The following is a 72,089-nucleotide window of genomic DNA, read 5'->3' on the forward strand; positions in this document are numbered from 1 at the left end:
AATTTATTTACATCTTCATGTTGGCAGCTGCACAAACTCTTATGAAATAGGACAATCACACCTTAGGGAACAGTAATTATAGGCAAAGGTATAAATAGTATAAAGAAGGGCACGCATTTGGCACTTAAGTCGAAGAGAATAGAAACTATTCTGGCAAATCTTCAAAAACATAGCCTCTCGCTCATTATGAGGGCAAGAACTAATTAAACCTAACTTGTCAGAATCGGCTGCATGAATAAATTCTAGTCAATTCTGGCACAGTCATGCTCCAAACCCACGAAGAGCAAAGTTGTTTTAGTGATGTCATAATTTGGACTTTCAGAGTATGATATCACTTTTGACAGAATTAATGCAGAATTAATACCATATGTATAAGCATTAATAGGTATTGAATTGAACACCCAGTGATAAGTCTGTCGGTTTCCAAAGTAACAGTCTATTTTTTTCTTTCATAGTGCTTACATTAGCATAGTATCAGAAAGCAAATTTAAAATACATTTCAACACTTTTATAAGAAAGTATTTAAGTTTTATATTTTTGCCTCTATTTCAAAAACTGTTTGCATAAGAAAAGCAATTAAACCTCAGTGCCACTTTTTTAATAGTGACAAAATCGGTGTTGTAAGAGAAGAACTTTAAGGCAATTGTAAACTTAAAATAAATTGTCACCATTTGATAGCTGGAAGGAGAATTCCTCTGAGGTTCAGTTGCTCCATTTATAAATCATTTGGTCTTTTTATACAACAAATCTGAAGTTAAAATCTTGTTGCACTTAGCAGCTTGTTAGTTCCTAGTTACTGTCAGTGTCCAGGTGTTACTCTTTCCCCAATGCGTTGGATGACTCCCACCTCCTTCCTTTCCCAGCCTTGATATATTAAATTCTTTCACCCTTATCCATGATGGGTCTTAGGGTCTTCCTCTTCAATTTTCCTTCAGATATATTTTCCTCAGGTATATTTTGAAGATTTATGTCTGAAACACAGAGATTCCACCTTTGTCTTCGTATGCAAGTGTAAGTTAAAGAGCTACTGAACAGAGATTGAGTAAAAATATGGAAAAGTTCGCTGATGGTGCTAAAATTAGGAAGTAAAAATGAAAGTTGACCTTAGGGTGAGAGAAGTTCTCTTGATACTGAGTACCATGTTAATAAAGTCAGAAAGGAAATTTAATGTTGATAAATGTGAAGAGTTGCATGTGAGGAAACAGCCTCCATTCTACATTAATAGAGGAGGGATTTGAACCAAATGTTGAAAAGGGGAAAAAGACTTTGGAGCTATATGGAGTATGAAAATGGGGTCAGCTCCCTATTCAGTAGTAATAGGAAAAGTAAATAAAATATTAGCAATTAGTAAGAGAAAAAGAAGCAAAGAGGAATTCTTATACCCATTTGCAGCCCTGCTCTCACCTTCTTAAGGGTAATATAGAAGAAAAGCTAAAATAGTGGGAATGGCAACAATCATGAGGAAAAATAAGGAAAATAATAATAATAACAAGATCTCATTTCCTTCTCCACTGTCTTGCTGATGATTAAAAAGTAAACTGAAGTAAAGACTATTTTCAGTTTTCATTGATGCATCTCTAAAATTTGTTTGACTCCTCTCCAAGTTCCATAGTTTTAAACAAAGAACAAGTAACGATCTCAAAAGCAAACCATCATTCATTGTATTTGCACCTGCCTTGGATTCCACCCTTTTGCTTTCATACTACCCCTGTGGGTTCCTGATAAATTCATAATGCAATCCAGGCTACCTTTTCATCATATATGCACAAAAACACAGATCCACATGGGAGGTTTCACAGAATGCATTAAGTATGCAGAATTCCTTTATTGATCAAGTAAGAAAAGCAAACTATCATTTACTAGGAAATCAGAGTATCAAAGGGAGAAGGAAGAAGATTTAATTATACAGTAGCTGAACATTTGTTGAATCTAGTGGAAGGATTTTGCTTCAGTTGAATTGTAAGTATTTTAGATGTCGTAATATACAAGGAAAACAGACAAGAACAGTGAAGAGCAAGCATGGTTTTTCTATTCCAGCAACAAGCAAATGTGTGGTTTCTGCAGTCCATCAGACACATTCATTCTAAAGAATTTAATTTGAACTATTTTTAAACTACAGTCTGGATCTCCTGTCTTAATTTGTATACTTTAATATTGACTGTTAATCACAAAACCACTAACACCTTCAACTTCTAGTGATATAGATAAGTTTGATTAAGTATATACTGCTCAGAGTGATTTTCTTAGTCATTGTATAGGATTTCTTTCAAGCATAAACATCAGTATGTAACATGACTGCATTTTTCAATTTCTAGGTCCCTCACTATGAAGGTTTCCACACTAAAATTTCCAGAAGTCTCTTGTTTTCTTCTCCTGGGAATAATCCTTAGATGGGGAGGCTGTTGTAAAGGCTGTTTTACATTTTGCTATTAAGCCAGCAAAGTCTGGACATGTTTTGCCTTGGGGAAAGGAACAGGATGGTCAGAGTGAAATGTGAAAACAGTGCAAGTATCAGTATCTGTGGGTGAAACATGGCCTCAGTGAAGAAAAAATTCTGTGCACTTTATTAGGTTAAGAATTTCCCCTGTTACCAAGAATAGAGAAAAAATAAGGTCTTGAGGTAGCCAGGCCAGTGCAGTATGTTTCACAGATTAAGAGCAAGGTCTTTCAATGGCTCAGTTTCTGTGTTCATCAGCTACTAATGTGTCTGTGAGGGAGAAGGGACCTAATTCTTTTTTTGGAGACACAGCCCTACTGGATAGCAATGTAATGAATGTAACTGTATATTTCCCCACAGGGCTGGTAACTGAAAGACAGTTCAGTCTGGGATTTTTAAACATGATATTCAAATATGACTTTCATATTATATTTGGTATGTCTTCTCATTTGTGGCTATGAAGTCCAGACTCATTTTCCACTTGGGCTTTACTTAACAAACTCTTCTTGTGTGTTTCTTACTCTGTTTTTAGATTGTTGGAACTAATTCTTCCCTGAATTTCCACTAATGTCAACCTGTCAAAAAGGCATTGTTAGACATGAGGGACCTGGTTTAAATTTCTCGATTTAAATACAGCTGTTTTAATTTGTATTGAACATTACAATAGTTAAGCACTCCCCCCCAGTCTGCAGACACACACACACACACACTCCTACTCATATTAAACTACTGAGTTTGGTGTTTAAATAAGAGATTGTATACTTTCATGTCAAACTCATATTTGAAAATTGGAATCTTTCAGACGGCCATATACAAACCAAGGAGGTGACTGTGACCATGGGTTGGGACCACTATGGTCCCAACGAAGTCACCTGAAAATTTGCCATGAGAATGATCAGTAGTATTAGACCCGCAGTAAGGAAGGTGAGATCAATGTGAATGTATAATATTGTTAATTATCAGTGCTACAGCAACATAAGCAACAGGTAATCCAAGTTTTCACTTTCCCAGGGAAATAAAATATTTTTCCTGGCCTCACATGATTTTCTTACACACTTTTTACAATGTTTCATGTATTTTAGGAGATTTTTGTAAGAGGTCTGTCTTTTTTATGATTCTTTTGAAGTGTTTTGTTTAAAATGTGTACTCTTAATGGTTTTAATATGCCTAGAGAATCTGAAAGGCACCAGCAGGGAAAAAAGTCTAAACAGATAAATAAAGAATACAAATACATAGAGTACATGGTTTTCCTCAATGTCAATCCATCTGTGTTAATAATGTAGCTTTGAAGAGACCATATAATTTTCTTCTGACTTTTAGAAGAGAGATGCCCAAACTTTGCTTGGTTGAGAATCATACTTCAAATGAGTAAATTAGTATTTTGGCTAATAAATATGAGATGCATTTTATTTAAATTTAGATTACCAGTTTAGATCTATTTAGGATTTCTAGACCTTTTGATACACAACAGCTCCTTATAAGTGTTCTGAGAATTCTGTTGGATATTTCCATCTTTAAGAGGAAAACAATTCCATGGTTGAAAAACAATTTTAAGTACAACATAGGAGCATAGACCTACATAGCAAAATAATAGCACTGACATCAAGCATGTAGTTCCCTATATACTCGGCAAGCATAGAAATCCCACTCCTGAATTGGTTCTGTTTCTTTTCTTCATGGGTTGTATTTTTTTTTATTATTATTTTTTATGCTGCTTTCAAATGCTGTTGCTGACTCTTGATTATTCGACTTTTAGTTTTCTTTAAGTGTTGTGTCACTCCAGCTGTCTTCTGCAAGATCAGATGTACTTTGAAAAGTACATTCTCCACTTGTTAGAGATGCCCATAGCATTTGTAGCTTCAGAGTGTTCTCATACTCATCTCAGAATGATGACAGAGTTTGAACCTGTATGAGCTATTTTGACTCGCTATTTTGTTTAGCTACACAGGCTAAAAGCAGCCCTTCCACTCTTAAAATATATCAAAGCACTGCACAATGATTTCACTTCTTTACTATCAAAGTCTATCTTTTGTGTTTGGTTATTAATACAAATTCTTCATCTTCTTTACTCCTGACTCAACGGTTTTAAAAGTTTTTTTTTTAAGTTTTAAAAAAACTTAAAAAAAATAAAAATCTTCGCAATGCAGTTTTGGAGAGGCTGAATTAAGCACATCATTAGAACCAGAAAGGTCACTATGTCACAGAAGTATTTCTTACTCTACATTACATCACTGCTTACAGAGTCACAGCCTCCTGTTTAGGTGCCTTTTAATGACGGAGGAAAACAATTCCTTCACAAACAAACAAAAACGGCGTGCTAACAGCTGAAGTCACAGCTCAGTTTGCCTCTCGGCCAGGATACACATTCCATCTGGAGCTCTATCAAGACAGTGCAGGGAGGTCTGGCAGCTGAATAATGAACTCTAAGTAAATAGGTCCTTAAAACACATTGTTTCTGTGTTACTCTATTTCTACAATATTTCAGATTGATTATGAGTTTGCAGCCTGAATTCTCATCTTTATAAGGATGTTACCTTGGCTTGGAGAACTCTTTAAGTAAAAAAACGTACTAGAATTAATCTCTCCTAACTTTCAATAGCAGATATGCCCATCAAGCCATCAAGGGCACCCCATCGTTCTTTTGTGAGGACTTCTTGGTCACGTACAATAATGCATATGTTATCACATATTTACATGCATGCTTTCTTTAAGATGAGAAAACCTATACCAAAGAAGCACTAACCAGAGTAAATCCTCAGAAATAAAATATTTGAAAGTTTGTAGATTACTAGCGTCATTCATTTTCATATAGAGAAACCCATACAAGTGGTCCGTTAACAAATATTTTTTTAATTCTTATATGTATTCTGAACTGAATTGGAAATATTACACAGTTCTAAAACTCATTGGCACTTCTGAGTAAATCCATCAGATTTCTAGAACTTCTGCTATTATTACTATACACATGTATGAAAGAAAACATTTTTAACACCTATTCAGTGTGCTCATTATACTGTAGCTCATATTTTCACACACACACTTAAAGAATTTTTTCTCCTAGTCTTGTTTTGAGAAAGCACTCTGTAGTCTGCAGCATGCTGTAAATATCATCTGGAATTTTTCAGAGCTCATGGCAGACAAATGTGATCATTACTTTTTGTAATTACGGGCAGAATTGTGCTTATCCACCTTTTGTTCCACCTGAATAAACATTTTAAGAGACAGGATAGATTCCTTACCTCCTAGTTTGAATAACTGGTGGTGTTCAGTCTCTGAATTCCTGGACCAGATCTTCCCTTTCGCTTCCTAATTAGCAGTCTCTCTGACCCATTTGGGACGGCCTTGGGATAGGCAGAGATCTGCCCTGTACAGTTATTATTGCAGGATAATTTGCATTAGAAGCTACTCTGCATTTGAGGATCATCATGACACTATTTTAGTACCTTGGTTCTGCCATGAAGGTTTTGTGACCAGCGGCTGCCGTAATTCATAGAGTCATGGAATCATAGAATGGTTTGGTTTGGAAGGGACCTTAAAAATCATCTAATTCCAACCCTGCCATGGGCAGGGATTCCTTCCACTAGACCAGGGTGGTCAAAACTCCATTCAACTTGGCCTTGAACACTTCCAGGGATGGGGAATTCACAACTTCTCTGGGCAGCCTGTTCCACTGCCTCACCACCCTCATTGTGGAAAATTTCTTCTTTATGTCTAACCTAAAGCTACCCTTTGTTAGTTTAAAACCATTACTCCTTGTCCTATTACTCCCCAGCTTTCCTGTAGGCCCCCTTTATGTACTGGAAGGATGCTATAAGGTCTCCTCAGAGCCTTCTCTTCTCCAGGCTGAAAAACCCCAACTCCCTCAGCCTGTCTTCATAGGAGAGGTGCTCCAGCCCTCTGATCATCTTTGTGGCCCTCATCTGGACTTGCTCTAACGTGTACATGTCTTTCTTGTGCTGGGAGCTCCAGAGCTCCAGAGCTGAACAGAGTACTCCAGATAGGGTCTCACAAGAGCAGAGTAGAGAGGGAGAATCACCTCCTTTGACCTGCTGGCCATGCTGCTTTTGATGCAGCACAGGAAATGGATGGCTTTCTGGACCACAAGTGCACATTGCTGGCTCATGTTGAGCTTTTCATCCACCAGTACACCCAAGTCCTTCTGCTCAGGGCTGCTTTCTATCTACTCATCACCCTGCATGTATTCATGTTTGGGTCTGCCCTGATCCAAGTGCAGGACCTTGCACCTGGCCTTGCTGCACCTCTTGAGGTTCTCACAGGCCTACTTCTTGAGCCTGTCGAGGTTTCTCTGGATAGCATCCCTTCCCTCCAGCATGTCAAGCACACTGCTCAGGTTAGTGTCATGTGCAAGCTTGCTGAAGGTGCACTCAGTCCTACTGCCCATGCCACCGACAAAGATGTTATATAGTACTGATCCAAATAGACACCCCTGCAGAACATCACCAGTCTCCACTTGGACATCGAGCCACTCACCACAACTCTTTGAGTGTGACCATTCAGCCAATTCCTTATCCACTGGGCAGTCCATCCTTCAAATCCACACCTCTCCAATTTGGACACAAGGATGTCATACCAGACAGTATCAAATGCTTTGCATAGTTTTATTCAGAAAGAGGCATGCACCATGCTCTAATGAGTAGTAAAGACACACCAGAAATTAATGTGCTCCCTGTTGTCTGCCAGGAGTCAGTATTTTGGCAATGGGGTACTTCTCTAGCTTGTGCTGGACAGGTGCTCTGTAGTCTCCCACTGCAGTCTGAGATGCTTTTTGATTCCAAAATCATTCTTAGACTTTTGTCTCAGTCTTCCACCTAACCTACAGCAAACTTGTTTCTTCCCAAAAAACACTCATTGTCTCTGGGTGTGATTGTTTCTTCTCTCAGATGATAAATACAAGACAGACAAATGACAAAAAGTAGCTTTTAGCTTTTATTGTCCACATTAAGTTAATCACCAGGACTCTTCCATTTATTTTTGTGTCATTTTAATCAAGTTGCACTTCTCTAGATATGCATAATTTGAACAAGTCTGTGCTCTCTCTTTCTCTTTCTGGATAAGTCCTTCAATATAAAGTTACAATACTCTATCTGCACATGATGTGTGCAGACAGCCATCATCCTGGACTAAATCCTAGATGGATATAAATTCTACAAGGTTTTCAAAGTCCTCAAGTATGCATCAAACATGCAATATTTATGACTAGAGGTATGGATTATTTTTTTTTCCACACACTGCTTGTAATTTTTTCCTCATGTTATCTCTTCTCCGGTGAGCCCTTTCCTCTCTCATTGTATTTATCTCTTTCTTCACCAGTGTTCTTTTGGAGGAAAATATGAGTCTGGATTTTATTTCCACCTAAATCCTTGAAATGTGGAATTCTTTACTTCAGGGGTTTAAACTAGACCCTCAAGGCTACCTTGGCAAACTTCTGCGGTTTTAGAGGATAGAATTTTCTGTTTTGTTTAAGAATGTATCACAAGCAATGGCTCTTTAGAACTTTAAGTATGCAGTAAAAAAAAAATAGAGATGACTAATAGCTATTTAGCAAGTAATGATGGCTTAGCAATATTTACCACTCTGATTTAGCCTCTCTGGCTCCATTACTTAGGATATTTTCCTGAATTAAATTTGCCTCAGTTCTATAGCCAGCAGCTGTCCACAGGAGAAGAAAAAAAAAAAAAAAAAAAAAGGAAAAAAAAAGAAAAAAAAGTTCTGAATCCTCCAGAAATAATGATTTCATATTCCTAATACGTTCCTCTAACTGCACAATCAAAACGGTCTCTTGTGCCCTCTAGCATGTGGTATGTCATAATAAAAAATTTTATGTCAAACAGCTAGAGAAATAAAGACAGAATAAATTAAAACTTATAGTTTAGTGGCTTTTCATGATTCTTCACTTCTGAATATGCAATGGTTGATCAATAGAAGGGAATGTAGTTCCTTCATCTGTGGAGTCTTGTTCTGGAGCTAAGCTGATAATCACATTATGCCGTCTTTAATGAGGATGTTCATACAAATTCTGGGTCTGTTCCCCATTCCCACTCCCACCCCCAAACAGACTGTGTTTTTTTTCTATTCATGTCCAAGTGCCACAAGATTTTGTTTCTAAACATTTAGGTAGTATTAGCTCATCTTGAGACCAGCTGTTCTAAAGCATTTAAAGAAATACAAGGACATGTATACTTAATATTTTTCATCTCTAAAAAAAATGTTGCTCTAATATATTTATCTTGAAATTGCCAGACAACCCTCTTTCTGGTAACATCAGTGGAGTTGTATATTGGTTTGTAATACACCTTTTCACAACAGAAACAACATTATTAGGATGTTTTAACACATTTATTGGTATACACCACTTATATTTTTCTTTGTGGGCAAAAAGAAATATTTCTCTCTACTATTTTAACTGACGTCAAAATGTTAAAATTCTGCCAGTGCTGCTTATTGCTTCTGAATCATTAATTTATTTATTAAAGTAGTTGGTTTTATTTAATAGAAGTTTCTTAAGATACAAATGTAAATTTTAAATAGAATATAAACAAATAAATGAATAAGCATGTCCCAACTTCTAAAGATCAAGTGATTTTTTTCTAAAACTCTCATCAATGTTATGTGTGAGAAAGGATTATACTGGCTACACATCAATGATTCTGAACTGTAGGAGTTTAAAAAAAATGTCAGAACTACATTTCAATTATACAGGAATTAGTTCTTTAATTCTCTTACATTCTCTTGAACCACTACTATTTGAAGCTACTAATTTAGTAAACTGCTAAAATGCACTGCAGGCTATTAAAAAGTCAATATCATTCAAAAAGTGACAGAATTGATTGCTTCCAAAACATGACACATTATGAATCCTGTGCATTCTGACTTGCAAATCATGCAAGAAAATATACTCAGGACAAAACACATACCTTCTGGAGTAAATGCATATGTTGGGTTAGAGATTTAAGAATAGATTAAATATATATATATATATAGAAAGAAATCTGAAATATTCAGACTTGAGACTTCAATAAAAAGAAGTCATCTTTGGACAACTTTGGAAACTTTGGGTCATGCTCCACTTAAGAAATCCTCTAACAATTTGAATAGGTGAAAGCTACATAAGCCATTTAATGTTTTCAAAATGTGATTAGAAATGGTCATTTAAAAGTTTAATGGTTTAAAGATCTATTTATATTTTGTACAGCACAAAATCTTAAAATTCAGAAACTGTTTCCCTAGTTCACTGAAATATGATTATGGTATATGATTATGGTTTTGACAGTCTTCTGAGATTTTAGTTTGCAGAATAATCAATAGGACATGCTTTTTTTTTTTTTTTTTTTTCCCCCAGGTACATAAAGTACTTGGCAATAAAAAGTCCCAAGGAAAAGTAATTTAAAGTGGTTTGCACAAAGCTGTAACCAGTTATTCTCCTTGAATCAGGTGCTTAGTTTATAACAGTTTAGAAGAAATCAAAAGTTCAAAGTTATAGTTGTTAAACATTTTAGACCCTTTTACCAGAAGTACCCCACTAAACAGAGGGTGATGTTTAGCATGACTATGTAACTTTGATTTTTGTTTAAACTCATAAAACATGAATTTCCTGATTTTGCTAGTCCCACTGTACCCAATAATATGGAAAATGTTTCTCTCCCCAAATGTTAGGTAGTTTTCTCTTGTATAAAAATATGTTCTAACTCTCATGAGCATAGTAAGTTCAGCTGTAAAACCTTATAAATTTACATTTTTTTGCAGCAAAAATAACTAACTTTTTCTAGTAAAGTATTGCTTTAAATGTGTGAACTGCTTTGTTTACTGAAGTAAGAAAAAATCCTATTCTTATAGGCAGTTTTGGAAATATATAAAGGGAAGAAAAAGCAATGGAGAAAATAATTATAAACACTTCACAAACTTGATAGTTTTTTTTTTTTTTTTTTTTTTTTTTTTTACCTCAATTGTGTGTATACTGGTGGAACTTCTATTCCTGTGAATGGTAACAAAAGGCAGATATGTAGGTAGAGAGCTATTTCTTTGATTCTAAAACAAAATGTACGTTAGAACAACACATGCAATATATTGCACTTTTTGCATAGAAGTGTGAGCATGTTTAAGTTGTAGGAGATTTATCAAATGCAGAGCATGGGAACTTTGATATTGAAACAGCTCAGTGGCCCACATGGTCTTATTTCTGATAGTGTTCAGCTGCTGGGGAGAAGGTTGTAACAGACGGACATAAAAACTGTTCTGTTTATTCTTAACCCAGGCACATAGTGGTTGACTTCTGCTTTACAATGAGAAAATTGATATTATACAGATGGAATATGTGTTCTATAAAGAAAATTTCCACTTCTATAATACGTATATGTATATGCATTTACTGAAAATATCTATTAAACCATTTTTTCAGTTTGGAATTTTAAAATTTTATCATGAAAAATAGAAAACTGGAACGAAGAAGGCACTTTATTATTTTTTTTTTTCCGTAAGAAATTGCTCAGCAAGTTTCAGTGGATATTTGTTCTTGCTTCCAATTGAACACTGTAATTCAATATTTTTATTATTCATCTATTTTTAATGTTGGAAAGTCAACGTCTACAGTGATATTTTCTGGCAATCAAATTATACAACTCTGAATTTCTTGAAAAAGATTTTCCTTTATCTGTGTGTTTTGTTCTATTTTCTTCAAGTGCTTCTCTTCGTTTAAGCTGGAGAAAAGGATGAACAGCATTTGCCCATACAATTTCTGTGCCCCATTCAGTGTTCTGTTTTGTTATTTATTTTCTCTCATGACATGGAAGTGTTCCTGAGCCTTGAGATTTTCTTTTTTCCTAGTTTGGAAACTTCCTTGAATCTCACAGTGTATTTACAGCCAACACTCTAGAGGACTGTTCCTGGACTCAGACCATGCCTGACTTTTCTAATGACAGACTTGTTTGTTTAAGATGTACACAAGTTGTGGCTGTCATTGAAGATAAGGAAAGCTGATGGACCAATGTAGAAAACATGGGAGATGATGGAAAGTAATATCCATCCTTTAGTACAGATGAGATAAATATGTTTATGAAAAGAACAATGATGGAGCAAAGAGATGTGCATACACATTTAATAGTTGCATGCACAGTATTATTGCCTGACTACACTGCATACAACTCACTCACAAAGGAAATCAGTAAAAGGAATAGCTCATCCCTCCATACCAAATCCCCATTTCAGGTCTCTGCAGTTCTTTTGGTTTAACAGCCTTTCCTGAGACGGAACCTCAAAAACAGCTGCTCTCTGCAGAGATACTCACACAGATATGAGCTAAACTTCTTTTTTTTTTTTAAAGAAAATTCATGCTATTGTATATTTTTTAGCATGAAGTAGGAATACTGTGTTAAAATGAAAAGAATTAAAAACAATTTCTGAATGACTTTTCCTGTTCTTAGCCAACTCTAAGTAAACAGTGTAGAGATGGGAGGAATGAAGGCTATCTTTGTGCCACGTATTCCATTTACTAAGAGGCAAGAGAGCCATTCACAAGTTCCATTATGTGCTCATAAATCCTAGCAGAGTTCCTTATGTTTGTTTTAATAAGCAAATTTCACTGTCTACTGATAAATTGAACAAACACAACTTGATCACAGCTCTTAGGCCTGATAGGAAAAGGAAATGTGCATCCTACAGATCCTAACAAAGTCAGCCTTTTAAACTGAGATGAGAAAACAACTGCTTAAGGTTTATTCCAGCAGTGTGAAATCATTCCACAGATGATTTGTACCTTGCCATGTCTCCCAACCAAACTACAAAGCTGATTAGTTAAATAACAAGCCTAGTAGCTTTCTTTCTAGGGCTCTTTCACAGGTAAAACTTTTTGCATAATGGTCCCCTTAAAAAAAATATTTTGGTATAACTAATCCTTTTAAAATTACACTCAACAACTCAGAACCACTACATAGAGATTCCAGCTGCAACCAGTGCTTTTGAAATCCTATGCCACAGTTTGTTTTTTAAGACAACATGTAGCTGCTAACAGATATAATAAATGAATATATTAAGCAGTAACCCACACACAGAATTAATTCAAATATGAAGTATCTTACAAGAAATACTCTTGAGTTCCCTCTTTAGCCCATTGTTTAGTTAAATTGTTCTATAAGAATGGTGGTTCAGTGTTACTCTAAATTATTCCATTGACACCACTGAATTTGTATTATGGCCAAGATTTCAAAAAACTTGTCAAATTAAAATGTCCAAGTCCTTATTTCTGTGTTTAAATGAAAGCCCCAAGTTTAGCTACTACCTGACAGTCAAAAAAATAGATCTTGTTGCAGCTGGAAGTTTCTAGCACCTCGTGCCCACCTCACCCCTCTCTTTGGCCTGGTACAGATGGTCTGTGTGGCCATTCTGACTAGGTTGTTGGCTTGGGGTCCGTACAAACAGCTATGTTGTCTCAAATTATGCAGCAGATGAAAATGCAGCATAAGGGCTTGTTCAAATTGGTATTACCCCAGAAAAACACATTTCTGAAACCATAGCCATAGAGGACATGTTTATGTCAGCAGGGTGTTTTGAGAAAAGGTGAGAATAACCTCTTAGAGAAGCCTAAAAAGTTTGCCATTTCACCTCTGGGCAGAAAGAACTGGAATTCCACTTTATTTGTTGATGAAACAAGGAGACCAATGGGCCTTGTCCCACTGCCCCAGAGAGGGATTGGGTCAGGACCGGCTCCTCCTGGCTGGAGGTCACAGCTGGCCCCACAGCCAAGCCACATGAGCAGGAGATGTGCTTGGGGCCCTGACAGTCTGCTTCAGAAACTAAGCTGGGAGTGTAGGCAAAACTTTGTGCTCATTCAACCAAGGCAGAATTTTTTAACGTTCTGTGTACTCAAAATTTTAAAGCAGTATTTGGTTTGGGGCTTATCCCAAGTGAATGTTGCTGCTTGCACTTCCCCTCACCCTGCCAGCCATTTTCCTGGTTGACTACAAAGCTGACAAACCAACAAAAGACCACAGGCATTTGCATGATGCTAAATGATATTTTGGGGAATTCAAGCCCATTTATGAATTGCCACAATTTGAATTTTAGCTTTTTCATGATTTGAGAATAAGAAATGGTTAGCCATTGCTCTTTCAATTCATTGTGCTAATTCTTTGGTCTGCCTGTGCCTGCCAGCACAACGGTACTACAGAAAAATAGATCCTTGGAAACAGCCACTGCCTTCCAAGTTTTTCTCATTAAGAAGCATCTGCTTTTGTTGGGAGGGGATAAAAATGATCAAAGAAGCAGATATCCTTTTAGAGCTACTGAAGATGAATGTATACCAGTTTACTGTTAAATATCATAAACATGCAATGAATAAGAAGGCTGTTACAACTAAAATCATATCATGCTTTTATTATTAAATGTCTTTCTGTTGAGAAAAAAAATTCCCTTTTGGGATAGCAGCATTTCTCCTACGGAAAACAACACAACTAATTTCTTCTGTACTTTTGAAATCCAGCTTGGGAAAATAACTTGGATAGATTAATCAGAAAAAAAAAAAAAAAAGGAATGGTGTGGCCAAGTCCAAGAAAATTAATTTCAATGTTTAATTATTCAGATTGTTGTTAACATTAGAATCATAGAATCATAGAAAAGGTTGGAAAAGACCTCCAAGTTCGTTTGGTCCAACAGTCCCTCTACCCACTAAACCATGTCCCTAAGTACCACTTCCAACATTTTCTTAAACACCCTCAGGGACGGTGACTCCATCACCTCCCCGGGAAATCCATTCCAATGCCTAACCACTCTTTCTGAGAAGAAACGTCTCCGAATTTCCAACCTGAAGATCCCCTGGCGCTGTATTATTTTATACTAATACCTAGGAATGATGGGTCAGCACCACTCTACTTAGACATGAGAGAATCCATTAACCACTGTACAGTCTGTTAAAGTTTTCCTAGAGGAAAGACAAGATAGAGACTGGCAGAAGAAGGAAGGTGTACAAAGAAATACTGAGACTATAACGGTTAGCATCACAACAGTTTCAATGCATGAAAGTCAAATCATACCTTGAAGCATCATAATAAAAGAGATTGAAAGCATACTGCAAGAGTCATATTTATATTTATGGAAAACTCTTTCAAAAGCATGGTATACCATAGAAAAGAGTGTAAAACTATTTTAGGAAAATTAAACAAATAGGTATCTATGAAAATTCATATAGGGGAGTCTATGAATGTCTTTGAAAGTGAAGATATATATTTTGTTTGATACAGTAGTAAACAAGGATTCATTAGAGGAATCCTTGTTTACAAGCATACAGAATTGAATGGAAAGCACTAGTCAAAGCACAGGAAAAAGACTGTTTAACTTCCGTATTGGTATATTTATTGCTTAAATTACAGTGGAGCTTAAGAGATCTAGTGATATTCTTGTGATGTACAAGCCCCAAATAAGCATGTCATTCAAAAATATTCAAAACTATTCTTTTACCTCTTTTTCTATGTAGCATAATTTTGTATGCCTTTGGGTCAGATTGCACAACATTTTGGCATTAATTTTGCTTGAAATGAGTATAATATATATAAGAAGAATCTTGATAATTTGAAACCTGTGTGTGTGTGTGTGTGTGTGCGTGTGAAAGCTCTCTCATTCAGTAGTGCTTTGAGACCTGAACTGAAATATTTTAACTTTGACACCACCACATTTGGTTTTTCCCACTCTGGAGGATATGTTTTTAGACATTCTCCATTTCATAAATATTAATGCTCCTTGTTTGAACACCATTTGCCTATTCTGCCACAAACTAGGTTAAAAAAAAAAATCATATACTCTGCATAAATGTGAAATCCTGAACTGTCCAGGAAGAAGCTCTACCTCCCAAGTTATCTCTGGGTATCATGCCACATTTTAAGTTCCAAGAGCCTGAACCAAAGTTAATATCTGTAAATATTAGCTTTTTTTATATATTATATTTTTTCAGATGAAAAATCCAACCTGATAATCTAGGATCCAACTGGATTGGGATCAGTGTTAAATGAAACCACGCATTATGTAGGAATTCTGTGTGAAAAAAATCTGTCTGAGTATAGCTCGTGGATATATGCACAAAGCTCGATTCATCTAGAGAGGACTTTATTCTTATCATCCATCAGCCAAAATGAAGTTCTCACTATAACTCCACTGTAGATTGTATTTAATATAAACTTCCTGAGTTGAATACCATTATTTCTAAAATAACTTGAAAAAGCATTTACATATTTCCTAGAATGTCACTTTGGGATATTGGTCAGACTTTTAACCAGTATAAACTTGACAATTATTTGTGTTCAAAATATGTACATATTTTGACTATCCTAAAGCTTTTCAGGTTTGGTAGAAAAAAATGAATTTTTGAAAATAGTTCATCTTGCAGTATAATACTGTAAACAAAATAATTCTCTGAAAAGCACCATTAACTATCAGGTCTGTTTACAAAATCTGTGTTGTTTGCTAATGTATCTATACAACATCCAAAACCACATTACTAAATCCAAATGTTCTGCTCCAAATTACTGCTTTTATGGGTCTTAATATACTTGATTATAGAAAAAATAGAAATATTACTCTTCCGTGACAAGTATTTGGTTAGAGTTTCAGAACAAATTTTCAACGTGCTTGGTGATAACAGAGATTGAGACCAGGTTTTCTAGCAGTCTGGATCATGTAGAAACACATCTCGGGAGTAATTTTCTGCCTATTTACAGAGCTGAGGGTCACAAATTCTATCATAAGATGTCAGTGACCTGGAAAGAAAGCTTTCTTGAAATTGAAGATATATCTTAGAGTGTGATAAATTAACTACTTGAACAGTTTTATATGACATATATAATAGCAATGTTACTCTAACAGCTGAAAGTGGAGCAGATCATTAAAGTTAGCTCCTTTATGGTTCTGTAATTGCAAATCAGAATCAGATGTTTATTCTGGAATCTGGAAACCTGGGTAGGTGTTGCTAAGCTGTCTGGATATCAGATCTCAGCTCACTCTGATAAAAGGGCTGCACAAGGCATACTGAAAGAAACTTCACTGTTTGCCACTGGCCTTTGCATAGACTCAGTAAAATGCATACAATAGCAGAACATTAAGCCCAATTTTAATAACTCTGTGGTGATAGAAATCTGCCAGAAGAGTCCTTTCTACAATGCTGGTTGAACTGATGGTGAAGTGAATCAGTAATTTAGAGTATGGTCTCTAAGGAAGATGAGTGAAGCGGTGATTTCAGTGTGGGGCTGGATATCAGCAAAGCCTCAATCTTCCTTAAAAATGTCCATCACTCCAGAAAAGAATGTCTGATTTAAAGATACTTTTCTTTATCAATGTATTTTTTTTCCTATTTACTGTACTGTGGCATAATTATATATGCCTAAAACTCTATTGATATGGAATGAAAATGTATTTCTGCTCTTCAGTAATTTCTTTGCCACTGAAGTCAGTTTTTCTCTGTTCTCTTCCCTCCACAATGCAGTCCTTAAAAAGTAGAACTGCTCTATTACAGAAAAATGAGCAGAATCCATCTTTATACTCGCTCTATCTGAATTGGGTCCTGTACAAACTTTTAGAGGATCAAATATGAGCCATGCTACATGGACTTTATTATTCCTCTCTAAATAGTTGCACTGAATTAAGGAGCTAGCCACATCAGAGCTGCTAGGTAAGGGTCCAGGTTTCCCAAATGTTATGAATGAAATTCTCCAGCCTACTTATGGGGCTTTCCTTACAGGTCTATGATAGCAACATTAAAATATCGAGACTAAAAATATATCAATAATTCCAGTATATAGTATTTACTACACCAACATCATTCAGCTGTACATGCAGAAAAAATTTTACAATGTTAAGACAAGATGAAGCAATGTCCATATAAATACTACCTGATCCATCAAAGAGAAAATATGAAAACTGATTAGTTAAGCATCAACCTACACTCCAATGAAAATACAGAATTAAGCCCACCAGAGTTATTTAAACATTTTCTATGAATACAAGGCATTGCACATAATTTCCTCTATTAAAGTCTATCCACAACACAGTGCAATATGACACACTTGGAACCTTTATGCACCTGGAAAAGAACATGTATTACATGCAGTCATTAGGAAAATGTTTGCTTCTTAGGAAGGAAACTTTGTTTACAAATATTGCACTTTTTGAATTTGTGATTTTTCCATAGGTTTCTATGTAATTAACAAAAACAAACAATGAAAATATGACTGGGGCCACAGTAAACACAACTTAGATGCTTCAGTGTTGGTAGATTTAGTAGTCTTGAAATAAATAAGTGGAATACTGGAAGAATGTCAGAGCTATTTGGCTCTATGGTTCTGATTATGTTTCATTTCCTTAATTTGTATGCTAAAATTTTTGCATCATGTTAAGCATTTAGGATTGTTTATATAGATATCTTTCGTAAAACTTGCTGTTTTAGGCTTCACTCTTGAATGAAGTTTAGCTCTTTCTCACAGGTTGGTACTTAAGTAAACACTGATCATTTAAGAACAGTAGTACCTGCAGTAAATGGGATTCTGCATACTTGAAGGTCACCGTGGGTGTTTTGTGTGGTTTGCCTTGCCAGAAAAAGTGCTTAGCATTTTGGAGGACTTCCTCTATCTGTGAAGGTACTACAGGTAAAATGCATTGTCAGGTACTGTGCGAAAAAAGTTTTGACTCAACATGAAAAATAACAAGGAAAGAAGAGCCAGTAGTTATACAGAGCCCACAGCCTCCTATTTTCTCTTGCCTGCTCCAAGCTTTGAAATAAATCCAACTTAGATATTTCCTTGACTGTTGCACAGTCGGCAGTCCTGGCTGGGATGTCTCTATGGACTGGATTCCTGCAAGACCCGTAGGCCAAGCAAACCTTGAAATCCTTCTTTCTTGTATGGTTCCTGCACAAGTTTAAGCAATTTTGTAGTTATCCTTTGCCCTCTTCCTGCTGAGTCAATCCTCAACTAGCAATGGGGGCTCTTACAGTCTTTTCATGTCACTGTGATTCCTCTACAGGGCCTTAAAAAGGCTAAATAAGAATTGTGTTCATAACAGCAGACTGAATGCCTCACAGAAATGTTCTTTTACCATTTTCCAGGCTGGATTCTTACTGATTAGTATTAGCATACTCGCTAATGATTGTTACTTCCTAACATTTTTTACACAAATTTTATATCTATATATGCATATCATACTAAGTTTCAGTTGAAATCTTTGTTTTAATATATTTTTATTTGGAAAAGTTTGTTTCATTTTTAATTTAATGTCAACCTCTGTGTGGTTGTGTGTGCATATGTGTGCATTAATAGACTTTTTGAATATATTTTTCTCATTAATTCATCAGAAATACTAGACAGATGTCTGGCTGCATGCCATTCACTTCTCATAACATGACCACTCCTTTGGATGGCAATTATAGTGTGCAGATGCCCAGTTATGGAAAACACTATTTTCCACATCAGCGGAATTTTCTTTTTGTTTGTTTGTTTGTTTTTAGTTTTTTTTTTTTTTTTTAATGTAGAAATCTATACAAACCTCTTTTAAATTAAAACACAGATAGTGATGCATCCTGATACTTCCAGCATATCTTGTTCATCATTAATTTATTGGTACAGATTAATACTGAATCTGGCAAAATGCTTTATTGATATATGATGAAACAGAAATCTGCACCTGTAGAGCTTGTGGTTTGTAACACTGCATGAGCAAAAAGGGAATGAAGAAGCAAAAGGACCTGTTGCTGTTGGTCACAACACTCTATGTTACAGATATTAGATTTATCTCTTGAAAACTGTGGAAATGCTGTCATCTATTTTCATGGATACATGGATATCATAAAGCAGTAGAAATCTGGACTCATTTTTACATTAAATATACCAGACTGTATTGCCAGTTTTGGAGAAGAAAAGGGTTCTTCTTGAGTTTGCTTATGTAAATAAACCCACTCAGTGACTGTAACTGTTTTATGATATCAGATTTATTTCCATGAAACATGAGGTATTCATATTTTACATTAGAAATCTGAGGAATTTTTTTGACCAATGCAGTTAGGAGGGGTACTTTGTAAAACTAGACATGTTTGGATGACTACAAAATAATTTAAATGCTATTTAGTTAAGTCAAATAGATGAATTTCTCAACCATGCGGACTTCCGTGATCTTTAAAATTCACCTTTTGCTAGCCTATGGACATGCTCAAAGACAACTAAGGAGCTGCAAAGTTTAATTTTGCTGACTTTCAGCTAATTCTAGAAAGACTAAATCAAGGTTTCTATATATTTATTTTTAATGATTATTTATTATTTTTCCCCAGCACAGTCAGTTTTGACTTCAACTACAGGCTAAAAGTTCAAATACTAATATTTAGAAAATCGAAGGCAAAGTTTTTATACTTCATTTGATGTAATAGCAATATTATCTCAGGAGCACTTCTAGAAGCATAGAATGGTTGATATTTCTCTCCCATTTTTCACTTATACTTTAAACTGCATGGACATGGGGAGCAAATTAGGTAAACTGAAATTCTTTTGATTTGAAAAAATGAAACTGGAAACAAGGTCTTCAGACTGACCATAAGGAATATAAGATGTTCTTGGCCCTCACTGGTAATGGGCGTGCATACAGCAGGTGCACTGATGTCTGTTGCTCCTGGATACAGAAACAAAAAATAAAACAAGAAAGCCCAGAGCCAGTATAATCTCACTCATTCCAGAACAGATAAAACTTTGTTTTCCCATAAAGCAAATTAGGTATTGTAGGCTTCAAAGTGCCAAATTCTGTAGCCAAGGAAAGCAGAGATTTATCCTTTATTATTGGGGCCACCTACTTGGTTCCTCCTCCAAAAAAAAAAAAAAAAAAGAATAAGAAAAAGAAAGCGCAGCCTGACTGTGATAATTCATGGATGTCTAAATTTTATTCTGCTTTCAGGGTCTTCATGATGCAACAAAACTGCAATCAGGCAAGCTGGCCTAGATTCGCCCATGCATTATCTGTAAGTATCATTTGATACAGAGATGATTTGCTGTGAGGAAAGGTGGATAACATTAGCTAATGTTAATGTTTTGTTGTGATTTGCTATGTTTTTGCTTACATTTTCTATGGAAATGCAGCCTTAAGGCAACTGCCTTTGAAAGAACCTTCCAAAGTGTTGGAGGGAGGTCTTCACACTGGTGGAGCTAGCAGAGCTTTCATTTATAAGTAATCCAATTACAACCTGTGTAGAGTGGTTAAATTCTATTGAGTCAGATGTTCACAGGAGAAAAGGATGTGCATTCAGCACCAGGAGGTACCTGAAATACAGTTGCGATCTATTGAAATACATCCTGGTTGTTAATTTTCCAGGTGTCAGGAGGTATTGGATCTTTCACATTCACCTGATATTGGTGCTGAATCAAAAAGAGTCGTTGTTACAAAAATAAATTATCATCACAGGTTCTCTCTCATTTGGATTTCTTTCCATTAAAACATTATTTTTTCTCTACCATATTAAACCATTAGACCACATTAAAAAATGCCTACAAAAAAGTATTATTCTAGGTTTCTTTTCTTTGCATGCCTGTTAAATCAGACTGATATCATTCTGTGATCTGTAGTGATATGGGGTGGTGATCTAGAGTAGTTTAAAAATTCTACTACATTATTTCTGTTTTTTTTTTTTTACATGTTCTTCTCATGGTATAGTGCTGCTGGTGTACTTGGAGTTTACTTCATAATCTTATTTATATTTTTGAATTTTTTGCAAAAGGCTTGACATGGCTAGTTGGAGGACTCATTATAAAACAAAACCATTTACTGAACTGGCAGAACATTTCAGAATTTCCTTTTATTAGTTTTTTTTTTTTTTGGTTTCTTTTACCTTTAGTTTCTGTTTTGTTTAATTGCTTGGTTTGCTTTTGTTTTTGGTGTGGGACAGACTAAATTGCACCCACAGTTGAGAATAATTTTCCTGTTTAAATGTAATGTTTTCATTTTTCCTTTTAAAATTGTAGCATTTCAAAACTTCCTCAACTGTTTAAAAGTTTCAGAAGAGTGCAATTGAAGGTAGAAGGTAAAAAAGGCACGTCAGACTCTGTAGAGAAAGTATTAGATAAAATTAAATGAAAGAGTAAAAAATAGAAATGACAAAATAGCAACAAGAACTTGGAAGTGTTTTATTTTACAAAAACATTCAACCAAAACTCCTATGGCAACAAAATATTGTAAAAAAAAAAAAATTGTATTTGAGGAAATTTCCATTGCAAATGAAAGTTAACATAATTAACAATTGATTTTAATTAGACTTAAATCAAAATGTAAGCCCTAAGTTTTCAATTTTTCCACTACGGAAGGAAAATTTCTTCTTTTTCAGTAGGTGACCAGTGTGGCTTGTTTAAAGCCTGCTCCTGTCCCTGGAGTTGTGGACACATGTTTGAAGTGTGATGCTCCACTGCTGTAGTGTACAGCTGATCTCTGAACTGATGTTACAGACAGTGGAAGGGGAAAAGTAACAACTATCACACCACCTACAGAAATATGAACAGAAGTGTTTTTGCCAATTACAATACATATGGTTTCTTGCATATCTTACAACTTGCTTAATTCAACAATTGACAGGATCTGGGTATACTGCATACATACATTATTGATTGTTGGAAATCTGATTGTTAGAATTACAGTCTTAGCATTGTCTGGCTGTGGGAATACTACAGATTTTACCAGAGTACAGAGAGCATGCTGGTATGTTGTGTGTGGCCCAGGAGCAAGGAGCTAATTGCTAAGTAAGCATCACAGACAATTTAAGAATGAATGCAATTTGCCAAGCTTTTTTTTTTTTTTCAAAACCTTAGAGAATAGAAAAAGCTAGAGTTTTATTTTGTCTTAAGGTTCCATTCTTCTTTCTTTACCAAAAATTATTTATTCCCTCTGAACTTTGTCTATTTTGCTTCTTTTTTCTATGTTATTCTTTCCATTTATCCTTTGTAGAAGAGTTTTTTTCCTCTCTTAATGGGATAGTTTTATATTTTGCATCCAGAATACAAACTCATTAAACAGTTAAAGACTACTGCTCCTTGGAAAGACAATAACTTTTAAATTACTCTTTATTTGAATTTATTTTGATTATTTTTCTTTCTTTTAATTAACCATCAATGCATCCCTTTAATTTAAATTTTATGTCTTCATTATAATCAGCACCTTGTTATTCTTATCTTTTTAATTCATATCTTTCACCCTCCTTACTCTCTGGTGGTGTTAGCTCAGATTTAAACGAATCGCCTTTATTTCCCTATCAGTGCTGGCTGCAGTTTCTTTTCCTGTTGGTAGGAATGAAGCAGTAGGTGCAAGCTGCAGAGCCACTGTCAGTTGTTTATTCTAGGGCCAGGGCTATCTCACAGGGCAGCTTCCCAAAGGAGCCCTGCTTACAGTAGCGAGGAAAGCCAGGGCTGGCTCATGCCCTGCTTATCAGAGCTGCCGAAGGCTGAACTGTCCCATCCCCACAGCTGTCGGCGGATGAAGCTGCCCCTTCGCCTTGTGGAGATTTTGTCTGGAACCAGCACCTCCTGCTAGTGCTGTGAAATAGCTGACTGTCCAGGCTGGCTGCTGCTTTCAGAGATTGTGGGCTGGCAGAGGTCCACTGTAATCACATTTTTATTTAATCATTTTATCAAGCCCAAGGGCTGCAGGCGGCAGTTACAGGTAGGGCAGGAAGTTTTGGCAGTAATGTTGCCAACTCCCTTGTGCGAGTGTGGTGGGGCTCTTCCCAATTTACCACTACTACCCAGGGCCTCAGATGGAAGAAGGAGACATCTGAAGGGAGGATGTGCAGATGAGGATCCAGACTTTCCAGTGCAGGTCTGACTGGAGTGAGCTGGAGTTTTAAAATGAAGCCACACAGAGGCTGGAGTTTTCCGTGAATCCAGCTTTGGGCTTGGTTTAAAATCTGAGGAAATGAATTGTGTATCAATTCCCTGGAGAGGGCCTTGAGCCACCCCACTCACAGGGGTGCAGGCAGCGTGGCCAAAACCCAAACCCCAGCTTGCTCAGTCCCAGCAGCCCTATCACATCTGGCCTGGCATGGACACTCCTGCCACTGTGGTGCTGGGGTGCCCAAATGGGTCAAGCATCAACGAGCATGGTGTGGTTCAATTTTTGGAAAAAAAGGAGAGGGGAAGGGGAAGCTCAGCCCTAGATGGGACTGGGAGCTCCACAGACTGGAGGCATGGGGAGAGAGAAGAAGCTGGGAAGGATCAACAGGTGAGAATCTGTGGATGTGAAAAATAAGAGGCAAATAGGGTCAAGGTCTACTGAGGAATAAGGAGGAAAAATAAGATGTGTGCCAGGGAAAGGCAAATGCAAAGGAGACAAAGACCAGGTACACCCTGGTCACTACAGGTACACCAGTACACGAGGTACTACATGGGTAGACATAGGCTCACTGCAAGATGGGGTGGATAGTGGGAGGGAAGGGATGGGAGCCCCTTCCTATTTAGAACATTTAATTCCTGCTCTCTAAACCCCATAGCTTACCTGTGACTGCTCTACATTATCAAAGAAAATCTGACCCCAAATGTACTTTGTCCAGCAATTCTTTTGGAATTACAGTTTTGGCACAGAAGTGCTGGAGATAAGTAACAAAGCAATATGTGAAGGCAGCAGCTATGACTTTTGGATACTGTTACAAGGTATTTATGTAGTAAACAAGGAAAGACAACACAATTTCACTTATAAAAATAAAGCAGTTTTGAAAGAGAAATTAATCCTCAGGCTTCTAGGTATAATTTGACTTCTTAATGACAGAAATTAGGAAAAAAGTGTGGTGTTTAAGTTATTTCACAACTACCTTTGTGTTCTGTCTGGTTCCTCCAACATAGTAACAAGATGCATCACAATAGGTCTTAAAATTCTGCCTTTTTCTTGTCCCATTTTCTATAGTTTTATAGTTTTTTATTCAGGGCACTCTTTTGCCCTGAATGTAAATCATGTGCATTTGTTTTCTTTAATGTAGAGCATAGTTTGCCTCTTTGGGAATCTTGATGCTAACAGGAGGAATTTTAACATGATAGAATGTTTTTAATATTGTATGAAATTAGGGAGCAACACAGGCAGCATTATCATTCATAGCTTTATTTGAGTCTGCAATTTTTCCTGTATGGTTTCATGCATATAAATGGAATAGCCAGGGTCTGGCCATCTGTTAACATCTCACATTTCCTTTCCTGCCACAAATGCTGCTTATTATAATAGTATGAACTGAAATATGTATTTTTATTGCTGCTCCAAATGAATAAGAAAGTAAAAACACACAAATATGGATTTTTTTTTAATATTACCTATATCTGTTTTATAGTTTGATAAAAGCTTCAGTTGATACAACACTGAATAAATATAGCCCTGTGCAGTATGTTTATTCAAATATTTAACTTGTGACATTTAATAAAATAACAATTTAAACAGGTAAGGATTAGTCAAATACAAAAACTATTAGAAACATTCACATAATTCAAAATAAAATTCTCAACCATTATCAGATGTAGGAAAACCACATAAGAATCCATAAAAAAATTTTCAAGCTCCAATAAGTTAGATATAATAGGGCTTTTTTTGTCAAATACAAAAATAAATATTATTGATTTTATGAATAAATACATTTTCCTAAATGATTTAGAAAGCTCTGTTTATTCATATACAGACAGTGTTTAGAATATGTAGTAGCCAGTATGTCTGCAGATATATTTATGTTGGACTGTTTAGATTGGCTTCACCTCTGTAATAATTTATAACAGTTTCAATGTAAACCTGCCATTGAGCGGGTCATAAAGGTCCTGCATTTTAACCATCATAATTTCAGATAAACCCACAAAACTATTTCTTGCAGGAAAGCTCTAGTTAGTCCTTGAATATCTTTGGGATGGAATTTGTTTTTTTATTTAGGCAAATTTAGAGAGCAATAAAGGCTGCATTTTAACCATGTTTGATATTCCAGAACTGGTGATAATTTAAAGTATATATTTTTTGTTTTGTTTTACAGCAGTAACTCTTCATTGACACTTATTAATACAAAAATTTTGCCCTTCAATTGATTTCAAGTCTTGCTCAAAAGAGAAAGCTACTGTTCATTTAAAAATGTTTCATTGTACCCAAAAATTTAAACATAAATACATTAGTGTTTTTCCACATGAAATGAAGGTAGATCAATGCCATTTGTTTTTCACTTGGTAGAAGTTTCCTGATTCAAGGCATGGATTTTGGAAGTGTGAGAATTATTTATATAATTTCTAAATTTAAAAACTGTTTTAACAAAATGATCATTTTCTACCAAAATTCATCTATTATACAAATGCTTAATTAAATGTTCTTAACTACTATAAGGTGGGCATTTTGAAAAATGTCATTTGAACTATTATTTAATACAAAAAAGTGAAAAAGCAAAAAAGGTAAATATATATATATATATTTAAGTATATATATGTATAAGGAAGCTTCTGTCTTCTTTTGTCCATCTTCCTTTGCCATTCTAACAACACCTACAGTAATACAGGTGCTTCTGCTCTTTTAAACTTCAGATGTTACCCACAAAGTCCTGTGGTTCCATACTGATGACTGGTGCAGCATGGGACCTACAGGAGAGCTGTCACTCTATGCTACCTACAATAAATTCAGTGAATCTTGAACTTTTTCTCAGAAAATACAGAGAGATCCTGTTGACTTTTTCTTTTCATGTAGTTTTTTCATGTTGTTCATCATGTCTGCTCCCCGCTCCTCTCGATGAAGGCAGCTCAGAGTTTATGGTGGGAAGTACAGAGGATGCCTGCAGGATGGCTACAAGAAATTACATAGAGATTTTCCATTAAAAGGAAGACGATAAAAGCCTGTAGCATGTCTCCTAATAAAATATTACATAGAGCTCTGTCCAGGCAACGTGACTATAAATTCTTTGCCAGTTTTCAATGCTACGTGAACAATATCCTACCAATACTTGTCTGACATTATCCCTCTAGTTTGTGACATCCATACTACCAAAATAGCAGTAAAATCGATTGTTGATTGCCTATAATAGGGAATACAGGGGATTATGTATCTAGGACAAGATGTAATCTGATTTCTCCAGGTTGAGCTAATTTTTATATGTACGCCATCAATATTTAAGGTCACAATGAGTGTTATTTAGATAGGTTGCTGCTTGAATTCTAAAAAGTTCTGAGACAAAACTCTGAACACTAGCTTCAGCACTGTAACTACTTTTAAATATATTTTGCTAGATTGAAAAAAATAAATGGGACTGTCATACCAAAAAAATTAGATAGACTGTGCAGTACTGGTCACAGTGCTTCACCTATTACCACAGGGGTGATCTCTTGGATTTTTCAATGTGATTACAAAATTCCAAAGCATTTATAGCATTGATTTTCAAATTAAATTTAGTAAATTTTCAAATGTCACGTGCTAGTACAAATGCCCCAATGATGAAATGTAACAGAAATTTAATTTCACTTTTTATTATTTATCACTTATAATACAGCCCTGGTAATCCTATCTATGGCGTAGAAGTCCCTTTGATATGAAGTAGTGTACAAGAATGGAAGGGAGACCTGGTGATATAAATCAGCATTGTGTATGGTTTTGTATAGTTGAAAAATGAGGAACATTAGTCCTTCTCTTCGGTGGAGAAGTTGAGGAAGTACTTCTGTGATCTTTGGTAGGGAATGTTTGTTTTGTAAATAGCTCAGCCATCATAGACATCAAATGCATTATTATAGAAAGCATACCTTCTTCAAAAGGGGGAAAATGGAAACTCCATTCAGATGTATGTATTTCTTCATACATGCATTAATATATATAAGATATAATATTATGAATAATATATATAATATTAATATAAATGGACCTAGTACAAATAATGTAGATGAAATTTCCTCTAAGAATGCTATGGTTTATCCATATCTGAAGGATTATTTTGCATTTGTTCTTAAAAGTATATAACTGTGTTAAGCACAGCTTTCTGCCTCTACTTTTATCTAATTAATTTATTTATCCTGCACTGCATTTCTAGGTAGTCATGAATGTGAGACCAGTGTGCCAAATAAATGCAGCTTTCTTTTTGTGATGCAGATGATATCAGGCAGAAAAAAAGATGGGGATGACCAGTGTGATTTTAGCTTTACACAGTATGGTGAATAGCATTACTTTGTAGCTTTTCTTCAGGTAATAGTTACTGGAAATTTCCCAGATGGAAATTTCATACTTCTGGCCAGGGCAGAACACGGGCAAGGGGGTGGTCCATTCCTATCTGCCCCCGTATGCATAACTGTATCTCCAGTGGTTACTGGCTGACCAGATGCTCTTTGTCTGGCAAATCCAGGCAAAAAGTGAAGATATGAATGCTGCTTTGTGGTGAAGCATATAAGAAGTTGTGTTGTAAAAATACCTTGAATAGTACATCTTCTTTCCCACTGACCCTGACTTATTCTGCAAGTCAGCAAGAGCAGGAGTTGTTTAATTATTGCTGGGTACTCGGATTCTCCTGAATGGCATATTCTTCTCTTTGCTTCTGGCTTAGCTTCTGGACTTGCAAGCTTTCCAGGTGCGCAAAATAACTGCTATTCCTCTTCCATGCTCTCCACCTCCCATTGCTGCAGACTGCCAGAATTTGTGCTTATAATTTGGCTGGCCTGACAGCTTCCAAATAAGAGCTGTTAGAATGAGACAGCAGTGTTTCGGACTGGAATTTGATGGTGAAGATGGAGATGCACAGGTCGTTAATGAGGATTTTCCTCTATTCACAAATATTTGGGTGATCTTGACCAGCTACCATAGCAGGGGAGTTTCCTATTTTTTTTCCCCCTGGTGCCACATTTTTATTAGCTTTAGTTATAGAAATATAGCAAAACAGAAAAGGTCACACTGGCTTTGCTCTGTAAATATTTAAGTATAGACTGTATGAACACATGGCAGGTATAAACCAGACTCAAGAAAACTCCAGGTTGGTGATGGTCTGTCTAATCTAATCTAAGTATTATTACACGTGGAACATGGTGCCTCTGAATTTATGTGTAGTCACAGCGTGATGGGCCTTTCATTACACTATTTTCCTAGTAATAGTGTAAAACAAATTCACACGGCATAACAGAAATGTTTGGCAGGAATGCTGCTGTATTCCTGGTACGTGAGACAATGACTGATACGTTGTTTAGTCGTCTCACAGCATTGGCAATGAAGCTGAATCGCATGCAGTCTCTGCACTCACATGCACACAGAGGAAAGACAGACCAGCTCAGCCTGCTATGCTTCAGTGTCTCTTTCCCACTACCTGGCCCCTTACAGAGCTATTAAAGCAGATTTTCTGATATGTTTTTTCTCTCACTCTCTTGAGCTTTTAGCCAGTCTGCCTCTCTCTGACTGTTGAAGTTCTTTTGCATGTAGCATTATGCTCCCTGCACTGAGATCGTATCACGTTCTCCCCTGTGTAAATTGGCATGGCTGCACTGCACTCAGAGGCTCTTTGCCAGTTTACACTAAGAGTCTATCCCCAAACAATTATAGTCAGCAGTACCAAAAAAACACTTAAATCAACAGAAAATGTAGGAGAAATTTTGGGCCCAAATCCCACTGTCTTCAGTTTCTTAAGTTGGAGAAGCTACCAGGAAACAAGGACATGGAATGGAGCTGGGGCAGAGCGCAAGGCACAGTCAGTCTCTTCTCTCAGCAATCAGCAGCAGAAATAATAATACAAATCTGCTGTTGTCAGTTCCATCAGCAATAAATAACCAAGAATGAGCAAACCAGTTAGTACTTAAAATAGAAAGGAAAGTTTTCCTTCTATTTTTTTTTTTCGTATTCTCACATTAGTTTTGAATCATATAATCCTGCAGATGCTGTGTTTGACTTCAACAGAAAGGCAAATGTAGACATGGCTATTTTATCATAATTCCATAAAAATCATTAAAAATAAAAGGTCAGAAACTACATTCAAATGCAGCTGGCACAGTATTCTTGAAGATGAAGAATCAAAAAAATTATGAAACGGGTATGTGAGCAAATCCATTAAATAGAGGGTGTGAGATCTGTGTTCTGGGGCCACTCACTGCAAGAAGGACATCAAGTTCCTGGAGTGTGTCCAGAGAAGGGCTACGAAGCTGGTGAAGGGCCTAGAACACAAGTCCTGTGAGGAGAGGCTGAGGGAACTGGGGTTGTTTAGTCTGGAGAAGAAGGAGGCTCAGGGGAGGCCTTATTGCTCTCTACAACTACCTGAAAGGAAGGTATGGGGAGCTGGGGGTCGGCCTCTTCTCGCAGGTAACTAGTGATAGGACTAGAGGGAATGGCAACAAGTTGCACCAGGGGAGGTTCAGGTTGGAAATGAGGAGACATTTCTTCTCAGAAAGAACTGTCAGGCATTGGAATGGGTTGCCCAGGGAGGTGGTGGAGTCACTGTCCCTGGGGGTGTTTAAAGAAAGGTTGGACGTGGTGCTTAGGGACATGGTTTATTGGGTGATATTGGTGGTAGGGGGTTGGTTGGACCAGATGATCTTGGAGGTCTTTTCCAACCTTTATAATGTTATAATTCTATGATCTGACCTGACCTTTTCTCTGAATGTCTTGGGTTTACTGGGTTGTAAAGTCAAAGCACAGTACATTGAGAACATACTGCATGACAGCTTTGTTTTTCTGCCCACCGGTCAAGTTCTGCTCATCTCATTCATGCAAATTGGCCCATTAACTTCAGCATCTATGTTAGCATGATTATTGTGAGCAAGCCTTAGCAATACTAGACTTTTGTAGTCATGGAACAGGAAATGGTTCTGTGCAAATATTTACCAATGCTAGAAACTGTGATTTTCACATTTACAATTAGACTGATGTCTTCCTAGGGTAGAATGAATCACGTCTTTTCCTAACAGAATGATTTAATTTATAAATATTTGTTGTAAAAGCAGGACACACTATGTAAGGCAGCAAGGAAATAATTTCATCTCCTCAATTAGAAGAAGTACTCTAATTGACTTTTGACCTTGATAGTTCTATAAGGACTAACAGAAATTCCCTTACCCACTTTAAACTATGTCTGCTGTGTAATGTTTAAATGAAGCTGTAATTCAGAGAAATGCTTCCCCTTGTTAAAGTGTCAATAAAGTTCTTATTGTTTAAAGAAACTCTTGGTAGAATGTCTTGTGTTTCAGCTGTGAATATTTCTTCTTTTCTTTGATGTTCTGTGCAAATCTAAGTTTTACCTGACTATCTGTTTTGTGTGCATGTGTAACCATGCAGTGGAGACCAAATCATTGTACCATGGGCAGGTTCTCCTGAGGGATGTGACCTTGAGCTTGTCCTATCACTACCGTCTGCTGTTGCTGATATATTTTTCTTTAACAGCTCCTGGTTATTCCTTGTGAGTGTTGTGATTATCTTAGGGTAAAGTATAAAACCCCTCAGAATATGTACTGTCATTCTGATTTCATGTTTATTCATCATTTATGTTCTCTGGAGAAAACAAACAAACAAACAAACCAAACCAAAACAAAAAAAACCACACCATCAAGGCAAAGATAGGAGTGACAAAATAATTATAATCATTGTGGCCCAATAAACAGCAAACTGAGAACTGAACACTTGCCAATGATGGTAAAGAAAATTGTAATTGATAGTGAATCTCACAACAGCCCAGAGAATACCTCTTCCCACTGGTTCATGCCGTTTGAATGTGAATGTTTTCACCTTCATGTTTGCTTGCTACATTTCACAAGCTGACAAGCGATTGTTGTCATTGTATTTTGGCCATGTGAGGCGACACAGAGTGACTCTTTTCTTCTCTACACATATTTCCTCCCCCCAGAAGTAGTTGTGGGATAACAAAGGGTGGCACTGTCTTACAGCTGGTTTATGTGTTATGTTTAAATGACTGTTAGTCATTTAAGATAGTTAGAAGTATATTTGTTGCGATTTTGATAAAACAGTTTCTAGAAATCAAACTCAGCAGCTGTACAATCTACTGTCCTTCCCTCAGCTGCAGAAATAACATCACACAGTTAGTCTGTGTTGCTTTGTAATCCCAGCATCTGGCAGAGTAAGAATGCCAGGTCACAGGTTTTTCTGGTGTCTGTGGTAGTCAGGACAAGCTGAGAGAGCTCAGCCATTCTTGTTAACTTTCCCCAGGAACAGACAAAATTCTTCCAGAGGTGTATGAAGTCTGAGAGATATCTGGAGCTCTCTAGATATGAAAAATGAGGAGGTAAATGGATAACATTAAAATCTGGATGGGAGAGAAAAGCAACAGCATGTGTATTAACTGGCTTGTGAAATCAGGTGAAAAAATAAAATTGTCACATACCAAAAAGGAGAAGCCATTAGACAAAACTGTGGATACAATGGTGAGATCAGCTGAAGAAGGGAATTTACAGCAGAATTCTGAAGTTACCACTTCAGATCAGTTGTACACAGGTAAGCAGCCATCTCAGGAAGTAACTACATTACTGTGAGGTCAAATACATTAGCTCTACGTAAATGGTTGCAGAATTAGTGCACATTTCCTTCACTTCAAGGGACTGTGAAATGTTCTTAAAATTTCTTTTTCTCATGGAGCAATTGGATTTCCTGAAATAGACAATTTTCATGTTTATACATAAGGTTAATTTTTCATTCCCTTAGTTCACCCTATGTTTGCACATCCGTTCTTTTTAAAATTTCAGTCCAGAATGAATTTCAGAAGTTCTTTTTTGTTTGTTTATTTGTTTGTTTTGTTTTGAGGTTGCACTTCTTCTTTGGTTTCATATTTCTGACTCTTATGAATGCAGATTCATGCAATCAGTTCTGGTGACATTCATGGGTAATTTCAGAAACAGGTTTGCAACTGAACTGAGACAACAAACATACAGAGCATTGAATAGAGTCTTGCTCAGCTGGGTTTCTGAGGTGCATGTAGTAAACCATCTCTTAGGAAAAGTACAGCTGTCACTTGCTGTGAAAGATTGAGCATATTCCTATATTCCTGAGCTAATATAATAAAAAAATCCATGGATGGGGTGTATTAATGTAGGTACATATTACAGGGAACATCCCCTCTGAGCTGTTAGCTTTCTATAGCCAAAGCTCTTCTGAGACGCACAGGAAGGTTCTGCCAGCGTCAGCTAATCAGCAGTGCCAGTGCCTCAACCATTACTGACATGGCATATTGTGGAAGATAATAATGGATATGGACTTACCTAAAAGAAGGTGATTCAAGAATTAAAGTCAGTATTTTGTATGGAATTCTATCACAAAATTTTCCTATATCTATGGGGATTGATGTAAAAACAGATATACAATTCCTAATTGACACTGCTGCCACTAATAATGTGGATGAATTAGCTATTACAAAATCAGATCAAACGATTTTGGAGACCTTCAATTACAAAAAAATCTGCAGCAACAAGAAACAAGTCTGTGCTTTTTATTCATGAAAATAAATTATAGTAATTCTCCCTTCCTGCTGTGTTTCTTGCCTGCAGGATGGAGGGCGATGAAGGAGTCCTTTGGAACACAGGTTCATTTGTGCAGGTCTGCTTTGCCTGAGTCAGACAAGTGAAAGAAATGCTTACAGGAAAGCAAGATCTCCAAGTACCTATGTTTCTATTGTAGTAGGCTAAAATGAGTACCAAGCAACTGTCTGCTGCAAATGAGAAAACTATGGACAACCTGTGTGCAGTTCCTGATCTGCTACCCAACAAGCAAAAAAAAACCCTGTTCTCTAGTTGGTAAGTCTGGAATCAATACAAATTTTTGATTGTATTATGTCATGTTAACCTACTATTAACCTGCTCTCACTTTAACCAGGTCAGAAATACCTTCTCAGATTTTGACTAGTCACTTGTTTGTTTGCTTTCATTTTATTTGTCCATGGCAAGTGTAATGGAGGCTTCTAAACTGGCATATTAGTAGTCTGACTTTACAAATAGTATGTCATATTTGTCTCATAACAAATACCTCTCTACTTTTATTTTTTATTTTTTATTTTTTTCTCCTAAAAAAAAAGGAAACATTCCTGGACATTCCTGCTTTCTTGTCTGGCATACACGCTAGGGAAGAAATGCCGTGGTTTTCAATTTTTTTTTCTCACTGTTACTTTAAGGGGCAAATGCATGTCCAAAACACTTTGCTGCTTGTAAAGTCCTTCTGTGTTTTAATGTGCCTTGGTATGACAAAATAAGAGGATATCTTTAAGTTTAGTAAGTCTCCTTTTCCTGTGTACTTTAATTTATTTTTCACTCATTTCAAAGTGGTTGTGCGGCACTCTATACATTGTAAAAAAAAAAGCCTCTAAAAATGCTAGTCATGTCTAACGTGAGAATAATTGGCTCTGACAGAGAGGAAAGTAGTAATTGGAATGAGACTTGTTTAAATAACATTTTAAATTTTCTTTCCTTACTTTTCCGATTATATGCACTATAAAGCAGGATTTCTTTGCCTTGGGTGTTTCACACAGTCGTTTCTGTATGCAGCATGCCCAGTAGTATAACTCAAGTAATAAGCCCAGCTATAATTTGGATTAGACTTTGAGTTTAGCTCCCTAGCATACAAATACACCATTCAATTGGTATTAACACTGTATCATCAAAATATTCATTAAGCTGAAGCAGGACAGGATAATTGCATCCTCTAATTATTCTAAGTTGTCATCATTTCTTCATTCTGAATGGTTAAATGGAAATTCAGATGCAACACTTGAGGAGGAAAAACATGCTTAAAAGCCTGAGGTATGAATATACTCCATGCTCTGTTAAACATTCTCCTCACTGTTAGCTCCTAAGAAAGAGAAATGTTACTGTTTTTTACCCCTTCCTCTGTGTGATTTGTGTTGTTCTTAAATATAGCTTCACTCAGAGCTGTGCAGAACAGGTGTTTTAAAAAGCTTTGGAGTATGTCAAGGTTTAGTATTGTAACATGACTGAGACTGTTTTCCTGTTGAGTACATCTGTCTCCAGCAGTAGATGCAGCCCACATCTAAATAGGAGGGGAGATCTGTGTGGTCACATCTGCCCTCCTTCAAAATATTTATGGCAAATATAAATCAAGACTTGCCTTGAGAATCTGGAAGGATCAGCTGACATTTGCACTGGAACAAAATGAAATCTAAATGAGTCCTGATTTACAAATAATATATGGGAATTATTGTATGAGCTTGGTAATTTTCTACTGACTGTAATAGACACAGCTAGAATGTACCAGGACTGTTAATCTCAAAGACCAGTTGTCTTTCCAACATTTGATTGTCTCCTGAACCTTTAGCTAAAACTTTTAAAGTGACATCTCTTTTCTCTTCATTTATTTAGTAAAAGAAAACAAAGTCATAAGTGAAATTTGGCTCTATTAATGTGAGTGATAAACTCCTACTGACTTGAATATCAAATAAGTTAATTCTTCTAAAGTAGTGGTTAGTCCATTCTTTTCAATAGTGGATCTGAAATGTCTGAAATTCAGGAATCAGAATCGTTTAGCTTCTTGATGCTGTCCAAATTGTAAAATGGAGGCCAGTAGCTATATTAACTCATGATTTATAAGGACTGTTTTCCATTTATGTTAGTTTTACTAAAATAATCTGAACTTCTAAAAGAGCTATCTGCGTGTGAAATAAAATCAACTGGGAGTTTAATAATACAGGGATGACAAGATGAGATCAGCCTCTTCAGTTCTGTAATGCATATATTTCACTCTCTACTTTTTGCAGTACAGATGACATTACATCATCTATTAATAAATTTTGTGTGATTTTCGTCTAATCATACCAAATGTATTTAGTATTTTTACAATACTGTTACCTAGAAACTGTTTATATGTGGAACATGCTACCATTTCTTTGAATAAATGTTACCATTAGTCAGAACGTGAGGCTTCATGGAGATTTCTGACTTTTCAGTAGTAAAATGAAAACAAAAAACTTGCCACCCCCTCCTCTAAACCACCACCAAAACCCAACCAACCAACCAAAAAAAAAAAAAACAAAAACCAAACAAAAAAAACAAAACCCTCTGTTATTCTGTTTCCACTTCATTTCACTCTCTGTGTTGGCAAAATGTCCTATAAGAGTTTTAGTTCATCTGTTTGTATCTCCTTTCTTACGAAGCCTGCTTCTCCCACTGAACTACATTTCCCACAATACATCATGTGTTCTTAGTCTTGCTGAGCTGCATAGTCACTACCCCAGGCTGTCAACCAGACGTACAGTTGATGGGGAAAGCCAACCAGCAGAGTAGGACTAATGCAAGAAGCACTCAAATTATAATTACTGTGAGCATCAGCCTTTCAAGAGAATCTCATTCTCTTCCATTACTTTTTCACGCAGCACAGCTTCATGGCTGGCAATAGTCTGGGATCCCTCTGAAACGTTTAAGTTTGGAAGGTGAAGAACCTTCATGCAAGGACGAAACTGGAGTTGCATCAGGCATGTTTGTATGATTCCAGTCTGGGTTAAATATGACTGGCCCTTCTGTATGGCAGATCAAGAGTTCAAGTATAACATGACACTGTGTTTTAAATGGGTACTTTCAGTGTAAGCAGCAGCTGCAAGTGCAAAAAGCAATGATATTGCCATCACACCCCTAACAGTCAAAACTGTTTGGAAATCTCATTTGTTTTTCATTAGTTACCGCTACAGTTTGAATAAAATCCTGTTCAATCTCAGCAAAGAGTACTTTGGAAATGTTAGTCTGTTATTCTTTAAACAAAGTTCAACGGCTATTAACAGAGTACTTGTTTATGATCTTCTATAAATATTATGTTTCTGTACTTCTTTGAAAATGTGGACTTTTTAATTTCATTTTTATTTTAGTAAAAACTGTAAAATTATGACTCACCAGCTGCAGAGTGCCAAGACAGGATATTTCCCAATATATGGGGCAAACAACATTTTTATGTATTTTTGTTACCAATCATATAAAATCCAGCTTATTTTTATAAATGGCTCCACAGACCTGCACCATAAAATTTGAATATAATTTTATACCAGTTTTTAGGGATTTTGCTGCCCATTACCTGGGAAATGTAAACTCTCATATTCCTGAGCAAAGTCGTCGTTTTAGTGATTGGTGAAACCCACTCATTTTCATGCACAAGTGGCCACCTTTCCTCTACTCAGTCAAGATCTTACAACCCAGACAGAAAGTTGAGCTGGACAAAAAAAGGAGCATATGCTGCTATGAGATTTCAATACAACAAATTAAAAGGAAGTTGCAAAATTAGTAAGGTGCAAGTGGTGATATTTTTTCTTATTCCTTTAGTGTATATTCTGGTGGCATAGCAACACAGATATCACCACTTACCTGTAAATCAAACAGAAAAAAAAAAAAAAGAAAAAAAAGTCTTAACGTAATGAAGGGATCAAGCTTCATTACATTATGATGCTTATAAAGCTTGCCGTAATAATACCGATAGTGGTCTACCTCTGGAGCACTGAATGTGTTTGACCAAAAGAGTTATACTGAGCTATTTCCATAATTAACATGGGGATGTTAGTGAGTAGTTTAATCCCCAAATGTATATTTTATAATAGCTTAACCTTCTCCCTTATGACTACTGCTCTTAAAAGCAGTAGATTCAGATTTAAATGCAAATAGAATGAGTTGTGGCACTGGCTCCACTTATTTCTAAACCTTTTTTTGTTGTTGTTTTTCCTCAAAACTGAGATAAAATTAGATGTAGTGTTTTTATTTAGGACACACTAATGCATTCTAGCTTCACATAACACCTTTGGTTTCATCGCTATTTGGACTATTGACCAATAACATACGTAATGCCAATAACAAATCTTATGGCATACAACATGAACTTCATTCAGATAGTTCTTCACATGTGGTAGTTCTTGATTGAGTCTAAATTGGGAGAAGGGGGAGCACCTGACATTTCTTGAAGAATGGTCTTCTTCTTAGGTGTGTCCTTTGGGTGGGTGGTGGCTTCCCAAGGAAGGAAAGCTGAGGAAAAGCATCATCCCACGAGGTTTCTGAAAGATGGGGAGACCAGATGGAATTGTTTGTGGTACATCACAATTAGACATGGACATTGCTGATTAGGTTATGGTAATGATTTTTTTTTTTTTAATTAATCTAGGGCTAGAGCTATGCCTCTGATTTGAGCAAAATGTACATGCGATATTTTGTCCAAAAGAATTAGCAATCAGTTTATTTCCGGAAATTAGGTTTATGCACTTTGTTTCAATTTGTTTTCGAGTGTTGTCAAGGCACAATATGAAAATCCTAAACTTAACTTGAGTCGGAGGTAAATGAAATCCCTGGAAAGGTTTTTTTTTTTTTTTTTTTTTTTTTTTCCCCTAAACGCCAAGAGCCTGATGAATAAACAGGAAAATCTGTAGGAGTTGTAAACAAACTCAGAGAAGTGTAGGTTAAGTAAGTAAAAAGCAAAACACGAATGTGCAATTTATCTTAGGAGAAAGCAAGGAATTTTACATTAAAAAAAAAATTTACATAAAAAAAAAATTGATTGACTTGTTATTATCTTCTGTATGGAAATCCTTTGATGGCTTTGCCTCTGAAGAGGTGATATTTAAGGAAAATGAGATATTCAAATACAGTAGCATGTGTAACATCAGCACATGTTGTAGAACAGAAATACATCTTTAAGAGGCAATTAGCAGGGGCCAATGAGATGCAAGGAGTGATTCGGAAATTTACCTTGGGTATTAGCCAAAAGGAACCAAGCCAGATGACTGCTAAAGGCTCAAAGTCAGAAAGAACTAGTATCTGATCAAAGTGATACTCAGACTAGGAAAGTGATAGGAGTTTGGACAGGCTTAGTAAGACAAAGGAGAGTGGATTAGACTTGAAGAGTCTGACAGAAACTCACAAAAATTGCGTGTATGAAAAAAGACTAAGACCACCACTGCTAGGAATCAACCAAAGTAGCAAATGATCTAAAAGGAAATAGTTCAAAAGGATGTGAGATACACTTATACTGGGGGATTATATCTGCATGAAGTGTAAGATGACTTTCAGTAAAAGGAGCACAAATACTTGAGTGCCAGTTGAAGACAAGAGTAAAGATCTGGCAGGACTCAGTGGTGCAGTTGAGGACCGGAGTCATATATAAAATGGACTCCAGGAAATCCCGTGCATGGTGAAAGAGCTTCAGAGGTCAGAATAAGAGCTTTTAGTACTCTGTGTTACCACTTCTGAAGGAGATAAGTGATATGTCAAATAGAGATGATAGCAAATGTTTAGACATAGAAACAAACATTTGAGCTGAAGGAGAATTCATGAGATCTCTAGTCCTGCATCCCACCCAAAGCAGGGTCAGCCATGAAATCGGACCAGACTACACTGGGCATTAACAGATGGGTCCTGAAAACCTCCAAGGATGGAGACTGCACAGCCTCTCCAGGCAGCCTTCTCTACTGTTTAGTCATCCTCATGCTGAAATATTTTTGCTTGTATCCAACCTGCACCGTCCCAGTTTATGAGCTGTCATTCCTTGGCTGTACACCTCCATAAAGAGCATGACTCCATCACCCTGATGTCATCCTTGCACTGGAGTCTGCTGTTGGGTCCATCCAAAGCCCCCTCCTTCTCCAGGCTGAATAAACCCAGCTCCCCAGCCTCTCTTCCCAGGACAAGTGCAGCAGCCCCCATCATCGTGTCTGTCCTGTCCTGAATGTGTCATAGAGTTTCAATACTTTTCTTGTACTGGGGAAGCCATAATTGAAAGTAGCATTGCAATGAAACCTAGTGAAGTCTGTTTGAGCAGGGATAATCACTTCCCTTTATCTGCTGGCTATGTCCTTGTTAATACAATCATGTCTTCCATTTTTGTTTCTGGTTTCTGTTTGTTTGTTTGCTTGTTCTTTTTTTTTTTTTTTTTTTTTTTTTTTTTTTTTTTTTTTTTTTTTTTGCTGCTGCTTGTGTTTAGCTACTGTTTAGCTACTGTCCACCAGGACCCCTAGATCTTTTTTAACAGAGTTGCTCCCCAGCCAGCCAGTCCTCATGCTGTCCTGGTGCAGGGATGTGAGTCTCTCCCAAGTGCAAGATGTTGCATTTGTCCTGGTTGAATTTAATCAAGTTCCTGTTAGCTCATTCTTCTGGCCTGGCTGGGTCCCTTGAGCTGGGTCCCTTGCCTGCTTTCCCCTCCACCTGGTGCTGTCCACAAATGTGCTGAGTGCATCTTCAGTCTCCTCCCACATATCTGCACTGAGGTTAATCAAGGGAAAGGCAGAAGGCAAAGAGCAGTATGCACACAGCAGTTTGGAACCAGGTAATTACTTCTAAAGACTATTTAGACAAAATATGTTCGTAAAAGCAACACAGTTGCATGAAATCATGTGAAAAGTGAAATGAGGTATGATGTTGAGAATCTTCTAAAAACACACATATAGTGGGACTAAGTGGTGCACAAGCTGTGCAGACCATGTCCATTTCATCCATTTGTACTGCAATAAACAAAGTTAATTTACTTTTGAGATAAAAATATTTTTTTAACATTCTTTTTGCTTTCAGTATACAGTATGCATCTAAATCTATTAGGTCTGTCAAAAATTCAATCTTTTCAAACAGCAACAAAATGTTGCTGTATCTGGAGCTGCTCTCATACGACGCTGAGTTATCATTTTGCAGGCCAGGTATGATGGAGTAACAGGCTTTGTGAAATACACAATGTATAATTCTCCTTTTCTTTTGTGCAGATTAGAAAAACAGGATGTGAAAGGAAAGAAAGAAGTTCAGACACAGAACTGAAGCAAAATTAAAAAACAGCTTCGGAGTTCATGAGGTGACCATTCACAGGCTCTCAGTAATTTATGGTTATTCCACAACACTGTATAAGATTAGTTCAAGTTACATTAGACTACAGTGCTTGATTCTGACTGGATAATCTGACAGCCAGCTCTGGTACTAATCTTGGTGTGCTAACAAATGAAGTATGTTTTTTCTTTTCCGCATTTTTTTTTATGTTCTATTAAGTTACACTGTTGTCCTTTTAATAATGATCAGAACTACGTCCTGGGCATAGGATGTTATTGGAGTTTTTGGAAGTTTTTACCTCAGTTGTAAGCTTTTTTGTCTTTCTTTCTTTCTTTCTTTCTTTCTTTCTTTCTTTCTTTCTTTCTTTCTTTCTTTCTTTCTTTCTCCTTCCTTCCTTCCTTCCTTCCTCCCTCCCTCCCTCCCTCCCTCCTGCCTTGCCTTGCCTTGCCTTGCCTTCCCTTGCCTTGCCTTGAAATAAAGGAAAGGGTTATTTGACTATAAAAGTGGCAACTATAGAGAGGAAGTGATTAAGCTCCACTCCATATTTGGTGTTGGTAAGACAAAAATAACTATGGATTTAAGTTGTAGCACAGGAAGCTTATGAATTGTATCAGGAGAAACTTTTCAGCAGTAAAGATGGTGACATACAGAAAAAGATTGTCCTAGGAGGCAATGCAATATATGTTACTGGTAGGTTTTTGTTTTGTTTTGTTTTGTTTTGTTTTGTTTTCTGGAAGGGCAGGTAAGCATCTTTTGAAAAATGGCACAGGCATAGTTGATACTGCTTCCTGAAATCTCTTATGGATCTTTTTATATGGTTTCAGGTGATATAATTCACTCTGCTGATATTTTAGATTTTAGAAAAGCCAGTACTTTGCTGAGCTGAGAGCTGTGTTTGTTAGTCAGGCAGGAGGAGGAGACTGATCTCCTACATCTAGCAGAACCTACATAAGTCCACACGTGTCATTTTCTGGTTTCAACTACTTATCTTATGTTTGAGAAAATATAATAACGGATGGCGATCATTTGTTTCCTGAAAAACAAAATTCAGCTATTGTATGAAAGCTGACTCAGCAACTCACATCTGGTTTTAATGTGCTCATGCAAAACAAAGTGGGCACATAATGGTCTGTTTCAGAGCATGTAAAGTCACGCAAACTGATTATGATCCTAAGAGTCCTAATCTTTTGGAGAACATTTACTTTGACTAATTTTCCCAGTATCCAGACAGTAGTGAGGTTGAGAGGTATTTAAATGGCACAAACAACAGCAACAAAAAGGATAGGTATTTTCCTGTTCTCTCAGGAATATTGTTTCTTAGAAAGGGGGAATTTCAATGATGTAAAATGCTGGAATGAAAAACTATTTTCACAAGAAAACTTCCAAGAAAGAACTGTCCCTTAAATAAGAATACATATGACTTCATGCATATTATTTCTGAACTCCTCAGATCGTCCAAAGTCCATATTTCAAGAATGACAGTAGTCTGAAAAGTGTGTCAGTAAAAAGAGCATTATGCAGTTCTATGTTTATTGTATTCTCATATTTTCGCTATCTAATGTGCTCAGTTTAACTTAACAGATGACTCTGGGAATTCAGCCTCAAATCAGAGAGTTAAATTGACAGAGCTGAATCAGACTCACAAAGTCAAAGGATAAAGCAGGTGAGAAAAGACCTTGTGAGTCCTCTACTCACCAGGTCTCCCGTCCATCCTCCTGCTCAAAACTAGGTCAGGTCATGCTCCAACAGACTGCTTGGGGCAGTATCACATGGATCTTGATCTCCAAAGATAAGGGCTACACAACTTCTTGGGGTAGTGTTCTCCACTGCTTAGCTGCCCTTTTTTTTTTTTTTTTTTTTTTTTTTTTTTTGTCTCCCTGAAGCTGCCCCTTCTCCTTGCTGAAAAAGCCCCGATCTCAGGCCAAGTGTTCCAGACGCCACTATCGTGGCTGTCCTCTGCTGGATGTTTCTCAGGTTATCTAATTTCTGCCTTGTATTGGGAGGACCAAAGGTGGATGCACACCCAGATGCAGTCTAATGAGTGCCAAGTGAAAAAGGATAATTTGTTCAAGGATCCTGTCTGCTGACTCTGATCCTGTTCACACAATCCAGTATCCCTGTTGATCCTTTCCTGCTGTTGTTCTTACACAGCGCCCAATGAATAAAGCCTGATCTTTCAGGGTCATTCATTTTCGAATAGTTGGAAGGGACCCACACAGATGATCAAATCCAACTGTCTGACTATGGATAACAAAAGGTAGCTATGCCCTGAAGCAAGCTGCATCCCATGCAGAGCTCATGAAGAAGCAGGCTCCTGGCAGGACCTGCAGCCTATGGAGAGGAGCTGCAGTTTGATTTCCCCTCCCCATGCTGTGGAGCAGGCACAGTGAGAGAGTGGTGTGGTGGGCATCTGGCAGCCAGACAAGGTCACACAGTCACACAACTTAGCTAGAAGTCCAGAAGCCATTCCCAGTAGCCATTTAAGGTTAACCATTAGGTTAATCTCTCAAAAGAGATATACCAAAGATTCTGCCTACACTTGGGCAGCCATTTTTATTTTAGAAGTTGACAGTCCTAGAAAGAGGAAAAATACATGTACATATTCTGGGCCCAAACCCATCAACAATATTTTAATTTTAATTTTAATTTATTTATTTATTTTGAGCTCTCTCTGGAGCACTGTCATTCAGAACAGCACCTGAAGTTGGAAAGAATATATATTATACCTATGGTCTTTTGAGACAAATTCAGCGTTAATGATTCATTTCTAAAGAAACAAGTTATAACTGTGGGAGATAATAAATACTTAGGAACACTGAGAAAGGGAATAAGTAGAAAGAGAAAATCAGTCATTACATGCAACCATTTTGCTTCAGTATATCTACTGTAATTTAGACAACTGTTGGTTGTTTAGTTAAAAAGAAGCAAGCTCTGTATTTTTGAATTTTGACTTACTTTTAGCATGTGCTGAAAGAATGGTGGAGTGAAATCTCTGCATGAGCAGCTAAGACATGATTGAGTTCATCTATCCAATTTTCATGCATGTAAAAGAAGGGCAAAGGTGCCCAGACAGCCAGAGTGTGGCTGGGAGGCTGAAAGAAAAGCAAAAGCATTTGCAAGAGCAGACTGGTTTCATACATGAAACTTGGACAGACAGCTAGGTGCTTACCTTGCCATAACAAACTGTGCTCGTATGCCTGTGTTTGGACAAATGGTTATGAGTGCTACTGTGTGTATAAAGTTAGAAGCTGTTTATTAAATCACTCGTCCCAAACTGTTGTTTTAAATGTACCATATAGGTAGTGGCAGCCTCATAAACGGTCAGTAATCATCACTGGCTAATCCATCTCATCAATGTGCCAGCCAGCCAGTAAGCAGCGTCCATGGCTGGAGTTGTATTCCTTCCTTGCCTGCCAATAAGGATTTATGGGATGGAGAAAAAATAAGTAATGTTCTTTGCATTTCATTGTAATCACAGAATGTTTTCTAGTGCTTTGTTCAATCCAATTTTAAAATACTCTAGAGATAGGGCTACAGCTGAAAATCCAAGCCTCATGGGTAGCTATTGCATAGCCTATTAGAATTTTTTATATATATATATATATATATATATATATTCTAGATCTTCAAGACTTTCATTTGGAATTCTCTGTGGACTTCATTAAACCTAATTGTCCCCTTCTTTCAATTTTCACTGTGGTAGACGTTCAGTTCCTTTGTAACATGAAAGAATCTGAGCCGAATATTTAAAAAACAATACTAAAATCAGAAAATATGAATGCACTCCAAAACTTGTCTAAGGAAGGACTGCAAACATGTACAATACTTTATATGTCAACTGTCAATGTAAGTCTCTCATTTTCCATCCACAGTGTCAGAAGGCCATATCAATCAGTACTTAAGGTCCATGGACAGTAGACATTTCTCTAAAGATGGTGTTTCAAGAAATATTACGTATTAAAAGGTTAAAAATTAAGAAAACAGTAGCAAAAGAGAGAGAAAAAAGTTCTCCCATCAGGCCAATTGATTCTAAGGGCAGGGTCACTGAATGTAGCATTATTTCTCCTGGTCATGTTTCTTTCCTACCAGAGCTCCAAAGTAAGCTAACTGTGTAAGCAGGATTGAAATACACAACCCCCTTGTGACTGGAAGCAGTAAAGCATTCTCCACTTGCGGTTTTCTTCAAATGAGCCTGCATGGAATATGTGTTTGAAAACAGTGAAACTCTTTATTAATCAAGTACTTCACTTGCCATGCCAGCATAAAGTTTCATTTATGTCAAAACTCCCTTAAAAATGGTTTGGAGTAGTGTCTTGTACACAGAGCTTCAACAGAAGAAATATTTTTGGAATCGTAAAAACAATAATCAAGGCAAATATTTGCCCCGTTTGAGAAGCTGCTGTAAGATCTTTAATCATAGGTTACCATTCTGACATTTTATTTTGGTTTCCTCCTGTATGGAAATGGGCAGACTGCATAGTTACAAAATACAGCATCAGACAAGCTATCCTAATTATTAGAGGAGGGCTTTTGCTAACCATATCTTGTTATCATAGGATGTGTTACAATGAAAGAAATAACAATCTAGATATCCCTGTAAGAAGCAGTATCTAAAAGGAAACCTGGATTTTCATGTCTGCTCAATGTTAACTCAAGGCTCTATATTGTTATCTGGTGTGCAAAATTTCTTTGAAACTATGGGTAGCTGCATAGCTGAAGATAGCTTTAAAAAGATGCATTTTCTTTCATGAATTAGACTGCTAACACCATTAAGCTGTCTATCTCCACTCAAAACACCCTGTTTCCCAGAGCAAAGGCTCATGTAACTCATATGCAGGTAAAGGCACTTTGCTGGCTATTTTTCTGAAAACCTGTAAGAGGCAAATCCATGGAAGAAGCTGAAGAGGGCACAAAGAAGGTACCCTGCCTATCCAGCACAAGTACATATAACATTTCTTCTCCTAACTGGAAACAGCCTTAATGGCCTTGTACATTTGGCTGAGCAGTAGGAATAAAAATGTTATCAGCCTTATTGATAGCCATGTCCTGCTGAGCCCTGCAGCATCACCTTCCTGTTCAGCATCAGTAAGGGCGTGTGTAGTTCCCCAGCCCTGAAGGACACAGGGGACTGAACAATAATTGGGACAGTCACAATCAGGCTGCTCTTTCGCCTGAGAAGATAAAAGACAGCAGCAGTAGGCCATCTGTGTGTGAGTTAAATCAGGTTGGTCAGGATGCTGAAAGGCTGGTACAAAAATTATGAGCACTTAGCAGCTGTGGGGAGCTCAGGTTCATGGAGATGGAAGGGGTGCAAAAGCCTGCTTAGTCCTCTGTGCACACACAATTTCACAGTGTTCTCAACATGTTCTCTGTGAATATCCCATAGAAGCACCATGGCTTATACCTTCTGTAAAACGCTGCTCAGCTGGCATGAGGACAGCAAACTCTAGCCCTGTGTTATATATATGTACTTGCATGAGCTGTTTTCTTTTTTCAGTGGCTTAAAAAAGACCAGCCACTGCTCAGTCATTCACTAGAAAATACCTGCTGATCCTTTGACAGGTACAGCAGAAGTTATTTTTCATCGTGGCATGAATAGTTTGTTTTGTTTTGCAAAAAAGCACTTCACACCAAAGCATAGCCAGGAATGATCATTCTTCTTCTGCTTGTACAGGTGTGCTTTCTGAATTAGGCACACAGACCCAGTCGGGCTCCTAATGGAGTGATGACACTAACACTGCAACAATAGAAGGGGCCTCCAGGGATGCTGGCTGTGGAGCGGAGGTGCAGGTAGGAATGTGCTTTTTAATAGAGTTATGGCTTCAAGCATTCTGTGAAGCTGACAACACTTTATACTGCCTCTTCAGACTTCCTATGGCCCAAATAAACACAGGTACAGTAAGCCATATCAGACAGTGGTATTTAAAACCTCAGCAGCTTATGTGGGGAAGAGCTCACAAGTAGTTTTCAACACAAGTCACCTCAAGGTGTGCTGAAACATCCCATCCATGATGCAGGTCTTCAGCTCTTGTCCTGTATCACTGATTCTTTTGTTTTCACATATTCATCTAAATACCTATTGATTTATTGAAGAAGGGATCTGGACCCTACACCCAAACTTTGTGTGTATATGCATGCCTGTGTTTGAACAGGGTCAGGTACAGCCCTGTGAAAGAAGGAGTCACGGCAAAATTGTTTATTGCAATGTGTGAATGAAAGAGCTGGAGTGAAAACAGTTGTGTGAGTGGCAGGAGCAATGAAGCCTGATTTCCTGTAGGGCTAATGATCAAGGCTGAGTCCCTACACGGATTCACTGCTGTCTAGCAAATGCTGAGGATAACATTGCGGTGTGTGAGTGGGATTGGTATAGTCTCACTCGTCTGCTCAAAAGACCATTTTAATAAAACCTTCAGGGTTTCCTCACTTGTTTAATGAAATAAATCTACTTTAATATCACAGACAAAAGATAGTAATAACAAAGGTGAAAGCCCCTGTTAAAGTGTCTGAAACTTCACCATTCACTCCCAATCCAAATGTCAGTACTCATGTCTTGTTTGCTGTTTCTGCTCATACTCCTGTAGAGCCAGCGTCTCTGGCTGGTGCTTGAGCTGATTGTTGCACTGAAATGCTTCTGAAACTGATTATTATTCATGTCTTCAGCCCACTCAGCAGCATGACTAACAAGGTACATCTAATTCAGGGTAACTATGTAGGCCATTGACTTGCACAGGACAACTAACATGCTTGAATTGCAGACTTAAGTAACTTGCAGACCTGCAACTTTAAATAGAAAGTACAGACTAAAAGTACATGGATGATGTCCATTCAAGGTTCAGAGGTACTGCACAGGAAAATTTGGAGCTACTTTAGGTTCTTCAGTGAAAATGAGGATTCACAATTCTAGGATGAATCTTGCTTCTAATATTTGATATCTTTGCAGAATACCCTGCATGTTTGAAAGCATGGAAAAAAGGTTATCCACAACACATTTGATGTGGATTTGTGATAGGCAGCTGGGGGTTGCCCTTTACTGACATGAATCAGTTCAGATACTTCTTGTTTCACAGACCCTTGCTGTATGGGGGACATTTTGCCTAGTTTCAGTTACCAGAGAGATCCGGTTTTAAAATATTCCAGGACATGCTATTGAAAACATGTATTTCCTCTGCAGCTTCTACATTGCATTTCCACCAACAATCGAGGCTAGAGCATGCTAATCATACAGAATGGCAACTTGGTTTCCTGTGCTTTAAATTACAGTCCCAGCAACCCTGTTAGCAGTAAGTGCCATCAGTTGTGATGCTGTGTGTCCCATGACATTCAGGCATCTTCCTGCAGAAGGGAGGTAACACAGGGTAGGTGTATGTGGTAATGTGTTGGCTTCCAGTGGGATTTCACCCAAAGTAAATGTCTTTGTTTCTTGCTGGAAAGCTTTGTGAGTAAGAGCTATTTATTCCATATGTATCTGTCTAGTTCTTGCATTTTTCTCTCTTTTCTTGGTCCTTAATATCCTCAGCTGTTGCAGAGAAGACCATTTTATTTGTATGGGTAAGTGCCATTATAGTGGTTGGTGTGTTGAAAGCATGATTTGAGAGGAAGTTGCTCACAATAATTTATGGAAGAATGATTTGAAAGATTTTTTTCTTTAAAGATTTACAACTAATCAGCACATGTCAGTAGATCATTGAAGTGCTGCTTTGTTTGTCTGAGCCAATTGTCAGATGTCTGCAGCTAACTGACTCATGATACCGAAATGTTATGATTTGAAACATACGACAAATCTTATTGCTGACAGGATACGGCTGTTTTCAAGAGACGTGCTAATGCAGTGACAGAAAAGATGGTCTGTTTTGGAGCTATCCAGCATTTTGGCCAACAATGACATGATTTCATGAGCTCCTCTCCTGGAATGGTTTGCATTCCTTGAGATCTAATGAGAATGTAGGGTCCTCAGCCTACACCCCCTCTGAGAAACAGTGTATTACCCATTCCTCCTCCTATTATGCAGCTACTGTAGTGCAAACTATCACGGGAACACAAAGCAGCAAGTGGTCACCAGAATTCGTGTTGCCATTGAGCAAGTTGTAAAAGTTAGTTTGTGTACTGTCACTATGATGGCATAAGAGCCCAGAGGTACCTTGAAAGCAAGCAACATGACAACTTTGCTTTTCTGGGTCTTCTCAAGCTTGGTTCAGTCGAAATGCGTCAAGCATAGTTTTTTTTTTGGACATGACTTCTCCCCTGAGGACCCGTACAAGGTATCCAATGACATGTTGTGGGAATCCTTGTGTTCTCTACAAATTACACATATTAACATTTTAAAATCAATTACGTGGATCATTGGATTTCCTGTTTTAATTGCTACAAGCATTCTGTCAGTGCTTATGCTCTTCATAATAATCAAAAAGTATGATGGCCAGTCAACACCAAGGCAAATTTTCTGTTGGTATTGTTTATTTCTACATGTTTGCCCTCAGCAGGTTGTGAAGGCTCTCAGGTGGTCTGAATTGTGTCAGCAGTTGTGTCACTCTGCAGATCTTTGAGGACAGTTTTTGTTTTTGGAGTTTGTAGTTGCAGTGGCTCTCCAGAAATATTTTAAGAACAACCGTTTGCTCCAAAAGCAGTATTTGGCATTTTGCCTGTGCTGTTTTACAGAGACAGATGTACAATGTTAGAGCTATGCTTATATTCCCAATAGTCATAAATCCCTGAGCACAATATGCTGATACAATGGAAACATTGCAGATTTCATGGAATATGAATATGAAATATATATAACACACATGTATATATATATGCATACAAGGAGAGAGATTAATATAATGTTCTTTAATAGTAAACACTAATGTACAACTAATGGAGCACATTAATACTAGATCTCTTGATTCTCTGAACATTCTTGTGAATATATGTTAAATTTAAGTATGTTTTAGAGGGTCCTATAGGAGCAAAGCTCCTCCAGTACAAATTCAAAGCTATTTTTAGTAGAGCAGTTGAAGAATTTCCTGCAGCTCAAAAGGACCTGAAGTTTTTACAATACAAGTTTGAGGGCCTATGTGTGAGTTATTCAAAAGTGTCCGAGTTATTTTGGATTATAGACTCATTGAAAGTCACTGGAAATTTTGATCCTAAAATGCTTTGGCACTTTTCAAAATCCTGCCATAAACCCCTAACTCTAGGTTTTAAATTAAGCTGTAACATATATTTTGCAAAAATGAGATTATGGTGTCCACAGTTGTTTTCTCTTGAGTCTACTCAGTGAATGTGTGTAAAGATGCCTTTTTTAATTGTTGCTCTTGGAAACTCATGTAGAAATCTGAAAATCAGCAAGAATTTGTTTTGGCTCAGTCATCACTAAAAAGTGCACATATCAGAAATTAATGGTTTTGTTGATGCACACAGCAAACTGGTGGACTCAACATAGCATCTTGATGTTTCCCTTAGCACAGCAGAATGAACAAGAGGAAAGACCTTTGAAAATACGCAGATATAACTACATCTACATGAAAGAACAGGCATATTAGCTGAAGTGTCATTTTTAGGAATCATCCCTCAGCACACATTTTATCATGCAGTCTCCAAGGTATCTGGGAATTCAGAATTCCTTGCACATATAGAATATAAGCTTTCCTGAGTGATGTGGATTCTTCGCTTTTTGTTTGCTATGTTGGAACATTTTAATGAAAATCTTGAGAAGTCCATTACCTATGTAATCAGTCCATCTGAGAGGTGTCTCTTCAAAGAATCTTGGCCCTGGAAATCTGCTATTTCTGAAATTCCAAAACAGTCAAGCACTATTTCCTCACACTGTGATGTATAGAAAATGCAATTTGTTTAAAGCCTCCTTGAAAGGACAGTTACTTATCTCCAGTGATAGTACACATCTTGTGCATGTAATTGAAAGTTTTAGATAAGTTTTCAGCAAATTTAGTACAACCTACATGTGCACCTTAAGACCTCCCAGTGTTAAAAGTGACAACAAAAATAAGTATGCCTTCTAATTTAAGTACAGCCTTTTTAGATAGAAAAGGGAAAAAAAAGGACAATGGACATATGGAGGGGCTGCCATAAAAAATTATTACTTTTTTAGGGCTTTTCTGTTCAGGAAAGATACAGCAATGAAGAGATATACTAGAGGTCAACAAAATTGTAAATGAGGTGAAAAAATTAAGATAATTATTCATGAAGCCAAAAACTTAAAACAAGCAAAGTGTACTTTTCACATTACATAATTAACCATCAGACTCAATGCCACGTGACAAAAAATCATAAAAATCACATAAATCAGTCAAAATCATAAGAGAACTCAAAAAGTGGTTAGAGACACTCATTGCCAGTTATTACACATGTGGAACCATCTAGAAGTTCATGACCATTAAGATCCAAAGCTACGTCTTGTTGGAAGTCGGGAAAAGAAATCAAGGAAAGGACTGACTTAAGTAACTTTTCAATACTTCTCTCACTCAGCCTGTACTAATGGCCACAATAGAAAGAGGATCAGATGTGGTATGGCTGTCCTTAAGTGGGTACTACTTATGGTTGCATAGATATCCATGTGTAACAAAAAGAGGTAAGTGCAAACTGCTTCCATACAGTTCTGATTCATGAATACTTAGGAAGGTAAAAGGTATTCAGGAATCTGATCTTACTGTTGAATTATAGTTGTTCAATTGCAGAAATATCAGCACCATGCCTTCTTCAGGAGCTCTCAGATCATGGAAACATGAAAAAGTGTTTTGAGCTTTACTATAAAAAGTAGGGTATGTTCCCAATGTTCACAGTAGTGTAACTGTCTTATGCCAAACCCTTTAAGTTTGTTTGGGAGTTATATAATAGTTTTGCAGAATTTCTGCGTGAGGACAGTGTGATTCTTAGGAAACCTCCTCTTCTGTTTGTCAGGCTGTGTTTTTAAGTTGAATTCCTTTGATTGACAGCTCCATAGCCTTCCATAAAAGACACACATTCTTAAAAAGAAAGTGTTTCCTGAAGTTAAAGACTTTTTATTATTATTATTATTATATTTATTTATTTATTTATTTTTACATGAATGGTGTTTCAGTTTATTATGCAAAATTTTTGGTTCCAGGGAAAAAGAAATATTAGATTTTCAACATAGTATATAAGATAAAGCCTTACTTATATCATTATTATGTAAGATCCTTAAGAGTTCTCATTCAGTTTGGATTCCAATGTATTAGTTTGGATAGGCATGCATATATATTTGTATGTGCAGTGAGTCCAAAGCCTCTGGATACAATGGACTATATCAGGTTTACATGGCAAGGGTTTAGTAGCATGAGGGCTGCAGGAGTGGCCTCTGTGAGGAGATCCTAGAAGCTGCCCCATGTTAGATAACAGCCAGTTACAGCCGGCTCCAAAGGGACCTGCCACTGGCCAGAGCCAAGCCAGTGAGAGACACTGCTTGGGCCTCTGGGAGAGCAGATAGGAAAAAAAAATAAATAAATAAAATAAAATTAACTGCTGTGATACAGCAGCTGGGAGAGAGAGGAGAGAGAAAATGTGAGAGAACCAGCCCTGCAGACCCCAAGGTCAGTGCAGGAGGGCAGGAGGTGCTCCAGGCACACAGCAGTAGTTCCCCTGCAGCCTGTGGAGAGGCCCCTGGTGGAGCAGGCTGTCCTCCTGCAGCCCATGGGTCCCACATGGAGCAGATCTCCACGCTGCAGCCCGTGGAGGAGCCGCCGGTGGAGCAGGTGGATGTGGCCTGGAGGAGGCTGCGGCCCATGGAGAGCCCCCCCAGGAGCAGGCCCCAGGCTGGAGCTGCAGCCTGTGGAGAGGAGCCCACGCAGGAGCAGGGGCTCTGGGGGGACCTGCTGCCCGTGGGGGACCCGTGCTGTAGCAGTTTGCTCCTAGGGAATGGACCCTGTCTTACGGACCCATGTTGGAGCAGTTCTTGAAGAGCTGCTGCCTGTGGGAAGTCCACACAGGATCAGTTCAGGAAGGACAGCATCCAGTGGGAGTGCTCCCCACGTGGCGCAGGGACAGAGTGACTGTGAAGGAACGACAGAGATGAAGCGTCATGGACTGACCACAATACCCATTCCCCTGTGCAATGCGGTAGGGGGGGAGGTAGAAGAGGGTGGATGGGGGAAGGTGTCTTTAGTTTGGTTGTAGTTTCTCACTGCTCTAGTCTGCTAGAGATAGGCAATACATTATATTAATCTCCCTGTCCTGAGTCTGTTTCGCCCATGACGATAACTGGTGAATGATCTCCCTGTCCAAGTGTGAGAGCGGTTGTGGTGGAGTTCAGCTGCCCAGTAGGGTAAAACCACCACAAGGATCTACTCTCCATGTACTGAAGAGAAGCCAAGACCATATTAGGTATGTCATACGTGTTCGTAACTTGTCACAGGTACAGAATGATTTTGCTGCATACAGTCATCCTTGCTGGGATGAATCGAAGTCATTGCCTCTGCACATGTGGGCCTGACCTGAGCATCTACTGCTACCATCTGAGAAGGATTTTGAATTTTTAGATAGCTATTGGGCTGACCAGTCAGCCATTCAAAACCACGTTAAATGTGTGAATGTCTTATTGATCCTAGACAGAACAGCAGCAAAACAGGGATCACGGTTGGTCCCATGTTCTGACATTTCTGAGGTAGTCATGGTAGACCTGTCATCTTACTTCTTTCATTTAATAATCTTCTTTGAAATAAAGAACATTTTCAATTAACACATGGCTTGTTAAGGAACAGTGCTTATATGGTGAAATTAGTATTGCAGACTCCTCAATTTTATCTCTAATTTGGGAAATTACAGCTCTCTTCTTCACGTCTCAGGCTTCTAGTGAAGCTTACTTGATATTTATAAAATGCTGGATATGTAGTTGACCAAAGAAATTTTAAGGTCGTTCATTAACACTGGTCAGAAGGTAGCTTTGAGGAACACATTGTAAACCTCTATACATTCCTGTTGTGACATTGAGAAGCGCAGTAAGGATCCATACTGCTGTACGTCCTCAGTAGCTGGGACACAGCAATCATCTCTGAGATCATGTTCTTAACTCAAATTTCTTTGCTTCTATGTAAGGACTGACAATAGATGGAAACTCATCCTTTCTGTACTAGTGAAATGAAGAAAATTAAAAGTTTTCAAGTGAAGAAATCACTCATTACTTCCAACACTTTCTAGATGAGTTGGCAACAGTCTTCTGTCCAAGGACCATGAAGTCTGTAGATAGTTTTTTCAGAGATCGTATGCGAGCTTCTGCATCTTAGTACTTTGTACAGACTGTAGAGTCATGATGACTCCTCTCTTGACGCATTAGGGCCATATTATGCCAGCCTCACGTTCCTTAATGGGCATTCATTTCAACTCATTAAAAGCAGCTGTTCAGTACATTTAAGACAAGTCTTCCGGAGACTACTGTACTTTACACTTATGTAGGAAATGTCTAAAAAAATGTGCTTGATAAATGCCTATTTTGAATGAAGTCTAGCCATCATAGATCATTATAATTCATGTTGGATCAAGCATGTCTTTCCTGCCTGGAAAATCATGAATATACTATGGTCAGATTCATCTGCCATGCAGACGGGTTTAACTTGAATGTGAGCTCTCTAACTTAAAGTGAATTAATACTATTGTGTGTTTATGAAAGGAAAGTCGTTTTCCTAGTCATTTGTGCAATTGCTGAAGTTGTGAGGTACTCCTACATGAGCTATACCATGCTGTAGTACATATGCAGTTTACACTACACAGTGGTTTTCATTGACAAAAGGGGAAATAACATGAGATGTTAGCTTTTCTCCTTGGTTTGTGAACTTTAAGCAACTTTTTTTTTTTTTTCCACTAGACTCTATAATTGATTTATATATTCCTATTTCTTCATATCCAGACACAGAGCTTATGAATGGATATACAGAAGGTAGGTGCACTCTGCATGTTTCTCCTTCCAGGCAAAAGATTTCCTTCTGACCTCTCAGTCATACCCAAACAGAGTTTAATTTTTGCCTGTGGAGTACATCTGTATGGAACTTTAGGTGCGTAATCTGCCTGGCATTCGGTCATCTTATGTTTTAAAACACTTGGCTTTTAACTTTTTGGCTCAGAAGGAAGGATTTTGATTCCTACACATTTTATAACAGATTTCAAATGTGGTCTAGGGAAAATTAAAATGTTACCCATATATGGAAGAAAGTTGTCAGTCTCAGAGCATGTTCTAGATGGCTGATTTGCAATGTCCAGGGAAAAGAGCTATGAGTGGCTCATTTTATAGCTAAAGTGATTTTTTTTTTTTTTTTTTGTAATATGAGTAGCCCACTGAAAATGTGATCAAATATTCTCTCTGACATTATTACATTTTAGTTTATTTCCCATTGTCTGATGCCAGACATTTAGATAATGATGGGTATTTTACAGGAAATTTCCTTCCTGATGGATCAAACTTGAATTGAAATTTTTCCATAGGAGATCAGATAGCATAATTTAATGTGCATGGTTCATTTCTGTTATCTCAAGTATCCTGAGTTAAAAAAAAATAATAATATATATATATATATATTATTGTGAACGTCAGAATATTTTCCTTATGTTAGTTAAATTATTAATTTCTTACTTTCACTCTTGGTTTGAATATTATTTATATGAATAAAATTTGCTTTACAATGCACTCTGAATTTTTTAAATTAGTTTGTGACAATAAGTAAAATATGAGCACTTCTGCTTATACATATATAGACATAATGGTGATGAACCCATAAGTGGTTTGATTGACTGCCTGGGTCAGCCAAGCATAGAAAGGTCTTTTCGAATTGGAGTGTTAACACAAATATTTTGAAGCGTTAATCTGAATTATATGTAGGAAGGTACAGTCTGGCTGAATGTTTGAACACATTAGAACACATTGGCTTCTGATAATGCTTGTTGTGTCATGCTACCTGAGTGAATTACAACATTTTTTTTTCCCCCACCATTATTGCTATTTTACATGTTGTTTATCAGGTTTTACTTATACACCAAGTAAGACTTTGTTGACTTCTTTCTTTTCTAAAAATAAAATGAATACCTCTTGTAGTCCAAAGTTCCCAGCTGTGCAAAGGTAGTGAGATGATTTTATTCACAGAAATTAATTATTATGTTGAGATTTCTTACTGCAAAAATTACATTCTCTATAGCTAAGCAGAAACAGTCTTCACTGTATTTGTATTTAAAATGATGCCTTTTTCTTAACAAAGATGTTAATATACCAGACCCATACAAGTAATAAATGGCACTGATAAGAAGGAAAAATCGCAAACAATATAGTTTTATTGTGGAACAAATTGAAGTTGTTATCCTTATAACTGTTTAAATAACACACATTGGGAGTACTGCTTTTTAATCTGTTTGTCGATTTTAGTGTTTGTTCTGTGCCCATCAGAACAGTGTAAAAAATGTCTCCAGGGTACATAAGTGCCTAAAAGCATTTAAGATCCAAACTCAGGAAATGAAAGACCAACCCCCCCCACTGTGATGGAGCCACTTATTTCAGTATGATTTTCTCCAGAAACTACCTGAAATGTGAATAATAAGCCTATGGAAATCAAGGTATTGACACTTCTCAAATATGCTGCTGAAGAGATTTATTTCGTCTTTTTAAAAGGGCCGGTGTGGTCTGACTGTCCCCTGGATCCGGCAGGCTGATGGAAGCAAGGCAGGGGCTCACACGGGGTGTGAGAGGAGGCAACAACCAGAAAGCAGTGTTGATCGATGGGGTGAATTCCAGTGCTAACATTTAACTTTTCACTCCATCTCTCCTAGAAGATTGGCTAATCCTGTATATTCTTAAACCTGAAGTATTTCTTACACAAGACAGAAGTACTATTTTCGAGGTGAGAAGCAATGGAAATTTCATCTGGTTGTTTTATTTTGCGTGTATATTCAACCAATAGTAAATATAAGGTATTGACCATATAAAACAAATTTAATAAAACTCCTCCATCTTCTTTCATTACTACCAATAATTAACAACTTCCATCATCTAACAGTCATCATTACCAAGTGATTAACACTACTGTCTGTTATAATGATATTTACTTAGTGTTGGTAAACGTTAAGTTTCAAAAATTTTATTCAGTTGCATCTTAGATGAATCTGGCACAAAATACTGCAATAAATAAAAACTGGGCTTTCATAAACTGTGGATGTTGCATCCAAAACTTCTCATTACACCTGACAGTAACTTGGCATAACATAACCTAGGATGGCTTTATTGTAGCGTTAGGCAAGCTCAGTAGTTTGTGGCAGGATGGCTTTCATGACTGTTGTCTGAGTGAAATCAGAAAATATATGAATACTTCACAGGGGTAGGAAAAATAGAAAATAATAAAGACACAGATCTTACTGTAAGATCAAAGTAGAAAAACATTACATATATGATATGTATTAAAAACCCACAAGACTTAAGCACTTTTAAGTTATTCACTTTGGGGTTATGCTTAGTTGTTATTTATGTCATGATTAAAATGATTATTTAATACTATCTGTGAAAATGTTGTTTTAAGAATATATAGTTCTCAAAAGCTTCTTCTCCTTTTTATGAAACACCTTGAATAATTTTCATATTTTTTAAAAAAAGCTCCAAATATTAGGACATAATTTTCTTTAGTCTTAGCACTTACCAGTTATAAAAATATTTATACAGACACTGCAATACAATCTCCTTATTGCATTTCATGTTTCTTGTGGAGGCCCTCTTTTGTTAATGTCTTCATCTCGTTTCTGGGGTGCCTGATACAATTGCTGTTCTCTGGACACTTTAATGCTGACCATACTTTTTGTTAGAGTTTAGCAAATCCATCTCACTACTTTGGGCACTCAAGCAGGAGGTGCTTGCAGTACACAAGCAACAGGAGAATATAGGCATGTGTTTATTTTAAAATGTAGACACATCATATCAGGAAGTCATGCACTCCAAAGTGCTTAATGACTGTGTACACTGGAACATCATGCTATGATTTATTATTGTGGTATGATTCAATGAGTTGCTTAATGACTTAGAGACAGGGGCTGCAGTCCTTAATCAAGAAACCTGTAATTTAATTAATTTAATTATTGAAAGTCTTACTCAGTGTTGAACCATAGCATTTTTACTTGGGAACGCGGGAAAGGGAAGTATTTCATTGTGTCCACCCTTTATACCCAGACAACAAAGGGGTAACGGAACTTGAATTCCTCTTGTAAACCTTCAACAAATAAACAAATTAAATTCCAGAAGGATTTTAGACATTATCTAAAAGGGGAAAGACGAAGTCATGGACTACAGAAAGTAAGCTTAATTCTAGTCTCACATGCACTGGATTAACTATACACCTCTGTTTTTTATGAAAACAAACTTTTATTTTTAACTATGAATTTTTGTCTTATAAAAAGCACAAAACAAATGATTGAAGGTTAGAGCATACAATTTACCTATTTCCTTTAAATATGAAATGAAAAAAAATGATGAAAATGCAGGAAAGTCACTCCAAAATGGTGTTGTTAACAGAGCAACATTTCCCTCTAGTGGCCATCCAAAGGCAGTAGCTGTGGTGGTTCCTATTCCTACGGTTATACCCCAGAATAAAGGGCTAGGGTCACATTCAATTTCAGTAAAATGTGCACATAGTTTTCCATGCATGCCTAGGTGCAGATAGTCTTGCTTATTTGCTTTTTGACCCCTTCTTCCCCGCGGGGAAGAGGCCACGAGCTGTGCTGAGGTCTTGTATTCATCCCGTCCTGCCACCCTCAGCACCCATGAGCAGGACACCTCTGCAAACCCTCTGGGCTATTGCAGGAGATATGGGTGACAGCCAGCAAGGATGTGCTGCCCACGAGCACCCACTGAATCGCATGGAGGCTTGCTGCATTTGCACAGTAATGCCAGTCCCCTCTTTCTGCATAAATCCAGTCTATTTTTGATTCAAGGTTAATATATATATATATATATATATATATATATATATATGAAATCATAGACTGATATTTCATTTATTTATTTGTTTGTTTAAATTCTGGCAGAGTTATTGAGGAGAAAATACACCACTTCGAAACTTTTATAAACAGAGATATCTATCACATTATAGATATGTCTAGATATAGGTATGTCTCACTGATGAGACAGAGGTAGCTGAAAAACAAGATAGGCACCTTGAAGCCACAGGTCAGGCAGTGAGACCATCTCAGCCTCTGCAGCTGTGGTAGAAATAGCAATAAACTATAATTGCGATGATACCATATGGAACATTTTAGAGGTGTTAAATTCCTAATTAGAGATATTCAGTCTTTGTTCTGTGGTGCACAGACGTATGGCTGCTCAGAATAAAAATGAAGCTAGGTAATGTGGGCAGTTATGATATAAAGTAGAGTTGGTTGAAAACATTTACAAATACCAGACAGCTAGGTCAAGGAGGGGCTGTGCCAAAGTAAGAAGTTTTTTTTTTTTGCATACTTCATACTTACTTCCAGTCCTCCATTTGATTTAGACAACTCCCATATCTCAAGTCCTGTTTAGCATTCAGAATGGTCAGTTTTATCCATTTTGTTCGCAATTTTGACTTCAGCTCAGAAATTTATGCAGCGAGATCATTTCTGAGATTTGTTGTTCCTGAAGGGTAGGAAAAGGTTGGAGAGACAGTGAAAGAATGTTCATGTTAGCAAAGACACAGATAAATATCCACACATTCCTGTTTTGTTAGGGAAGGGATGAACAGTGAAGAGATTAAAGGAGCAGAAAACAGAGGAGGAGGAGAAGGAAGGAGATGAAAGGATGAAAGGATGGTGCAAAAAGGAGCAAAATGTCTCAAGCTTGGATATGTTCAACTTTATAATGAATCTTCAGTATTTGGCAAACATACTATGCCAGAGTTTTAGAAAAGAATTTAAGACCTTTTCAGTCTCTCCAAAACTGATATGCAGACACACCTCCAGCTAGTAAGATATATTCAGCAGAAGTGAGTGAAGGCTGAGCACATACATGACATGATGAAAGGAAAAATGTCAAATACATTATATCAGGCGTAGTTTTGCAAATATTTTTTCAGGCGTTTGTCTATTTATGAAGTAAGAGTTAGACAAGAATTAACAAGTTAGGCTACACTCCACCTCCTTGTTGTACACCTTGGCACTGGAAATGATATGTCTGGTCATGAGACAATATCTCATTAAACTGAATCCTCCCTGGGAAGAAAACTGAGTTGCATTGCTTGAAAATTTGAAAATTAACCATGATGAATTACTTCTTAAATATCTGCAGTTCTCAGAGAGACAGGTCCAAGCCTCAAAAGCTGGTTCCAGATCCTGTCGGGGAGTTGGTGTAGCCAATTCCAGAGTTAAGCCAGGTGGGGCCTCTGTGAAGTTCTCCAATGGATCTACACTTTACTGGAGTTCGTGTGGATTTTGATCCAAGGTTTTAAGTCAGGACATAAACATATAATCTATGTGCAGTCTGTCATGGGAGAGAGCAGATAACCGTATGATTTTTTGACTTAGTGATGCATGTTGACATTTTTATATGCTTTCTCTTAGCCACTGTAATTAAAAGCTACCTTCTGTTAAATGCTGCTATACACTTGTTTCATAGCCCATTGGCTGGTCTCAGGCTCCTAGACTGTTATTTCCCAGTCTATTCCTCTTACTCAAATATAAGACCCCATAAATCTGTCTTCTTTAATGTAGCCAGAACTTGTCGTGCTTAGAGCTGCATGCACTTTTCCATATTTCTGAACAGCACTGTGATGAGGCTGAGGTTATTAGATTAACTGCTCATCGTCTTGACAAGCACTGACGCAGGCTTGGCTTGCTCCTTGTGAGCACTGGAAAATCTTCTGTGTTTTTTGAGGGGCTTATCGTGGTAACCTGCCATCAGTAAAGTGAGGATTCAGCTTGTAGACAGTGCCTATGGCACCAATTTTGTTAGTTCTCAGATTTATGTCTCAGTCTTTACTAGAAGTACTGGGAATTGATATTTTTTTCTCTCTTTCTCTTTCTCTTTCTCTTTCTCTTTCTCTTCTCTTTCTCTTTCTCTTTCTCTTTCTCTTTCTCTTTCTCTTTCTCTTTCTCTTTCTCTTTCCTTTTCTTTTTTCCTTTTGCATTGGAATCTTTTCATAACCCTTGAATCATTAAAAGGAGTTCACAGTGTGTCCTCAATTAAAGCCTGTTCAACAAAGACTGGGTATACTGAAACATCTAAAGAATATAGCACTAATTTTTCAAATTGTTGGAATTATAACCATAATTGTGCAGTTTAAGATGACTATTAGGAATACATATCTCATTACTTGAAAGGTGTGTGTTAAATTTATGTTGTCTGCTTATTTTCTACAATGGTAGAAAATCCAGAGGGGAGAAAAAAAAAAAAAAAAAGAAAAAAAAGAAGAAGAACCCTTTCTGGATTTTTCTCCCCTTTGCTCACTGATTTACTTTTTTACAGATTCTCCACATCAATTCCTGCCACATACAATAAGTTCTCTTGTAAGTTGTTCTTCAGAAGCTCTGTTCCCTTTCAGATCTGCAAGACCAAAGATGATACCATGTATATCTAATGTTGGAAAAACAAAGTGAAAGAATGTCGAAATGTGTGACCATCTGGCTGCTTGTCCACTTGAGCACAGGCTATAAGGGTCACTGAGACCCCTCGGAGTGCTATTGATACCGGACTCTGACAGGAAGCACTTTATCTGGTCCCCACAGGATAGAGACAAATGCACTCAGAGGTGTTACATCTTCAAATGCTGGAGCTGGTGACAAACCAAAGGAAACTTCTAGGCATTTCCAAATGCTCTTCTCCTATGCTGAATGGTTCCCATCCCGTCCTGATAATATGTGGCTTGGGGAATTAAGTACCTCTCAGAGGCTTTCTTCTTGCCTCACTAACATCCCTGTTAGTGTAAAACACAGGCTAAAAGTATCACTTGGGGGAAAAAGTCATTAAAAATGCTGAAGTCAGGGTGAAGTAAAAAGTACAAAAAATGTGAGCAATGCAGGGACAACCTGACTGCAGGGAAAGGTTGGAGGAGGAAGGAAAGGGCAGTGCAGCTATGTGGGTACAAACCTCACACTTGATATGGACCATCAGCACTATTATTTGTGCTTAACAGAGCTGCAATGGTAGTTTAAAGATCCTTACCCTCCTGCTACAGAAACAATTCCCAAACAAAGGACAAGATGATAATCTCTTAGGAGGGCAGAGATAAAACATTTGGGACTACACAACTCTTTCAACTCCATTCCTGTGCTTCAGCTGAGTGCCAGGGATGCCATTACAGAAATAGGAGAACAGGAGATGCTATAGTCTGAAATGTTATTTGATTACATTTGTATTATAATGCATAAATGTATTTATGAGCATGATGACACATGTAATCATGCAAATCAGCACAATTTTAAAATCTGAACCCAGATTTGCTTTTCTGTCTTGCAGCTCTCTCAAACCTGGAAGAAAGTTTTGGGCAGAGGGAACCTGCTTATTACTTTCCAAGACACAAACTAAAGCACAAGAGTTTCTTGCACCTGTAAGAAAGTAGAGGTTTCTCAGAGGCTTTCCCTGTTTTATGCTGTTATTCTGTCATAACTGTGAACTCACATAGACCTCATATAGGAGGTCAATAGACCTTCAGCAGTTTTATGCATACACCACCAGTAAATGAGATATTGGTATCCAGCCTGCCACTTATGGTCTATAAATAATGCACATCTTCATAAAGCCACAAGGGAAATGCCATATGCACATAATAGTTTGAAGAGACAAATATGCCAAGACAGAAGTCTTTTCTTTATTGGCGGGTAGTTTCTTTGGCTTTGCTTTTAATGCTGGTCCTTCCCAAATGCAGTCTTTGTGAGCCTTTTTAGTCTTTCTCTTCTGTCCCTGCCTGTGCCTCAAAATACTTTGTGCTCTTTTGCTCTTTTCTAATTCTGTACCATTTTCATATATTCTTACTACATATACATAGTTTATATAAACACATATACAAATGTACAATTGGAGGTTATTGTGAAAAATGTGAAGAAAATGCTTGTGTGGTATTTCTTTTTATTACTGTGTGACATTGCATTTAATGGCAAGTCCTTGAAGTGGAGATATTTTATATGTATGCTTCTTATCTTTTAAGCATGACTATTGTGAAGGATCATTAGAGAAGGGACAAATGAAGGTAAACTCCTCTCAGACATGGCAGGATTTTGAACTTTTCTTTTTTTTTTTTTTTTTTTTTTTAATCTTCCTAGATGAATCCCATTGCAACATTGGGCAAAAGAGAAAACCCACAGTAATACTTCATCTTCTACAGAGTCTTGTGAGATGGGTTTGCCAACATTTCATACAGATTGAAGATTTCACGTAGACTCAAGGAGGAACATGCTGAAGCTGAACAGAGCATTAACACTCTATAGAGGGGTCAAAGGTAAAGCACACCCCAGATTTTAGAATTTGTATATTAAAAAACTGAATCGGTATATTGGTTTTATAATTTTATAGGTGCCCAACCATTATCATGGTTTGCACAGGACTTTAAGCTGGATTGCTTGGGGCAAGCAAACTGAGTTCTGCAATACTAACTTAAGTCCTGTCTGGAGGTTTACCCTAAGCAGCTGGAGCAAGGATGGTAAAGTGCATAGCATGAGCTGTGCAAAAGTGACTGCCAGGTGAGACTGTATGACTAAAATGGTAATGGGACAGAGCTGCCACAAAGAATAGCCCTGGGTAAACAGTCATGGAGCTGCATGTACTGAAATGGAGCTGTGAATTCCTGAGTTGGTGGAGTGATGACCTGGACATCCCACCAAAACCAGTGATCCTCCACATCAGGTGGGAGGGACTGGAGGAGCCCAGTCATCTCCTACCTGTGCAGAAGCTCCTTTGTCCCTCAGTTGTGAAGGGTAGGTGATTTCTGCCTTGTGGCACTCAGCTGTATGATGACTTTAGTGTGTGGCACATAAGATCAGGAAGCTTTAACACCCTTGATCTAGAATAGAAAGCAAAGCAAGGAAACAGACTATGAATTTAAAATGAAAGAACTAATGCAGGTAAACTTGATATCCTTATTCTTTATGATGTAACAATCAGCCAGTAGATAAAGAGATTTAGCAGAGAGCCCAGATAGATGGTGACTGACACCAAAGTGTGCTGCATAGGAAAGTAGTTTAGAGTAACTGTGTAAAAATAGAAAAAGGAAAAATGTAGACTGCATAGTGGAAGAGCCACCCTCGCTTCAATATGTACATAGTTTTGGAAATTCTGGAAGCAAAATGCAATGTAAAATTGCAAGTTCTGCAGTTGTTTTCAAAATGTAAATAGAGAAAGGTGATGTCAGCAATGAGTTAAGGTAAATTCATGTGAAGATTTTTTCACTGTATATTTTTTCTAACTAATACACTGAGTCACCTCCAAAAAATTAGTTTTTACATGAAAGGTGATATCGACCAAGTGTTTTAAGATCTTTTTGCCACTCTTATTTTTAAATCACTGAGCTTCCATTAGTGACAAAAGGAACAAAGTTTTTGTTTTGTTTTTTAATTTTCTTCTGGCCTTAGTGTTAATGCCATTTGACAAAGGTAGTCCATTTTCAATTGTATTACATACTAAATTCATCTGAATGCTCCAAAATGTCATTTTTCTCATGTAAATTCATGTATGGGCTTATAGTTGAAATGTAATTCTAACAGTTTAGTTGTGGGAAGCAACTTTTCACCCATAAACAAATGTGTTGCAACTTTTCAAGCATTAAAGATTTTATCCTGAATGATACCTCTAAGGCCTAAGCATGCAAGCCAGTAATTCTGCATACAAAATATATAGGTGCAGTTATAGTTGCATTTTTTAAGATTTATTGTCCATGTAATTGCACAGTTATTACAGTAAATCACATATGTTCAGTGTTACAGAATGTCTTGAGCTGCTCTCCCTGGCCTTTCACCATTAAGTATCAAAACAGATATCTGGAAATGAATATGCAAAAGAACTTTGAGTATAAATTGAACAAATGTACCAGAGTTCTTTTATTTGACTAAAAAATGGTTGGGGGAGGAGAGAAAAAAAAAAAAAAAAAAAAAAAAGCATATAAGAACAATGTTGCTTCTGTGGTAAGTTATATTCTGTTAACATTGCTGTACATCACTACCCATATCCCAGCCAGCCTAGTGATTTGTTGAGACAAACTTCTCTGGCGTAGGGGATCCTAGATCCCAATCATCTCTTGTTAAAAAGGCATAAAAAGAAGATTAGCATACAGCCAGCAGGGCTCGTGCGGTGGATTCTCTTGGCTCATCTTGAAGTGCTCCAGTGAGGTCTGGCTTGTTTTGCACTGTTCAGGATCATTTCTTTTGCCACTCATGGAAGTCTCAATGATTTAAAAATAATAATAGCACAAATAGAACACATGACCTCTAACCCACTCCTCTTTGATTAAGTCTCATTTTATAACAAAACTATGACTAATGTCTCTTCCTTTGCCTTCAATAAACTATCATATAATCTGTCTATTATTCTTAATATCCTCTTGCCCCAATAAGACATTTGTGTTTTGTTTGGATTCCCCTGAATGGGGTGAATATTATATCTATAACCTACTGGAAAGCATTTCTTCTTAGACATATTGGCAGGGCTAATTTTGTTTTTACAGGTGTTTGTACTTGGAAAGGGGTTAGCCACAGTCTTGAAGGCTCTACCGCACTGGTACATCACAGGAGCACAGTGTGCTGTGGGTCCTTGAGCTGTTAACGGGAGGCAGGGAGGGAAGGTTAAATTAATCATTTATGCTTTATTTATACTTTCTCTTACTTGTGGAGTTGGACAAGCGGATGCCAGTTTTCCTCAACTAAGGGCTGTCTGTGTGACATGATGTTTGATATCTTGCAAGGCATAATTTATGCAATTTATATTATATTATAAATCAAAAAGAAGGAAATATATAGGAATTGCTTTTTTATTCTCTTTTTTTTTTTTTTCTTTTTTTTTTTCTGTCAGCTGGACAAGCTAACTTAATCCCCAAAACTTGTCCTGAGAAAATTTGCTTTAAATTAAATAGAAACATCAGCTCAAATACTGTTGCTCTTCTTATTGTTGCTAAGATTTCTCTTTTCATTGTGTTTTGAAAGCTCAGTCATGACTCAATTTAGTTGTTTTCTTGCAGAATGAACAGAGGAAGTTCCTTCTGGAATAGGTGATATCAAACTACTTGATCCAAGCTAGCAAGCAAGATTAGACAGAATTTACTTGCTTATTTTATTCATTTATTTTGGGGTTTTAAAATGTAACTCCAAAATTCAGATTAATGTAGTTTAAAGAAATTGTCCAAATTAAGCAATTTTTAATTTTTTTTAAAGAGCCATGAACTTCAAAAATACGCTTAAATTCCATTAAAGGAAATAGACTCAATGCTTTGCTGAACTGGAAAGGAATTAAACACATGATTAAGTGTTTGCCTGCACTGTGGTCCTAGGATGATATCACCTCCTGAAAACTCTGTGCTGAGGTTAAGTAAGCTCACCAAACATATCATGTCAATTCATGAAACACTACTGGATGAGCAAAGTATCAGTCAGCCTTCCTCAGTCAAACTGAGGAAGCAACTGCACCAGAAATGCTTACATGGAGCAGAAGGAGAGCAGAGACAAGCTGAGGTAGTAATGGCCTCAGCTTCAACATTAGTTTCAGAAGAGAACTATTTGTATATCTGCTGTTAAATAACATTTTTCTCACCAGAGACTTTCCAATAGGAAATTTATGGGGACTTTTGTTTTGTCTTTTACTGATGACAGTGCAGACAACCATTGGGATGTAGCAGGCAGGATAAGTCCTCTCACTGAAGATGACAATTTAAGAAGTCTTCTTTCTGATCTCAGAGAAGGCCAGTGCAAAGCAAGAATGACTGCCTTGTAGTGTAACAACACTAAAAAACTAATGATATCAAAGCCAACAGAACTGAGTTTGGGTCCCAAAACAGCTGTAGATGTTGAATTACTGTGGTTCCTGTTTTTGCCTGGCAGTAGTGCTTTGAACAATGTAGAAACTACACGTGCTTTTTAGTAAAATCATTGTTGTGGCAGGAGTATTGTTCATTATCATTACTCCATTCTTTTTTTGGGGGGATTTGCTCTTTCCTTTGACACAACTAGTAGCTATTTCGGACATCAAAATTGACATGACGTTAGATTTCTATATCAATTCTCTTATTCCTTGGGAAGATACAACAATAGAAAATCTTCACTTGTAGTGAGTGATTGTATATTGGAGTACAATAGCCCACTGCATTTGCATTCATAGTGACTATGCTTTTAATCTAAAACTGAATTTTTGCATGTACTCAGAAGCTGGTAAATGCTGAAGTAGCCATGTATATATTAGTGTGACTTTACTTGCAAAAATATTATACGAGGTGCTGACGCACTGCACCTAAAAAGCATTTGATAGACAAATGAGAAGTTTGCAGAATTTCATGGAGATTCAGATGGAAGGCTTCTGGACTCCTCTTTTCTCTGATGGAAATAGAAGAGTTTAGTCTTTGGGAACCGGGGCCAGGCATTGCTAAGGATTTCTAGGAGGATAAACATGCAGGCTTTGTTTTATGGGTGTACAGGCTAAATGTAATACTTACAAAATAATTTAACAAAAGGAGGGGTAGGCAACTCACAGGAATATGTAGTTAGGGTATAGAAGATGTGGTGAATGTATCTGCAGAAGTCAAATGGGGTACACTGCTTTGAAAGGCAGCTTTTCTAGGCTTCTTAACTATATATGATCTATTGGTCGCTGAAACTCTCAATGGCAGATACCTCTGAGAGATTATATACTTTAAGAGTATTGTAAGCTGCCTGCAGAACAATATACAAACAAAAGCAAATACGGATTTGTTCTGAGAAATCAATTCTCAGAAACTCATTTCTTACTTATTCTGAGTCAGCTCAAGCTTAAGGAAACATGAAGAGACTGTCACCAAATATGGTTCTACATGACTTTACTAAGAAAGAGAAATGAACAATGCTAGCAGATTTAAGTTTGCCATCCAGAACAATTTCTTATAGGTGCTAATATAAACTCATGGAATAACACTTCAAGGAAAAAAAAATCTACCAGAATTTCAAACTTTTAAATAAGTGTAAATTAAAGGAATTGAGAAACTCTTCTAAGGTGTCTTTTCACTTTGCTTTAGACAGTGACGTTTTACTTTACTTCAGGTTGTTAAAGATAGTGGTTTGGGTACACATTACCAACCAATATGAGGAATTTGAGGGATACAGCTGGGAAGCAACACTTTATATTTATAATCACACTTCTTACACTCTTTCCTCATTTCTTTGCTGCTAGCCATGGTTAGAAGTAGAGTACTGCAAAGTGTGTTTTGAAATAGCTGTATTCATCCTCTTACCCCAAAGCACATTTTTTCTAGATGAGAAACCCAGTGCTTAATGATCTCTTTTAATTTCCTTTCAACACACGTAAGTAAAACCTCTCTCAAAATGTCCAAATTTACAGCAACTGCAGTTAAAATATTTCTACATAACTCCCTGCCTGCAGATTTCTTCTGCTGATACTCTACTGCTAAAGGATAAGGCTGCCCAGTGTTTTCTTAAAGAAGTTATACAAGAAATCTCAGTCCCTCTTAAAGCTATTTAATCCTCATACTTGTTGGGCTTTTTTTAGCTAATCTGAAATGCAGCACCAGAATTTCAGTTCTGGTGAAATTGGTGCAACTGTTATGCATATCTCCACCACCATCATCTTACTCATGCCCTTGCACATACTGTAAAGTCATGGATACGCAAAGCTGAAAAATCGTGGACTACAAAAGTCGTAGCTATTTTAAAAGCAAACAAACAAGGGGATCAGGAACCCACGGCTCCAGTAACATCTGCAACACATATGCAGCCTTATTTTTATTCATCTCTGTTGACCCTACTTCCTGGATGCTCATCTGCAACACCATTCCCGTTCCTCTGCTGTCACAGGGTGGCCAGAGATATCACGAGTACCTTGCCATCTAACCTGCACATGTAAAATGTGCATTTAAGGTTTTGTGCTGTGGCACAAGTCACCAGCCATATGCCTTGAACTGCCTTTGGTTTTGTTTTTTATCTTGCGTATCCTAACCATGTAACAAAGTGACAGAGCGTCCCAGGTATGGATGCTGTTTTGTTTGCAAAATCAAGCTCTTCAATATGCAGGAAGCTTTGACTCTGCTTTGTGTATCAATCCCTTCCAGTGAACACGGAGAGATTCCATGGAGAAGCAGTCTGTGTTCATGTATTGATAGATAGGACAACTGTAAGCTGGCATTTCCTGACTTTCAAGTACTTACTTTTTCCAACTGAAATAATACTGCTTGGTGGGTATTTGGGACCGTTCTTTCTTGCTTGCTTTCTTACTTGCTTGCTTTCTCTTTTTCTCTCTTTCCCTCTTTCTCTCTTTCACTCTTTCTCTCTTTCTTTCTCTTTCTTTTCTCTTTCTTTCCTTTTTTTTTTCCCATGAATACCTTTTTTTTTTTTCTTTTTCTTTTTAATAGAAGAAAACTCAGAGCTGCAGCTATAACGTGACCTTGAGCTGCAACACAGATTTCTGCCATTTACACTACAAAGCATATTATTACATCAGCTGGCAACAGATGGTCATTATCCTTAGAGTGGAAATGATCTGTTGGGGGTAGGTACAGTTTGAAAGTGTGATAGCAATGCTCTTCTTCTTTCTTTCTTTCTTTCTTTCTTTCTTTCTTCTTTCCTTTTTTTTCTTTCTTTCTTTCTTTCTTTCTCTTTCTTTCTTTCTCTTTCTTTTTCTTCTTTCTTCTTTCTCTTCTTTTTTCTTTCTTTTTTCTTCTTTCCTTTCTCTTTCTTTCTTTCTTTCTCTTCTTTCTTTCTTCTTTCTTTCTTTCGCTTCTTTCTTTTCTTTCTTCTCTTCTTTCTTCTTTCTTCTTTTCTTATTTCTTTCTTTCTTCTTCTTCTTTCTTCTGTCTTTCTTTCTTCTTTCTTCTTCTTTCTTTCTTTCTTTTATTTCTTTCTTTTCTTACTTTCTTTCTTTCTTTTCTCTTTCTCTTTCCTTCCTTTCCTTTCCTTTCCTTCCTTGCCTTACTTCCTTCTTTCCTTCCCTTCTTCCCTTTCCTTCCTGCCTTTCACTTCCTTCCTCTCTCTCTCTCTCTTTTCGCTCTCCTCTCGCTTTCTCTCTTTCTCTCCCTCTTGTCTCTCTCTTTTCCTGAAGACCCCAAATTAAAGCAGGAAAATGCTTTTCAGAAATGTATTTCAGAAATACTCTTTCACCACAGTTAGGACTAAGCTGAATTTTCTCTGGTAAAGAGAAGACGTTTAATTTAACTTGCTTCTCTCTGACAAGTATCAAGAAGGAAAGGTGCTGATACCTCTTGAAAAACATTGGCAAGTATTTGACTTAATGGAAAGTATCGAGTAAGCTAAAAGTTGAGGTTGTTATCAGCTGTTTTGTAATAATCACTGACAAGAATTATTCTCTTGAGATCTACTTGCTCAAGAAGAATGACCAAGACTGAAATGATGCATGCACAGTGAAACTCCTACATCCAGATAATGAGAAATGAGAGTGCACTATGTAAAAGAGATAGGTGAAATACCAAAATAAAAAGCTTTGAAAAAAAAGTAATGTGTTCCTATGAACTCATGAGCTCTGTGAAAATCACAAAGGAGTGAAAATAATTGCAATCTAGAAATAACGAAGCAACTTTCTCAAGCTTACAGGCTTCCTTTGATGTCATGAGTTACAGGAAAACAATAGAGCAGCCCCTGCATGAGAAGAGATGGTGTTCCTGTTTATCCCACCGAACAGTTAGTATCTTTCCCACTGATTATTATTGTGAATATTCACTTTAGCACCAGTTATATGTTTGACCCTGCATACAGTGCAAGAATAAAAGATAAAGCCTGTATAGCTTACATTTGAAAATTATACTTTGGGAACCAGAGATGGAGAGAGAGTATGAAATTATTTGAAGTTGTAACTAAATCTTCGGGGCTTTTTATTGGAGATGAAACATGCTGTTGTATGTTGTTCAGGCAGGTCTGAACATGGGATAAGTCTGTTATAACCTCAGTTCTTCTTGTTACTTGATGTAGTTCACTTCTTGCTATTTCCAGAGTCTCACATGAAATGCAAAATAGAATAGCTGTATAGTGTAATTGCTCCACAGTATAATACATTGTTTATAATAAAGTCCCAGACTCCTCCTTTTAAAAACAACACTCAGCTTAGGGGGTCTAACAAATCAGAAATTAATTTAGTGTCCTCTCAAAATTTAAACAATATCCACTGCCCTCCAATGCTGGCTCCTCAGCTGGGTATGGTAGAACAAAGCTGGGTCTGCACTCTCTGGAGTAAGGCCTCCTCTTGTCATGGTGGAAATTATAGCACAGTGTGATTTTGCAGTACTTATAAGGAGCCATGTGCTGGCCAAAACAAAACCCTCTAAATGAGAATGAGAATTAGCCTTTCAATGCATAAAAATTGTGATCCATTATGTTTTAGGCCAAGATATGAAAAAGATGCTTGGCCAGAAACTGTGCAGTCAAGAATCTGTCAGCATTTCCATTGGGAAGTCCTATTATTGATCTTTAAATGAAAATTAAGCACTTCGGTGAAAAAAGTAGCTGGTGCATGTGTTCAATAGCTAGTTTTACAACCCAGTGTACAGTATGAACCGTTTTCATTTCAGGCAATTAGGACATGTTGTAGCCTTGTTCTTTATTAAACAACTGCATCTCCTCACTGCAGGAGCAGAAAAAATGAAAAAAAACAAAAACATGAAAACACATGAAACACATGAAACTGTAAGAAAATGTATGAACCCCTGAAAAACATGAAAAAATATGGTGTGTTTTTCCCACTGCAATGAAGCTATTTCCAGTTATGGTAATAATAATTGCCAAGGGTAATGTTTTTAACCTGAAGGCGGGTGGATTTAGATTGGATATAAAGAAGAAATTCTTTACTATGAGGGTGGTGAGGCACTGGAACAGGTTGCCCAGAGAAGCTGTGGATGCCCCATCCCTGGAGGTGTTCAAGGCCAGGTTGGAAGGGCTTTGAGCAACCTGGTCTGGTGGGAGGTGTCCCTGCCTATGGTGGGGAGGGGTTAGAAATGGATGATATTTAACAACCTTTCCAACCCAAACCATTTTATGATCTGTGATACTATGGTGTTACATCAATTTAAAATAAATTGCTTCTATTTGAATCCCTGAATACCAAATCATGCACTAAAGTTGTGATTTTTTTTTTTAATTTTCTTCTTTTTTTTAATAACAACACTAGAAATGGTGTCTGATTTTCTGTGAAATGTGCTGTTCCAGAAGAAAGAGAAGAAAAAAAAAGGAACAAACAAAAAACAAACAACAGAACAATAAATGTGGAAATGAAGAAGACTGTTTCTGGTGATATAGGGAACTTCCGTGGGATAAGGATGGAAGGCACACAACCTCTGTATGCTGTGTGGTGGAGTCCAGCTCCAGACATGGACATGGGAGCCACAAATGAAATGTCAATCAAGTGAAACACTGGAAGGGTGAAAGCTGCCAAATGGTCTTTGGGTCTTGTCCTAGCAGAGTGCTGCATATAAGCCTGGGGAAGGCAATCATGCCTAACACTTGTGGCTACACTGTTCCTTGGGTTGTGGAGGTGGTGGGATTTCTCTGCTCACACAGAGAAGGTGTGGGTCCTTCTGTAGAAGTCACTTGGAAGGATGATGACTCCAGGTTGCAGGCCTCCTCACCTGCTCTCCACTCATGCATTATAGCTTTAGTCATTATTTGGAAGAAGAGTAGATATATGTCATTGTAGACTGATGCCTTAGAGCAGGATTTGAAAGCAAAGAAGAATTACTTAAGAAAATGTATATCACCTTGGGTAGAATCAGCCCCTTCATTTGCAGCCAGGTTCCAAAATCTTTCAGCTAAAGACTGATTCACATTAGCATCAGAGGAATTGAAAATTGATTTTGTCCACAGTGAGAAACTGTAGAACTAGTGGGAAGAAAACTAGTGAAGTT

The sequence above is a fragment of the Cygnus olor genome, chromosome 4, assembly GCF_009769625.2.
Source record: "Cygnus olor isolate bCygOlo1 chromosome 4, bCygOlo1.pri.v2, whole genome shotgun sequence".
In the NCBI taxonomy this organism is placed as follows: Eukaryota; Metazoa; Chordata; class Aves; order Anseriformes; family Anatidae; genus Cygnus; species Cygnus olor.